This window comes from Phodopus roborovskii, unplaced genomic scaffold, assembly GCF_943737965.1.
Source record: "Phodopus roborovskii unplaced genomic scaffold, PHOROB, whole genome shotgun sequence".
NCBI classification, from domain to species: Eukaryota; Metazoa; Chordata; class Mammalia; order Rodentia; family Cricetidae; genus Phodopus; species Phodopus roborovskii.
The window spans coordinates 2,125-74,213 of NW_026125165.1; the positions used below are offsets into that span (position 1 = coordinate 2,125).

At 40.4% G+C, this 72,089-nt stretch overlaps 1 protein-coding gene across 3 annotated transcripts; it reads right to left on the reverse strand.

Annotated features, from left to right (window-relative positions):
• Positions 1-7,211: 7,211 nt before the first annotated feature.
• On the reverse strand, positions 7,212-56,346 carry LOC127226390 (DIS3-like exonuclease 2). Of its 3 annotated transcripts, none has more exons than XM_051190376.1 (5): positions 56,239-56,346; positions 22,111-22,258; positions 21,408-21,565; positions 13,825-13,878; positions 7,212-7,346 (listed from the first exon to the last, which is right to left on the reverse strand). In XM_051190376.1, exons 2-5 carry the CDS (start codon positions 22,160-22,162, stop codon positions 7,221-7,223), a joined length of 390 nt encoding a protein of 129 aa, XP_051046333.1. In that variant the 5' UTR covers positions 22,163-22,258; positions 56,239-56,346; the 3' UTR covers positions 7,212-7,220. The 3 variants fall into 3 exon arrangements, with proteins under 3 accessions (XP_051046333.1, XP_051046354.1, XP_051046344.1); XM_051190397.1 differs by lacking the exon at positions 56,239-56,346 and adding an exon at positions 55,754-55,775; XM_051190387.1 differs by lacking the exon at positions 56,239-56,346 and adding an exon at positions 28,205-28,288.
• Between the last annotated feature and the right edge of the window lie 15,743 nt (positions 56,347-72,089).

A 72,089-nucleotide genomic window follows, 5' to 3' on the forward strand; every position in this document is an offset into this window, starting at 1 on the left:
TGTGTGTCCCTGTCTGTCTGTCTGTCTCCGCACATGTGTGGGGGTGCAGCTGCTAGTGAGTACCCATGTGGAAGACAAATGCCAATGTGGTGCCTTATAATTTTTGTTGTTGTTTTGGGTTTTGAGACAGTGTCTCTCTCTGTAGCCCCTGAGCTGTTCTTACAACTCACTCTGTAGGCCAAATGTCCTTGAACTCACAAAGATCTAACGCAATATTCTGCCCCTCCCCAACTTTCACTTGGATAAAGATGTGCACCATCTGCACCCACTTTTGGTCAGGTTCCTAGCTGAAGCTGCACTGAAGGCATTTCAGCCTGGGCTGGCCAGTCATCGAGCTCTGTGGTCTCTGTTGCTACCCACCATCACCGCCACCCTACCCCATAGTACTGGAGTTACAGATGTGCACCACTCCACTCCTGGCTTTTTGTAGATGCTGAAGATCAAACTCTAGCTCGCTGACTTGTGTAACAAGCATGTTACAGTGAACTCATCTCACAGCCTAGCAAACAGACACTTCCAATCAAAGCAGTCTCTGGGGGACTACATGGGCCTGCCAAGGGCACTGGTTTTCCTTGAAGGGTAGAGTCTTGAGAATAGGTAGGAACCTTTCTTCCTCATGTCTAGAGTCAGTAGAGGGACTTCAGCATTTAGCCATAGTTCCTTCCCATGTTCTTCTCTGAATCCTGATGTTTTCATAACCCTCTACTCCAACAAATCATTCTCATCCTGGAATAAAACAAAACAAAAGCTCTCATCCCTCAAACCTGAATTCTAATGTAACCTTTATACTGCAACCCCAACTGCTTATATAATGATGCTGTATTTCTTTCCATACTGTAAACCTTACCATAATTATTTCCATCCCCTTCCAACCAGCCCCGAGCTCCTAAGGGTAAACCTAGGACCTATTCTGTTTTATATCTCCAGGATCTAGCCCAGGGCAGGACAAATGGAAGCAGCCACTGGATATCCAGTTTAGCTTCAAGAAGAAAAAGGATCAATGCTTGAGCATAGTTCCCACCACTGTCACCCTTTTGAATACCTGGGACAGAAACGAGGTGTAAACAAAAGTCAAGAGAGCCTGATCCTAACACTGGCTCTGCTCAAAAACCGCTCAAACCACACACTCTCACAGTATCTTAGTTCCCAGCTGGCAAAGTAAAGAAACAACAACCATTTGTCTCTCAAACATCCATTAATAGATATCTATTATATACACAAACCACAAAAATGTAAAAAAATTCTGAAATTAAAATTGTTATATAAGAGTAAATTATTTTTATTATTGCCTCACAGCTTGATACTTTTATAGCTGTCTATTTTTTGTAAAGCATGCTGTGAAATATTATTCTTACTACTATAACTAAAAGAACTGTTGGGCTTTTTTTTTCTAAAACCTAAAAGCCACTGGTTTACCTCCACCCAAGAAAGTGAACACAACAAGCATAAAGAACCAAGAACCAAATAATCCAATTAATTCACATTTGCTTATACTGGCTATAGATTCCTTTGATAACAACATGTTCTTATACTAGCAAACCTGTAAGACAATTGGCCAGTATGTTTTGAGGTGCCTATATTATATACATGTCCGGGATTTCTGATGACAGTTTGAATATTCTCTTCTCTCTAGTTTGATTCTGTCAAACAACTGTCACAGGTAGGTCACAGCAAATATGCTTCCACCTCCAAACCGAGAAGCTATGAAGTACTTGGACTAAAAGGCCCTAAGAGATATAACTAACGGAGCTGAGTTTGAAAGAACCTAAGCCATTGTCAGCAGCCTATGAAGATGCTTGGGAGCTCCACAGACACAGAATAAGCAATGAGGGTGGCCTCCAAATCTCAAATCTTCTAACAGCTAAAGACACACATGTACACATCTAAAACAGCCTCTCATCCCAGTGGCAGTCCTATGACTCTACACCCGCCCTTGTCAGCAAGTCCAAGAAAACCCAAGCCCACGACTGTCCCTGTCCATCTCTGTTCATCAGATGAGGACACAAGATCTAGCCTGGGACTCAGTGACCCAACCACAACTGTTAATACACACACTCCTCCAACCATTTTCCTGCCAAACAGACTCAGATCCAAGGACCATCCCCCTCTCTGCATGCTTTATCCCCCTCTCCCCCTATTCCACTAAGTAGGTCTTTTACTCAAGGTGTGGCCCCACAAACAAGAGGTTCAACACGCCCTGGAAGCTTGTGAGGGGTAAGACCTGGGCCCGACTAGAGTAAGAGTCTTTATTTAACAAAATCCCCAGATAAATAATTTGCATGCTAAAAACCAGCCCAGGCCCTAAAGCCTGGCATGCTCCTCCATCTTTCTCAAAGACAAGAAATAATGTTCTCGGCTTTGGAAATCTATCTGCTAGTGCCATTTCCTCGCCAGACTTCTGAATGCCTAAATGGGCTGCTGAGACTTTATAGTTCCCCCACCCACTGCCTCTAACTTCTAAAGTTTCTCAGTCCCACAAAGGACAGTGGCTGCTTTACCTTTTGACAAGATAGCTTCCCCTGCCTTCCAGGCAAAAAAGGCAGCTTCCAAAGCTACAGGGACTCCCAGGTCTTCTGGTCCTTGGAAGTCAGAGGGTTTCCCATATCCCCTTTCATTCAATGAATGAAGCTAGCACCCAGCACTCAGGGTTCAGGGACTTTCATTCTTTTAACTTTCAAGGTGCCACAGCTCATTCAATCCCTGGAATATTTCCCTCCACAATATGGACTGGTGAAGAAATCCGGAGGAGCAGCTGAGACAATGAAGAGCCTACTGTGGTTTCAGTTTTGTTGCTATCTTTGTTTTTAAACACAGCTACCCTAAAGTAAAAGAACCCAAAGCATATTTCAAACCTATACTAGGTAGGCCCTTGATCCAAACATCCTAGGTTCTTTCCCACTCTCTGGGCTCAAGCTGCTCCTTACTATCCCTGAGGACAAAGTCTACTGATACTCTCGTCTTTCTTGTTGACTTTCTCCACTAAGCTTCATCCTGCTAGCCAGCCAAGAGAATGTAAAAGTAAACAAGGTACATCCAAAAGCATATGCCTATAATCCTAGAACTCCAAAGGCTGAGGTTGGAGGATAATAACTTTGAAGTCAAGCTGGCTACACAAAAAAATTCTCTCAAAAACTATAGATGCTAAACAAGCTACCCTCTTCTTTGAACAGGTCACATAGACTACAAGAGCTTGGGTTTATTGACTTCACATCACACTGTTCCTCAGTTCCCTACATCCTCAGATTACATCAGCCCCTTATCAACACCGGAATAACCTGGCCATTATAGTTTTGTCCCCATCTGCCAGAGATATAGACCTCTCTACATTATTTCTCCACCTAACTTATAAATGGCAACTCACCCAAGAACTTAGTATTCAAAGTTCTCCTTCTTTAGCTTTGTGACTCTAGATAATACACCTACCAACAATGCTGCTATAAACAGTATGTACATGCTGATGACTCCAAAAAAATACATGTCTCGTTTCTACACCTCTGTTACTTGGAACTCTCCAAACCCCATTTAACTGCAAATATCTTTATTTTCAGTATATTTTTACATTATTGAGAAAAAGCAAACATAATAAACTACATATACAAAAAATACAAAGAGTCTTAAATAAGCATGCAATTAGCAACAATCTGCAAAAACTAATAAACATACAACTCTCCTACTCCTTTTGTATCTACCTTTTGTGGCTATTAATTATTTTGCATTTCTAGATTTTTATAAAATCAAATCATATGGTATTCTTTTGCCTATTTTCTTTCACTCATCATTATTATTCACTCATTATTATGGGATGTATTTTATCTTATGGTACACATCAGTCATTTTTCTTTTTTCATTGCTAATTTGTAATTCAATTGAATGGACATACCAAAATAGGTTATAAATCATTCATATACTGATACATACTTGTTTCACTTTAATGGTTAAAACTGAAAATCTGTGTATAAGACTTTTATTTATAAGACAATGTAGCCAATAATTTCATTTCACTAAGGTAAACAACCAAGAATGGAATGGCTAGATCATATATTAGTCATATGTTGAACTTTTTAAGAAACTATCAAACTCCTTTCCAAAGTAATTGCCCATTTTTCTCCCCATCAACAGTACTAGTTATGTAATATCCACACCAACACATGGTCAATCTTTTTAACTTTAGCTATTGTAGTGGATCTGTAGTATCTTGTGATTTTTATTTTGTATTTCCTTAATAACTAATCCTAAGTATCTTTTCCCATATTTTCCATATCGTTAGTAAAAGCTGTTCAAATTTTTAATGTATTGCATTTTATAACTGGGTATTATTGAATTAATTTCTTTATACTCTAAATAAAAACCCATAGTCAAATAATGTTTTTGGAATGTTTCCCCTTATCTGTGACCTATTTTCTTATTTTTAAAACAGTGGCTATAGAAAATCAAAAGTATATGATTTTGATGAAATCAAATTTATTGACTTTTTTCTTACACATTTCAATTTCTTTTGTTATACTTAAGAAATATGGGCCAAATCTGATATCTAAAATCTGGAAATATAAAATTTTTGACTCAGTTTCCTTCTAAAAATCGGTGTTTTTACACAAACATTGTGATCTGATTCACTTCAAGCTACTGTTTCCTTTCTAGTCCCTATTTTGTCCATTGGTCAGACTGAACCTAGAGCCAACTACAGATACACTCACTTACAGTTGAGTTCTTTCCTTAGCCCTTGGCATTTTCATTTTCACTCTGTAACAGACTGGCCTTGAACTCACAATGTAGTCAGTCAGGCCTCCAACCTGAAATATTCCTTCCTCAGCTTCCCAAGGCACCTCGCCACCTGTCCTAATCCCTGTATATATTAAGGGGCAAAGCTAATTTATTTTTGTATGTCTATAAAACTGGCACAGAACATTTGTTGGAAAAGATCCCTTTCCCCACCTTAGCAATTCACTAGAGAAACAGTTAAAAATGTATGAGTCTATTTATAGGTTCTCCATTTTGTTCCACTTATCTGCATGTCCACCTTAATGCTAGCAGCAGACCTACCTTGAGTACAGGAGCTTTAACAAAGGTCTTAAAACCAGGCGGGTGCTATTTCCTCCAATTTTGTTCTTTGTTTGGCTCTTCTAGATGTTCTGCTCTTCCACACAAATCTGGAAAACTGCCTACAAACTCTATAAAGAGACTGCTAATATTGAGGGGGCAGTGCACTGAATCAGTTTGATCTTAATTATTTGAGTAGAACTGGAATTGTAATGATATGGACTCTTTTATTTCATAAACATGTTATTTCTTACCATTTACTGAGTCTTCTTTCACTAATGAGCTATAGTTTTAGTGTACACTGCTTATATTTTTGGTCACATTCCTCCCTAATTAAGTCACATTTTTATCCTATTGTAAACAGCATTTTCAGAAATGTTTTAATTTCCTATTTTTCATTGCCAGTATGTAGAAGTACAAATGATTTTTTTATATAAACCTTCTATCCTTCAACCTTGATAACTCATTTTTTCTAGTATCTTTTTCAATAGACTCATTAGAACTTTCTACATAGAAAAATCACATAGTGAGATAATAAAACAATTTATATCCTAGTTCCTTTTTGTACTAGCTTGAATCTCCAAAACAATGGGGGAAGGCAGGCTTGGTGGCAGATGCCTACATCTCAGTACTCACTATTCTAGTACAGGGAGACTAGGGCAGGAGGGTCCTGAGTTCAGTGCTAGTCTGGGCTTCCCAGCATGACTCTGTCCTGCCACACCAGAAAGAAAAACAGGGACATTCCTACTCCCTCCTCGATTTTGAGGGCAGAGCCTTCCACCACTAAGAATGACACTGTTCTAATGTCTTCTACATGTTCTTTGTGTTCTCAGGTTATGACATGACCACTATTCCTGTTTTGCTGCAAATTTTTATCACAAATAATTGTGGAATTTTGTCAAATGTGATTTCAGTGTCTACTGACTGATACTTGATTGAAATATGGTGTCAAATTTAGTGTTAAATGGTGACCTACAATGATTTCTTTTAAACATTAAGTCAACTTTGCATTTCTTGGACAAGTCACACACTCATGTTCTAGTCATATGTACACGCTCCTAGAGTCACTTTGCTAACATTCATTTTGTGAGATGCTTGCTCACCTGTGTCTATAAGAGGTATTCATCTGTAGATCTCATATGTGGTTTCCCACTCTGGTATTTCACAATAGTGGTTTCATAGGATGAAGCCAAAGGGGTCACTCCTTGTGTAAGACAAGGAACGTTTCTACTTTAAATGTTTAGTAGGGTTTAGTAGTAAGTGAGAACATCTAGGATGCTGAAGCACTTGTCAATAATGCATCCCAAAAGAAATATATTAATAAGCTCAGGTAAAACCAGTGACTTATACAGCAAAATATGCTCGTCCTCATTCCAGCTAATGACATCACACTCATTTTGCTTAAACACAAATCTTGTGTCTGTGGTACCCCCTCCTTTCCCTGTCCTGTTCCTCAAACCTGCCTTCAATTCCTCTCTGTTCAACTTTCACATGCCAACTTCTCTTCACACTGGCTATCTGCAACATGAGACTTGCCCCCACTACAGTCCAATGTTCAAACAATAACCAAGATGATTTCTGGTTTGATTTCTTCCACTTTTACATACTAACTGTAAAAGAAAAACAGAAGTTTTTTTTCATGAACCTAAACTATATGACTACAGGGATGCTACCTACCTCACCAAACTCTTTCCTGCTCAACTAGCTCCAACAGCACAGAATTTACAAAATCAGAACTCTAGATCCAGGCCTGCTGGCACATGCCTTTAATTCAGCACTAAATATGTACTGCTGTGTGTTTCAGTACAGGAAGCAGAAATCTAGAAAGAATACCATCATTACCGTGGATTTGTTGTCCCATCTCTCACAGCACAGGGTGTAGAAAATAAGGAGTGATTTCCAGCTTGACAAGACCTTATACGCATTTTTCTTATACAAAATAATATCAGAAACCCATGCAAAGATCTGACAAGGTAAATGGATGGAAGAGGGAACAAGATGCTTCAGACCCCATTCAGTAGCATGATTCAAAAGCAACACTCAGTTATACCTTGGGGCACAAGGGGCCTGTAACCCACAACACACACACACACACACACACACACACACACACACACACACACACACACACACGGTGCCTATAAGTGCATCATGGAATGCATAATATCCTATGAAGAAAATAATTAGGAAAGGAAATTTAAACTCACCTTCCACTGGTCTTCAGGAAGCAGTTTTACAACCACAAGGTCCCCATTTAAGGCTCTATTACGAGCAACAACTCCATCAATAAAAATGTCCCGATCACCATCCTAAGTTGGAAGGAGAAATAAAGGAACAATCAACTTACCAAGGTCTGGAGCCAAAAATGTATTTCTTTAAGTGTTTAGACTCTAAATCTGTCTACTAAAACAACAAGAACTCTACTCCATAACCTTAAACAAATCTGAAGAGAACTAAAATCTCTTCTGATAAAAAGAAATGGCAATGCAAAACTAAGAACAGAGTAGCAGAGTGCTAAAAAAAAAAAAAAAAATCACCAAATACTTCAAGAGATCCAATAAAGGCAGATAAAAACGAAGAAAAGCATGTAAAGAAAAAAGCTAAGGCTGTAGTCTCTGATTACTAAAACAAGAAAAATGATGTTATCCTTTTCAGCTTTAGATTAGAAAAAGAAAAATCTCTACAGAAAGCAGAGAGAGAAGGAAGCAACAAGAGCTTGAGGTTAATTTAACAGATACATATAGATAGATAGATAGATAGATAGATAGATAGATAGATAGATAGATAGATATACACTTACACTTATATGTAATTTTAAGTAAACACAGAATAACGTGATTCCTTAAGGCCATTAAAACCCCAGTGCCAGGCACAGAAAACCTCCTTTCAAGTTGGTCAGGGAGTCCAAAATACTCTCAGAAGAACACATGCTATTTCTGTTTCTCTAAGTTGCCTCCCAGAAACTGAAGCTCAATCCCTACTGCTGAGGGCAACATATACTTCGTTACAGGACTGGGAGGAATGGAGCCATGGATCCAGTCTGGAAGCCTCCTCCCCCGAGAACTAACATTCATAGTATCGGGAGGTGCTAGGGATAAACAGAAACTGCAACCCAACTGTAACCATTGCCAATGAACCACAATACTGACCGGAACTGCAAGATACCAAGGTAGGAAAGTGGCCATCAAAATAAAGCCCACTCAGTAGAAAGGATTATTCCTGATACTGTAAATCTAGCCAACTACTGAGGACATGGACCCTAGAAGAGAGCCTACTACTGCTATATTCCTAAACCAGCATATTTTCTACCGCAGTCTAAATATTTATCCTCTCTATCCACACAAAAGTATAGCTCTCTCTCTCTCAGCCTCATCATAGAAGCTTCTTTTACAGCAGAGACCATGACAGAACTTCACACTTGGCCAAAAGGTGTGTCCAGCCTCAAAAGATATATCTATGGCACAAGCCCCACACCTAAGGCTCAAGGAATATGACAGAAGAAAGAACAGAAAGAATGTAAAAGCCAAAGGACCAGGATGTCTGCTGCAAGGTAATGTCTCTTCTATATATGATAAGGAGGCTGCACAATAAAATCTCAGCCATGTGTTACATAAACAAAACCTGCACAAGGATGACAACAGTTAACATGGATGAGGGAAGTCTCATAAGACCCCCACCCCTAGATGATGAACCAAAGGCAATTAATGACTTCTGGGAGAGGAAGAATTAGTCTTCCCCTCCGATGACTCTCCTAATAGGTTATCCAACACACTAAAAACATACACATATAAGCAACACCAAACTGACTCACAGATTGTATTTATGTATTTATTTGTACATACATGTGAGTATATACATGCACATATATACACATAAACATATGCTTATAAATTTGATGAGTAGTGAGGAGACTCAGGAGGAGCTGGATGAGAGAGGGAGGGAAAGGAAATAATTTAAATACAATACTCATATATGAAATTCTAAAAAATGAAAAAAATGAGATTTATAAAGCATCTTCAAATCTCCCTCACTCCTGGCTTCAGAGCATAGTAAACACTAGACCAGTGGTTCTCAATTCATGGATTAAAACCTCCATGGGGGGGGTCACATATCAGACAGTCTGCATATCAGATATTGAAATTATAATTCATAACAGTAACAAAATTACAGCTAGGAAGTAACAACAAAATAATTGTATGGTTGGAAGTCACAACATGAGGAACTGTATGTATGAAAGGGTGGCAGCGTTCGGAAGGTTGAGAACACTTCTCTAGAAGCACTGACACCTTAAGCATTCTCAGTCCAGTCAGAAATACCCTCTCTCAGTGGTATGGTGCCCAATGATCCCCCTCCCCAGGCATCTACTTCAAAACCAGAGTCTTCTTGATAAGACAGATAGCTCTGCAAAATCACATGCAAGAAACAGCTAAGGAAAAGCAAGGTTTGGGGAGTCAGAGGCTGAGAGAAAACATGTCTCATCAATAAACATGTACTCTTCTTTATTCTTCCAAGTCATACTTATGTATTTCTTTTCATAGAATAAAAGAAAAGTTAAATGTTGGCTTTACAGGAGCTGACAGCAAAAGTGTCTGGAAAGTCACTTCCCTTGTAACAGAGATACTCTATACTGATAAGATTTAACATTCAAAAAAGAAGAGTACTATAAAAATCTAGTTAGTTCAAAACTGTCATTCCAAAATCACCAATCCCACCCTCAAGGGGAAAGGGAGAAAGAAAGAGGGAGAGGGTGGGGAAGGGAGGGATGGAAAGACAGGGAGGAAGGAGGGAGGGAGGAAAAGAAGGGAGGGGGGTTTTTTAGCCACTCAGAATGTTTTATAGTTCCTAGTTGCAAACAAATTTGAGATATTTTAAAACAGATTTTTCTGTTCAATTTCCAATCTAATGATGGCTGGCAGCTGTGGCCTACATTCTGTTAAACCTGACCCTACCCCACCCTAGTCCCTAAGGAACAGCTACCGTGTTAGCCACAAAGAATTACAGCAGTTTAACCTTGTGATGAGACTCTCAAGAGAAACACAGATGACTGGTAAAACAACTCCAAGTATGACCCATCACAGTAATTGTTGCATTCTGCAATGTATTTAAAGCACCATGATCTTATGAACTCCCTCCAATGAAGAGAGCTGTTCAGAGGCTCATCCCTTAACCCATTCCCGTGCATCAAAACATCAGCAACACAATGCCTCAACAAGCAGCTGTAATCATCCTTTGGCAGCTCAGAAATTAAAGATTGGCTATACTGTGATATTCCTGTCTCAAAGAACCAAGAAAAGAGGGAATGAGTAGAACCTGAGCAACCTCTAGCTATTCTATCTCTATTCAGTCTTTGATTAACTCAGAAGACTGTATCTATAGGCAAGACTACCATTTTAAAGATACTAAACCTAGGAACTGCTCAATTCCAAGATATAAGCATTAGACATATGTGACTCATTCCACATATTTGGGATCTATCATAAGAACACAAAATTCTACTTTCAATCAGTAGAAATTATAATGACTCCAAGTCAAGTTCCCTCAACACAAAACATTCTTTTATATACCTGATGATAAAATCTTAGCAACTGGCTTAGGGGGATGTTCTCACATGGCAAATAACACTAAGTAAACATTTTAGATTAAAAATAAACCTAACTAATTTAGTAAAATCTCCTTTTTTTTTTCTCTCCAAAAACCTTAGAATTTTGAAGCTGTGACCAACAGGTGATATTTAATCAACTCTTCATATTATATATAATAAGGAAAACTTTCTATTTCCTAAGGTCAGATCAGAGACTCATTTCATATCCTTTTCTGTCTTACTTTCAAGCCCCAACATCCCTCTTGTTAGTCTACTTATGGGATTTTGCAGTTCATAGATGTTTGTTCTTGACATGGACACGAACTATACTCTTAGACAGAAATCCACACTACTGAATTCTACTACTGTCCTTTTCAATTCCTTTCTACAATGCCTCTGAAAACCACAGCTGACCAAAAGAGCTCCAAACCAAGAATGCAGTACTACTCTAATGTCCAAAACTATTTCTATTCACCTACAATTAATTAGGCTCTGGTGAGCAGCTTTTGCAGCCAGTCTTCACAAGAGGTAAATTTAGTAGCTTTTATCTTTCTCAGAGAATATGACTACCCCATTAGATTCTAGATAAAAGAACAAATGAGGCATAGAAAAGACCAAAAAAAAAATCTTAATACTGAATCTATCTGAAACTTTCTAAATAGAACATGACAGAAAAACACTTTCAAACTGAGAACCTCTGAAACATCAGTACATTTTGCTTTTACTTACTAGCTTTTTTTAAACAAACCATTCTAAGGCAGACAGACACATTTGCAAAGTAAAGAATATTAATTTAATTTGTAGAATTCTCACCATGCCCTCAGCCCACCTCATCTGACAAGGAATTCTAAGAGACAAAAGATTGTGTCCCTGAAACTGGCCCAAGCACCTAGGAAGCACCCTGGACTATATGCAGAGCAAGGGGCAGTATTGCTAAGAAACATGAATATAGTACCCAGATCTATGAGATTAGATAGCAACAGATGCACATGCAAGAGTCCTGTTGGATTGTACAGGAACCAAAAGGAGACAAGGAATCAGGCTTGAGAAAGAAAGGGAGTAGAACACAAGAGAACACTCTGTATTTCAGTTAGCCTAAAGCTCCAAGGAATATGAGTTCTATAAACAAACATGGGTGCATAGAGGCCTATTTGTCATAAAATGTAGTTTTAAGATTATTTTTATGTACATGTGAAGGTGCACATGCATGTAGGTGTCCACCTAGGCCAGGAAAAGGAGTCGGATTCCCTAGAGCTAGAGTTACAGGGGCTTGTAAGACACCTGGCATGAATGTTGGGATACAAACCTTCATCCTCTGGAAGAGCAGCAAGGGCTCTTAACCACTGAGCAATCTCTTTGACCCATGAAATTTATTTTTGCTTAATGAATTGTTAGTTTGATTTACATATTTATATTTATTGTTTTTTAATTAAGTATAAGGCATGATGCTATGTGCACCTAATTGTAGTGTTCACGGGCATAAGACTTCCTGGAGCTGGAATTACAGGTGGTTGTGGTGTGGTTACTAGGAACTGAACTCAGGTCATCTACAAGAGGAGCACAAGCTCTTGACTCCTGAGCCATCTCTTCAGCTCCTGATTCATAACTTTTTATATATTTAAATCATGTGTCTCTTCTGTCCCTTAGTCCTAGTCTCCACATTTGTTAAGTGCTGTCCTAACAGGGATTTAGCTTAGAGGAACTCAAAACTAAACATTTAGAAGAAAAACAAAAGCTAGTAATAAAATTTTCAAAATGCCTCTTTATCATTCCAGCCAATGAGGGTGAACATCCACACACAGAATAGATGACAGGTTTCAACTCTCTGCAACTCATAGATACTTTATGGAATGAATCCCTTACTCCATTAATTGAGACTCATGCTTTTGTTACTGTTTTTCATACACAGGAACCCTAATTTAATCAAATTCCTCCAACTGGAATGCTACTACAACAACAAAAATCATTCTTTCTAATGTGAGAAACATCGGTTATACAGAACCTATTGAGAGATGGCTAGTCCTGACTCTTAACATGGCACCTTCTTGTACATGATCATCAGATGAAGCAAACTCTAGAATCTAGTACCAATGTAGACCACACTCAATATACTCTATTGCATGACAGAACTGTTCCTGAGATGAAATATTCCCTCAAAGTTGTCACTATTCAAGTACAAGTCAGAATATAGATATGTTTTATCCAAGGAAGAGACTATGGTTCAGAGAAAAGAATGTGACATGTCAGAGATGTCTTTTCCCTAATGTAACAGCAAGCCTTGAACTTGGAATAAAATATGAGTCCTTGGTTTCTGGTGAGAAAGAGAAAAGGAAATGGGTAGAACTAAAAACAGATGGCAGGGTCACTGTAATAATAATAACAACAACACTAATAACATAATCACCTATGAAAAGCATGGTAGTATTAAACTTGCCATTTAGCAAACAAAATTATGTTAACAGAAACATTTGTGTCATATTTCTCTTCTATAAGTTCATCCCTATGGCCTTTTCCACTGTAAATAAATAAATGAATATTTTTTAAAAATGTTATAGTTATCCATTACAGCATCCTAGAAAAATGAGGCCAGGAACTCAAGAATATTACTCTCCCAGCTTTGCACAATCAAGACTCCTACTGCACAGACCTGCAGCTAACTACTTATCAGTGTGAACATACTTTAACCAGAGAGAAGCTCTTAGAATGAGTCATGAATATAAGAAAGAACCTTGTCCGAAGGCCTACCACCTGTATGAAAGTGAAGTGAGAAACTGACAAAACAGCATTACACATTATTTTTGGACAAATGTTCAGATTAGCTCATGCAGTAGAATGAAAGTAGATAGCATATTTGTTTAGGAAAGATTAACTTAAATCGGGTGGGAAAACCTATAAATCCTTTTAAGCTATAAACCAAGAGCATCCAATTACATGAACTGGCGGGTAGTCTGCCTGGGTCCAGCTGCTTTCTGCAGCCTCCAGAAAAAAATACCATCCCTCACATTTGGCATTCAATTTTAAGACTGGCAAAAGGGAAGGTGAACCAAAGACAAATTTTATTTATTTAAATTTGAAGAAAATCTTTGCCTATTCTCAATTTTGTTTTACTATTCTGCTTTTTAGTTAAAGTATATGATTTCCAAGTTCAGAGTACATCTAAAATATTCAATATGACATTAAGTTTATTATAAAGTTAATAAACTTACCGGAGAAGGAATGAAGGCTTCATGAAACTTCTTTGGATTAATTCTCAATACACCCTTTAAAACAAAATAAAACAAAAATCTATGAAAAACCTAACTAGTTGGATATTTATGATTTTTTCCTATGCTGTTCTCTGATTTAAAAAAAAAAAAAAAAAGAAATTCTTAAACAATTTGATTCAGAAAAAAAGTTAAATTTATGAAAACGATGGGTTATATGCATGAAAATTGAAGTTTGTGTAAAACACAAAAAGCTCAGATTAACACCTGCTGAGATGGAAAAGGTAAGAAATAGCAGCGCTTGGCACACACCAGGAAACAACTCCTGATCTTCACACTAACCCTTGACTTTAATGAGGCATCTGGGGCCTGTCTCACACTAGCTTTTGTTCTCTCCATTCCATGACCTCTGTCTGCAGTTGGTTCCTGGATTGGTTTCTAACTGGATACTTGGCCTCTAGGAACTAGCACACATTTTACTTATGGCCTCTCTGCAGAGCTGAATGAGTTAATAATTCAAAATGGTTCATAACCAGCTCTTAATGCAAATGGCAGTGCCAGTTCCCACACTGAGGCCACCCAGTCTGCCTTCAACTTCGTACGATTCCAGAACCAAGTCAAGGTCCACTTCTGTGTATGTACAGGGGTGCAGCTGGGGGCAATCCTCAACAGCAGCTCAGTGCTGTGCGTCTTTTCAGGAAGCCATAACCTCCCCAGATTCCAGCTGCACTCACAGGCCACTGGGACACATGGAGAGAAGAAGCTGTTTTCCTAACAACACGACTCAAAGGATAACTTGAGAAAGTGTTTAAATAACATTTCCTACTAAAAGGAATGACTCAACAGCACAAAATTCACAAGATAGGTGAAGACATAAAATTAAATGGAAAATCATTTATTTCTTTTACTAGTACTTTCCATGCCATGGAACACATCTTAACACACCAATTAGATATCACAAATGATCACTCAGTCCTTAACCATTTGTCAATTAGTGATTATGGTCAAAACCCGAAACAGACCACATAGGGTACTGAATAATAACTAAACATGGTCCTTGAGAAAGAAAATGTGTGGAAGGCTGTGAAGTAGCAGCTACAGCATGCTTCCAGCCAGGACACCACGAAAGGCTCCGGAGATCATATATAATCCTCATGGAAGAGCAAAAGATGAAAGCCAGCGAGGAGAGAAGAAAGTAGAGGTGTACTGTTAGCAAGAGCAGGCAAGACTCACTCCTCCCCCATCCTGCCAGAATTCTGCTTATAGTTACAGAACGAGGGATCAGGAGATACGGCTGACAAGCTGCCCAGGCTTTCTTGTTAAGAGTGCTAAAGCAAATTCACTTGTAAAGTAATTGTTTCTTCCTGAAGGAAAAGGAAAAATACTTATAATTCTTTCTAAATACTCATACACTCAACAAATATTTCCTGACAACTAGCTTGACGGGCACTATGTATGATTATGAGACTACAATAGAGACTAATAGACAATCTTATGGGGAAATGCTTCAGTAAACTGAAACAGTATTTTTATGCATTTCACTTTCTGATTACATACACCCTTTCTAACTTCTTTTTAATTCCTATTCTTCTTCTATCATCTCCCTTTTAGTTCAGGGAAGGGTTAGCCTCTTGTTTTGAGTGGGCCTTAAATTGCAGAACACTGAGAGAAGCCAAGGCTGGGCTCAGGGGAAAGACACACATTGTTCAGGTCTGCATTTAGGCTCTACTTAAAAGAAAATACATTAAAAGCACCAGAAAGCTCTTGATTCTCTATCCCAAACCCCCAATAAATGAAAGCATAGAGAAGAGGGTAGAAGCCTTTCTTCAGATCAACATTTGGAGATTTGACTTAAGAACTGGATGTTAGGAACAGACCCCAGAGAGAACAGATAGAACACATAGAAATGGGCAACTCCAACTGGGTCCTCAGCAGACCAGAGCTGTTCCTACCACCTGAAAGAAGAAGGTAAGCATAAAGCCTGCCAAGAATCAGTTCACCATCCAGCACAGCCATCCAGCAGAGGATGCCTCACCCAGAGGAGGCCAAGGCCTGCATTTCTGTCTTTCCATAACTCACCTAATTCCCCATCTTTCCTCTTTTTCAAACTTTTCCAAGCCTGGAGCTTGACCAGTGAGGAGTATCATGTACTTCCCATCCTGTTCTGGATGCTCCTGCAACTTCTTACCTCATCAGAACCTGGCTCTGCCCTAATAATTCCTGTCAAAGAGAGGATGGTGAAGACTGCTTCCCCATAATGGATTTAAAATTAGTTTGTTCCTATATTCTTTCTCAAAAACCCTTCTGAAGTTCATGCCATAGACTTGGTACAGCTACCTTCTAACTTCCTGATCACAGAACTAATTCACTAATCTTTTGACTCAGGTGTCACCGCTTTCCCTTCTATCCCAATTCCTATAAACATTTAGGAACTTAGAATCTACAACAATAACTGAATCACTCAAGCTCCCTTTGTCTCCACTCATCCCAGCTCTCGTTTCCACTGACTATACCCTACTATCATGTTACTTCAAACAAAAGAAGTCCAGCATCACTCTTACTACTTGAAGTCTTCTGTACTTCCATCTGATGGACATTAGGACAGTTTCACTAAGATCTCCATGGATAAATCCATCTCCAGGAAATTTACCAACCACCACCCTTCTACTATGGTTACCCACCTCCTTGGCCAACTAATAGTCGTTGCCTGCTATTAATCCTTAGCTTCAAAAAACTTGGGCCTTGGGTCCCCATTTCCTCTTACACACAATCAATAAGGCCTACCTCTCAAGTGACCACAACTATTTGCCTATACCCAAGTACCAGAATGGCACTACAGAAAAATAACACACAAATAGTATAAATAGTCGAACCTGGCAATCACAAATACATTTTAGATGGCTTACAGTATGTCTGAAACACTTAAAACTTAGTAATTTCACACATACAAATATGTTTCCAGACTGTCTTGAAAAATAATCCTAAGACATAAAACTGCAGATAGCTATCTCCTCAGAACAGTTGAATTACAGATGTTCCCTGACAGTAATTAAAAACAATCTCAAATACTACTTACATGGGTAGACTATGGGCCATGCACTTTTAAGAGCTAATGAATTAATTTAAAATAAGTTAGCTAATTTAAATTGGCTATGAACTAATTTAACTTCCACAACTATGACAGAGATACTTTCTTCATGTGTTACAGATGAGGTAACTGAGGCACTGAGGAGGTAAATTTGAGAGTCTAGTTCCAGAATCCAGGCTACTAACTGCCTCTTGGCTCCACTCATCACCAAGGCTTCTTCACTAATTTATACCCCAAAACCAGCACATTTCCAATTCTGTCTTCCTTAGCTTGGCTAACAGAAAGATCAGGCCATCCCCTGATCTACTCAGGTGCTTAGGAGTCATCCTGGATTTCCTTGTCCTCCCTGTCCACATCTAATCATCAGCGTGTTGTGTCAGCTCTAGCTCTCAGCCGCCCCCATTCCTCTCACTGCCACACCCTGTTCTCTTTTGTCCAGCTCCATATTTCCTTATCTAGTGGATCTCAATGGCTTTCTACATGAACTTCCAGCTTCCATTCAAGTCCACTCATCTCCACAACAGCCAGAGACATTTTTAAGACAAGAAACAGACTGTGTTCTTCCTACTTAATACCCTTTGGTGACTCCCCATTGTTCTTTGAATGAAATTCAAGTTCCTAACACAGTCTGAGACCCTAAATGACTTGGCTGCTGCCTAACTGTCCCTTTGCTCCCTTATGTCTCAAAAGGCAGCTTCTCTCTTGGTCCTCAAAAACTTCAAGTCTTCTGCTTGCCATTCTCCCACTCACTGAGCTCTCTACCCATAATCTTTTCTGAAGACTGAAAATGGCTGGCTCATTCTTGCCCTTCAGGTTTCTTTCACCTCTGGAATAATCTCATGGAGGCCTTCCCTAACCACACTCTGCAGTGGTTCTTTCAATCTATTCTCTCTCCTCTTTCTCTCTGAGCAATGATCCATCCTATAATTTCTGCCATTTCTACAGTTATTTTTGCCTTCCTCCCCAGTGACTTTTCTAGTGCTCATTCTCGAATGGTTGACATTCCCTACCCTGTCAAGTTCAGGAATCACCTAATTTCTATAGAGTTGAAGTTGTTCCTTTGTTCCTGGTATCATAATTCTGAATGCCACCTTTCTTCTACTATAATGTCACCTCTGTTCTCTTCTTTAATACACACCCAAACAGACCTCAATCTTTCCCCCCATTAAATGTGTGGGAGTTCTGACTGTATTTCTACACACCATGTGCATACAGTGCCTTTAGAAGCCAAAAGAGAGCAGATCCTCTGAGTCTGGGGTTACACTATTGTGAGCCACTATATGGGTCCTGGGATTGAACCTGGGTCCTCTGGAAGAGCAGCTAGTGCTCCTAACCACTGAGCCAACTCTCTAACCCCTGACCTCAATCTTAACAAAGAGTCAAATTCCTAGAAATGAGACCATCATGACCTCTGTCTTCCTAGAATAGGGTTTTTCAGTGGTCTAACACAACATCTCACCAATATTCTATTCCAGAAAGAATCCTAACATCATGTCTCCAATAGCTGTGGGGGCTCATTCTGAACTTCCACTAGTCAACCCATCATCTGGATTCTAAAAGACACAATCCTACCATCTCCCTGCCCTTGTCACCTTGGTTATCCTCCTTCCAGGCATGTCCATCATCTCTCACACAACCAACCAATACTGTACCTAAGCACAGTTGTGAGAATTTATTAAGAAAGCTACGTGTATGTAATCATGTTTTATTGCTATTCACTTCCAAATACAGAAAAGAGGTTTCTTTGGTCACTGTGGTTTCCTCTTTCACACAACAATGAAATCTTAAATTTTTGTCATGCCATTAACTAATACTATATTATTCTACTAATTTTTAAGATCCCTACTATCAGTAAAAGACTTTTCTCTTGATGGGGGGAAAAGGAGGTCCTGACATACATCTGAATAAAAAAATTGACATATGTTTCTAAGTGTATCTGAATATGATTAATTTTCTCCAGTGGCATTAAAATATCACTTCTTGTCTAGCTTTTTACCTTACCCAGACAACTACACACAGAAAGTTTATATCCAAAAGCAGATGTACTCTGTTTCTCTGCCTATGAAATCTTATTTACAATGTTGTATATTTCTCATGGTGACCTCATATCTGGAACCCATTCCTTACCCCATCTGCAGAGAACAACTGTTCTCATATGTGGGGGTGGAAGGAAAGAGGCCCTCTGGCTGTGGAGGCTTATGATGTCATAGACCAGGAGGAATCATTTACAAACTCCTGGGAATATGAGCTGTTATATTGATCAGATCTTTTTGTTTTATGATAATGCCAGCAAAAAGTCATTTCACATGCAAAAATTAAAAGGAATCAAAAACTAATACTATTACAGAACACTGTTCTAACCCTATTTCTAAAAGGTATACATCTATAATCAAAATCCTAAGCTATTTTTCTCTCATGTCCTAACAACTTCCATTTCCTTTACTCTTCTTCAAACGGTAGTATCTTGACCTTTATTCAGCCAGTAATTTTATATATATATGTATGTATGTATGTATGTATATATATGTATGTATGTGTGTGTGTGTGTGTGTGTGTGTGTGTGTGTGTGTGTATATATATATATATATATATATATATATATATATATATAAATTAAGCTTATAAGTGTCAGCCAAGTCTCCCACTGGGCTAACCTGTAGAATATGTATGACCATACCACTAAGGAAATGAACAGTCTATTTGGGGAAACATAAAATCCAAACAAAGGTAATAGTTTTAACATGCAGACAACAAAACTGACTTCTAAGCCAACTCAGCTTAGAGAAATGAGGGGACATTTAAGTACAGACTGACCATAGACTGGCAGGACAGACATGATTGTCACACTTTAGTGAGATGAGACAACTCGAGCACCAGGGCCCCAACGGCAAAGCCTAGGTGGGGCCCTACACTCAGTTTCATTTGGGTTTGTTTGGTGGTCGATGCTGCTGCTGCTGCTGACAGCGGTAGTTTAGATTTTGTTTTGTGGGATAGGGTCTCACTATGGAATTTACTATGTAGATCAGGCTAGCCTCACAAAAATCTGCCTGCTTCTGTTTCCCAAGTGCCGGGACTATCAGCACAAGAGACCCCACCAAGGAAGCACAGGTTTTAGAGGAAAAATCTGGAAGTTCAAGATAATCAGAACATAGCACATTCCTGGAAGGGGTGACAGGAGACAGCAATGAGAAAGACAAGGAACAGTGAGAACCAGGATACTTGCAGGTAAAGTGAAGTATATGGATGCTAAACCATGAAAAGCAAGCAAACATATTAATGAAGGGACAAGTATCCAAATGTGGTTTCTACTCTCTTAAGAGAGACATTTCAAAAAACATCCAGGAGAAAAAAAGCCAATGGTATTCCTAAATCAAAAAGACCAATTGATTTGTGAAAAACTAGTGATGTTTACAACAATTACGTGAGTTATGGGCCACAGGTAATTATGGAAAGGTAATAAATCCAGAGAAGCTGAGTTTTCAGAATGAGAGAAGATGAAATTCAGTCAACACTGTGCATGTGTGTGCATATGTATTTATGGGCCAACAGTCAATGTGTCTTCCTCGGTAACTCTCCACCTGGTGTTTCAAGACAGAGTCTTTCAATAAACCTGGAGCTGGGAGGGGTAGTTAGCAAGTCCTAGGAATTCTCCTGTCTCTGCCCCCTTAGTACTCGGATTATAGTGCACACTACTTCCCCCAGCTTTTATGTGAGTGCTAGAGCTGAAAGTCAGGTCGTCACGCTTGTGTGGTAAGCGGTGACAGTAATCTCCCCAGCCTCACTCAAAAATTTTAAGTGAGAAGAGTACCACATGACAGTATTTCTATCCAAGAACTATAAAACAGGCTTAATTCAAAGAAGGCATAGTCCTGCTTCCTTCTCCAGTCTCGTTACCTACCAGCTGCCTTGGATGTTACACTCAAGAAAACCTAAGCTGCCTTATCCTACACTCTTTCATAAGTTCCCCTGTAGCACTATCCTAACAGGAATTGTTCCTGGCTCAAAGATGGATGCTCAATGAACATCCGTTCAGCCACACCAATGAACAGCCAGTGAAGAGATTATGCAAACTACAAAGCATACAACAAATGTTGTTCACTGTTTCCTCTACAGCTTTACCCGTTTTTCTCAGTTATTCAGTATCATGTGGTTCGGGCACACTGAACAATTCAGTGTTTGGTATAGTCCAACCCCACTTCCCACTTGTATCTTAGCAGCTCACACTGGTCATTTCATTTGAAAAGCTCATTTTCTTACACATATTTGCTCAACTGCACCAATCTCTAGCCTGGCTACAGAGGCTCTCTCTTCTCACATCTCAGAGGTTTGCCTCCGACAGTTTAGTGGTACTCACCACCTCGACACATGCTGTTGGTCTAAGAAGCAAAAGTCCTGCACCATGTCAAAGCACACAGCACAGGACAGGGAACAGTTTAATAAACAAGACTGCTGCCATTCCATGCATCCAAGGGATAAATAGTCTATAGGTTTCAAGCACCTGGATAAGTGTTCCCCTCTTCAAGCCTTCTGAAACATCCTCCTTGGACATGTAGGTTTCAAATACGCTCTTTTTCTTCCCTCGCATGGACTTGTTCTTTGACTTTTTGTCACCTGGCGAAGCACCAACACCATGTGGGCCAACCACTGAGGACACACCTAGAAACATGAGGCAACAATCAACCCTCTCCTCAGTTAAACATCTCTGTGTCTCTTCTAACTAGAGGTACTATGCCTTCACTATTTTTGCTGGTGCTCTTTTTATCTATAAAGGCCAGCAAGAGAACAAACCTTTCCAGTGATGATTTCAAACAGTCACAAAAAGGAAAGAATGGGTAAGACAGCATAAATAAAACAGACCTCATTAAATAAATAAGACCTTAGTTCTAAGTGAGCACTGCTTTATGCATGAAGCAAATTTGAATAACGGGTCTGGTATGCTTTGCTATTTGTACACACAAACCCTTTAAAATAGTAATTGTTAAAAGACTGTCCCATTTCTGAAGGAATTAGAATGACTGTACAATTAACTAAAACAATGAGAGCATATCTAATTCTAGGATAAATAACACCAGAAGATACTCAGCAGTTCATTAAAAGAATTAGTCTCCCTCAGTCCTAAGAATTCCCTCTACCTCCACACCCAGTCCATTTATATTTTAAGTCTCCATTTGACAAGGCAAGCTTCATTTTCTTTTCGATACCTCTGGGGGTTCCCGGGGGTCGAAGGTTCAGCTTGTAGTCAGGATGGTTCATTACTGGTTCCAAGGTGGCCTCTCCTCTCCAGATCCAGGAACCCACTACTATTCAGCTAAGAGTTCTTCCTGCCTTGAGCAGCTCAGTTGTCACGAGCTAAAATCAAAAACAAACCGGTGACTAGAGAGCAGTGACCTGTGATTTCCTTTGTCCCCTGGGTACTTTAGTACTGAGGAACACGTAGATGGCAAAGACAATGTGGTGTTCTCCTGGGCCCTGGTGTCACACCCTCCTGGGTAGTTATACCACCCCATGCTGCATTCTATCCAAGGTCTTCACCCTCACAAGTACACTGCATTGCTTCTTCAGAGCACTTCAACTAAAAAGTTTCCAGTAATGGGGCAATGAAGTAAAAAATAAAAAAGCAGTAAACCTTATAAGACTTGGAAATGTAAAAAGAAAGAAAGGAAGGAAGGGAGGGAGGGAGGGAGGGAGGGAGGAGGGAGGGGAGGGGGGGAGGGAGGGAGGGAAAATGGAGGAAATGGGGTTTTAAAAGATAATTTTAAAAAATCCACCACCTAGATAATAAACACACCACCACAACTTCTGTTTGTTCATCTCTACTGACCAGTCACAGTCCTGGAGTTAAATCATACTTGCAAGCTACCAAATCCTGCTAAGCAACCACTTCTCCACAAAGATGTCACTTTGAACCCTCACTTCTATTCCTCAGATTTCCCTCATACCACCCTTACCAAATGATCAAAGCTTTCTTTAAACTAAAATTGTAATTAATGCAGAGAGGAGAAGCAACAAAATAAAGGTAACAGGCTACTTAGGGCTGCATGAAGTAATTGAAAGATAAACTTAATCTAAATATAAGGAAGAAACAAAAAGGATATCCCCAGAGAAACAAAAGGGGACAGGAAAAGAACAGAGAGGCTATCTGAGGGTTAATGCAGAAATGCACTTATTCTCTCATTAATTTAACAAATACATGCAATGCACAATAGCAAAATAAAAGATAAAGGGTTATTAGGGTTAAAAGGGCATATGGGCATAGCAATATACATTGGGAAATGATAGCAGCATGGTTTTCAAAGGATGGATAAGTATATATAGGAAAGAAAGAGCGTCCAGGTCAGGAAATCTGAGAGAATCTTGGGAAAGTTTTTTCAGAAATAACTAAGACATAAAGATGTGAGGAAAGCATACTTCTGGCAAAGGACACAAAAACCGGGATACAAACAGAAAAACACAGGCAGATTAATTCCATTTGGCTAGAGTCCTGCCTATATAGAGGAAGGCAGTGGCAAGGAAATTAAAACAAGTTGGAAGGTTTAGAAAACAAGCCGGGCTTTTCAAAGGCACTAGGGAGTTTCTGAAGCTTGAATGAGCAGAAGAGAACAACAGACCAAAGTTGTTTTAGTTAAAGCCATCTTGGCACTGAAGGTTGAACTGAAAACAGCAACAAGCACCTGCACCCCGTGGAGAATGAGATGAGGCAGGACTACAGGGAGGGCGAGAACCGTTGTGAAACAAGTGGTCACTGACAGCAGAGGCCTCTGACATGGTCCCCCATAGCTCTGGTGACTCACATAAAGCACAAACAGTATGGAAACTGAGTAGGTTCCTAGCATTGAGGCTGGGAGTGGGCTGGCCTAGTGTTGGAAAAGATAATGACTTCTGTTTGGGTTACTACATGTCCATGTGGAATAATCCAACAAATACTAGAAATACTAGCAAATACTAGAAAACATATTTTCTATAGGGAGACATTGCCTAGCTATTACATAAAGAGGGCAACCCAACAAGCTCAAATATGGATAACAAGGGTCCACTGCAGCAGAGAAGGGGGTAAAATGAGGGGTAATCAAGCAACCCTTACCTTCCCATGAAGCAGAGATACAGACCCCGTGGCCCTGGGCAGGGACTGAATGCTCCTGACAAGTCAGTTAGGGTAGTGTAACAAATGCAAAGAGGAAGACACAGAAAATATAACAATACCAACAATAAAAATATAAAAATAAAGATATAGAAAACAGCTAACAGAGTCAGTTAATAAGAAAACAAGGAAAAAGTTTCCAATTAAAAATTCAAGATCAGAATTTGTTCCCAATAGTAAGTTCCAGCACAACAGCAGCCTCAAGTCAGGTGAGAGGCTGATACAAATTGTTACTCAAACATTAAAAGCCAAAACTGAGAATGGGCTCTGTGGTATCTGAATAAGAATGCCCCTATAGGCCCATACATTTGAATGCTCTGTTGCCAGGAGGTGGAACTCTTTGATAGGATTAGAAGGATTAATAGGTGTAGCCTTATTGGAGAAAGTGTGTCACTAGGGGTGGGCTTTAAGGTTTCAAAAACACACACCAGGCCCAGTGTCTCTCTGTCTCCAGCACCTGCCTGCATGCTGCCATGCTCCCTGTAATGACGATAATGGACTAAAGCTCTGAAATTCTAAGCAAGCCCCCATTTAAATGCTTTCTATTATATGAGCTGCTATGGTCATGGTGTCTCTTCACAGCAACAGGACACTAAGACTGGCACTTACATATCAATCCTGACACAGTGAGGAATTTACTGAGCCCAACTCCTGCAATCCAGCTGTAGAGAGGGAGAAGTGATGAGCAAAGGGGTCAAGACCATGCTGGAGAAACCCAGAGACAGCTGACCTGAGCAAGTATGAGATCACAGGTCCCAGACTGACAGGTGGGGAACCAGCATAGGACTGAACCTGAAAGAACATGAGTGTCAGTTGGGAGACCAGGGCAGTCGGGACCTCTGGCAGTGAAACCAGTATTTATCCCTAGTGTATGAATGAGCTTTGGGAGCCCATTCCCTCTATGAAGGTATACTCTCTCAGCCTAGATACACAGTGGTGAGCCTAGGTCCTACCCCAAATGATGTGACAGATTTAATGATTCCCCATGGGAGGCCTCACCCTCCCCTGAGGAGTGACTGGGGAAGGGCGGGGGGAGAATAGGAGGGAGAAAGAACTGGAATTGGTATGTAAAATAAGATTGTTTTTAATTTAAATAAAAATTAATTAAAAAAAGAAGTCCCACTATTCTGAAGTGGGTATCCTTATACATTTTAAAATACATTTGCATATTCATATATCTACAAATATGTAGTATTAGTTTTGTACATTCAGATTTTATGTAGGTAAAGGGATGGGGGACCGATTTTATCAAAATACATTATATACATGTGTGAAATCCTCAAACAATAAGAAATATTTTTATGTAATTGAAAAATAAACAATAAAACTGTACAAAACTAATGAAATGATGTAAAGATCGAAATACTGGCTAAAAACACACATCAAACTAGAACATTCGTTCTTGAAGCTCTCCTGTTGGTGTGTGGTGTGTGGTGCTTCTGATGGAAACTCAGACCACCCACAGCTACTCCCAATTCTTGTGGAGCAGAGCTCTTATAACAGACACACTCTGAAAGCTGCAGGTGCACTGCTGAGGAAACGGGAGTCTATATGGAGAAAATGTAGTCAATTCCATACATTGGACACGGCAATAAACAACACTGACTATGGGGTCAAGAATTCAGGTTAAGACCAATAGCAAACTAACTCAAGTTTCAACACCAGTCAGAGCAAGCTACAGGTCAGCAGATGAGTCAGCAGTTTAACAAGGGAAAACAAAGGAATGGCACATGCAATAAGAACTCTTAGGGGCTGAGATGTAGCTCAGAATGAAGTCCCTAACCCTGCTTCATAGGAGGTGGCCCAGGCAGTCCTGTAACATCAGCACACAGGAATAGAGGCAGAAGAATCAGAGTTTAAGGTAGCTCCTTCTCAGCCACACAAGTTTAAGCCTGGCAAGACCCACATGAAACCATGTCTTTAAAAAAATAAAACACTAAAGAGAGGACAGGTGTGATGGTACATTCCTACAGTCCAAGGACTCAGGAGGCTAGAAGCCAACTTGGCATAGTGATGCATGCCTACAATCAACAGCAGTACTAGGGAGGCTGAGGCAGAAAAACTGCTAAGGTTGAACACAGCTGAGTCTACCTACACAAGTGAATAGGAGAAAGGAAATGGACAGAATAGGAGAAGAGAAAGGAATAAAAAGAGACAAGGAAAATGAGAAAGAACATTAACTTTCTCCTGCTGGTCTAGAAGCCTATGCATGCACAAAACTATAAATATGGCCACAAATATGAAAGAAAGAAGGAAACTGCCACAAGGAGTTACTCTTCACTTCAGGAATACGAGGTCTTGTAAGTGCAGAAAGAAAGACCCAGTGCAGACCAAGAAACTACCTGAACTGTACTCCCCAAGCCTCAGAAGAACCACCTACAAAGGGTGGCAGCCTCCTTTCAAAGAATCCAAACATAACCTGTGACCGATTACATAATAACCACTAAGATATGCTGACCAGTCATTGGTTGGCCATTCCCACAGATTGTGGCTGGGCTGGTATGCCAGTCCCACTGCTGGAAGTCAGTCCAGACTCCATATCCCCCATTACTAATAGTCTTTCCTAGGGACACTCTCAACAGATTCCAGGGAGCTTTCACTACACTGGATTTCCACATCAACCCCCAAATGTCCCCAATTCCAGCTGTCTCTCCAGTACTCTCTCCCTCCATCCTTCCTCCTACCCAGACTGATCCCTCCTATTCCCATCCCCAGTCCACCCACAAATCTATTCTACTTCCCCTTCCCAGGGAGATCCATGTATCCCCTTCCAACAGGCCCATGCCACAAGAGAGAACCCACACATGACACTGCCTGGATGGCCAAGAACCAGAGGCTAGACAGTCCAGAGACCCAGGATAGAACCAAACACCACTAGGGGAACTGGAACTCAATGAGATGATTACTAATGATATTCTGCTATACTCCTAGATCTGTGCCTACCCCAATTGTCATCAGAGAGATGTCACCCAGCAACTGATGGGAGCAGATGCAGCAAAGACCCACAGCCAAATACTAGGCAGAGCTAGGAGAAGCCTGCAGAGGATGGGGAGGAAGGATTGTAGGAGCCATAGTGGTCAAGGACACCATGAGAATACAACCCAGGGAATCAACTAAGCAGGGCTCATAGAGGCTCACAGAGACTGAAGTGACAATCACAGACCCGGAATGGGCCCTCTGCATATATGCAGGAGAGGGGAGGTGGATGGGGAGGGCTGTGAGGAGTGGAGGGAGGGGGCAACTGCAGTCGATCAGGATGTTATGTACAAGAAAAGAAAAAATGCAGAAAGGAAAAAAGGATAAGCTGAGCAAAGTAATTACTACAAAACCAGGCTCTATGTGTGTATGTGTGTGAGAGAGAGGAGAGAGAGAGAGAGAGGAGCAGACATCTGCAGACTCACTTCAGGAGAGAAAGACTCTATGGAATTAACTCGGCCAAGTCGGAAAAAAAAAAAAAAAAGAAAAAAAAATGAAAGAAAAGGAAGGAAGGGAGATGAGCAGCCACCTCCAACTTCAAGAGGGAGAAAGGGGGAACAGAGAACAGAATATGCTGTCAACAAAAATCACAAGACAAATAAAGAAATGGGAATGTAAACTTGCCAGAGAGGAACACAAACTTGAGTCTTAACAGACACGGAGGACCCTAGGTTAATAATTTACCCAAATAGGGCATCAAAGCAGCTATTAGAAATCTGCCAAAAGTCTGTATGACAATGGCAGAGAATCGACAAAGAGAGATAAACCATTTTTAAATGAATTAGATGGAACTTTCAAGTTGGGAAATGCAATCGCTGAAATGAAGAACTAGAGAAACCCAATAGCAGACTTAAGCTTACAGAAGAATTAATAAGTCTAAAGGTGTGCCAGCTGAGACTATCTAACCTGAAGAAGAAAATGGAAGAAAAATAATTTCATTCCCAAATTGAGGCCAGTGATAGAACTTCACTGCACTGACTTACTTTAAACCTTACCGCCCTTAATCCCCTTTGGACCCACAACTGAACAAGCTACAGGATCATCCATGTGTGGTCCACCCTTTGGTCTCCAGGAGAAATACAAACTTCTCAAATCTAGACACAGAATCTTTTTCCCCAGGCCCCTAAGCCATTATAAAAGCCAAACCATTGTCCTTCAGCTTCACTCAATCCAGCACACACCTGCTTGTGCTAACTCTGCTGTCTCCAAGATCCTCTTGGACTAGAGTGTTTTCAGTATAGATACAGAAGGTCCATTCTGTCTCCACAGGGTGACCGAAGAACAGGAATAAAACAGAAGTATCCACACAACCCTTATAGAAATTGAAAGGGTTATGAAGGAATATAATAAACAGTTAACCAATTAGAAAACTTACATGAAGTAGAAAATTACTAGAAAGATAGATTACTGAAACTGACTCAAGAAATGGTAAACCTTGGTATATAATAAGAAACTGCATAGATAATTTAAAATTTTCCAATAAAGAAAAGCAAAGAACAAAATGGTTTCTATCAAACGCTGAAAGAAAAAAAATACCAATCTTTTAAACTTCTAGAAAAAAAAAATTTAAATGTGATTCTGTACCAAAGCCAAACAGAGAGGGAGAGGAGGAGAGAGATTATATATGGATATATGTCCTTGCAACAAATAAAACAGTTTGGGTTTTAAACCTTTGTTCTTAGGTCGGTGTTGTTCATTTTTTTTTTTTTTTTTTTTTTTCTGTAGGATTCTGACAATTTATCTAAGTCTGTATAAGGACAGAATGCTATCCAAGATGCTCTCATGCTGTCTGGTTTTCTCCTGTGCTGAGTGAGGACTGAAGTTCAGGGTTTGTGCATGTCACACAAATACCACTGAGCTACATCCCCAGCTGCTTCATTTGAAAATATCCTTAAGAACACTGTTTTCTGCACTGATGGAAATTTGCATATTTGTGCTGTGCATTGTGACAGCCACTAGTCATGCCTTTTGAACAAGTGTGAAACATTTGTATGTAGTCTTTGTTCTCATAAGATTTTTTTTGGGCAGGATTCAGAATTGCAGGCTATCAACTAGATTCAGAGATTAAGATGCCATCCTGTTGTCATAATCTCCTGTTTCTGTCAAGAATTCAGCTGTGTCTTAATCCTTTTGAAAGTATACTGTTCCCCATCCCTGGTACTTTGGAAACTTTTTATCCATAGTATTCTTCAGACATACCACCATACTCAAGGAATGGATTTCTTTTCATCCTAATTGGGAGGGGGGGGATTAATAAAATTTCTTGAATCTGTTACTTGATAATTTTCATCAGTTTGGGAAAGTTTTTCAACAATAAGTTCTGTAGCTTCTACTTCATTTTGTTCTGTTACTTGATCATCTTTGAATTTGTTTCAGCTAAGTACCTAAGAAAAAGAAAGTATAACTGTGCTCATGTTAGAGTTGCAATCCTGAGGGATGGTAATATACATATACAAACCACCTATCCCATGACCCTTCAGGGCCAAAAAGAAGTGGCTCACCAGATCACACACTCACCACATAAACTGCTAATCCCCAGTCCTCTAACTAAGAGGCTGACAAATGCACTGCTTGGTTTTTCAGCTGATTCTTTAAAGATCAGCAAATATTCACTGAAGTAATACAGTCCCAACTAATAGCCGTATTCTCCCATTTTTAATCTTGCCAGGTAACCTCTCCTGTCATGTCTCAAATATCTTTTGAGTAGATGTAGGAGTAGGAAGCCTGGCTGTTCTAGTTGACATCTAAAGGATGTTTTGTCTCTGTTTTCTGTGCTGTAACTCAAAGTGAAAGCATCAGACTCTTAACTGTCATTCTCAGTGTCTGAATTCCCAACCCCTCCCACACAGACACTCTTCTCCACATATGTGCTGTCCTTGATCTCCTGTATCAGAGGCAAAAATGCCCCCTGCATATGTAAACCTAATTTCCTATTTGTTCATCTTCAACCTCTGTCTACTCTAGAATGCTATCTCTCTCCATAGCTGCCTTTTCAACAACTCTCACCTAAAAATCAGGACTTGGGCCTGATCCCCTTTTACCCATTTCAAGCTGCTAGTTATGTTGTGTCTCTCAAGCTCATCCCTGACAGAGTTCAACAATGTGTTCTCAATTCACAACCTCTACTTCCCCCTTCACATACTCTTTACTGCCTGTTGGAATGTGATTTTTGTATCCATCACTGTAACAAAACAAACCTCTTGGCATTACTAGGGAAGAAAAATCTTAATTACTTAAATGCTAACATAGACTCAAGCTTTAGGAGAATTGTTTTTAGTCTTAGGTCGGTTGGGGGTGCTCTTTGTTATTTGTTTTGATTTTGTTATTTAACGTGAATGCAGGTTTCCCTCTGAGTACAAATGCTTCCTTCACCCTTGGCCTCCATCATCCATCAGTCTCCTGACTCTCAGTTTGACTCTCCAGTTCTCAGGTTTCCTGCTGAGTCCTCTTCCTTCATTTACCTCTGAGGTTTCTACCACACACAAGGTTCTAGTATGAAGATTGTCTCGCTTCCCTCTTAGAGTATTAAATCTCCAAAGCTCTTCCACTTTCCAACATCCTGCTGAGTAATACTGGCGAGCACTCACAATGCGACATGTTTCAAATTCAAGTTATTATCTCCTCCAACTAAATTTTCCACCTGTGTGCTACACCCAGCCTAATGATATCATTGCCATCCCTCAGCACCAAACAGCAGTTGTCGAACTGTTTCTCTCCGTTACTGTATTACCAAATCCTGTCTATTCTAATTTCACAATATTCCTAAATAGATGCCTTCCAGATTGTAACAGTCTGAATTCAGGTTATTGCGTTAATGTGGCGTAAAGATGACAGACATTTCCTAATAGATCTCTCAACCAGTAACCTCTTCTTCAACAACTCATATTTTAACTAAAACATAAAAGCCATTTTGAGGACAGGTCTTCACGCTTCCTCACTGGCTGCAACTGTGTACCCTAGCTTACCTTTCCAGTCTCCTGTTTTCAGTATCACCCCAGGTGAACTGATGAAACAGCTAGCTTACACTTGACATCAAAGCCTAAAAGTGACTTTAAAATAAGTTAGGTTATAAATACAAACTGTGGGGGCCAGGGGAGGGAGGGGGCAGAAACAACTACCCATAAATTCTAAAGAATAAATAGAGACAGACTGGCTGGCAGCACCAGTCTGTTGAAGCTTCTGGTACTACAGTGGTACTCTAGAAGACAGCACAACTGAAGATGAGATTCTTATCCCTAGGAATTTCACCTAAGCCTCCACTGACCCACCCCTTAATGCCATATATGTAGGAAAAACTCAAGGTAGCATCACAAAGACTGAAAAATGTGTACCAACATTTGAGCCATCTCTCACAGAAGACAAGACAATCCAAAACTAAAACACAGGAGACAGGGTGTTTGGACACTACCAATAAAAAATCAAAAACATCAAGCCTCTCAAGAAAAACTAAAAAGGCCGGGTGTTGGTGGTGCACGCCTTTAGTCCCAGCACTCGGGAAACAGAAGTGGGTGGATCTCTCTGAGTTTGAGGCCAGCCTGGTCTACAGAGCTAGTTCCAGGACAGACTCCAAAGCAATACAGAGAAACCCAGTCTTGAAAAAAAAAAAAAAAAAAAGAAAGGAAGGAAGGAAGAAAGAAAAAAGAAAAACTAAAAAGAATTCACATCTACACAAGATATTTATTAACTATATTTAATATACAATCCAAGCCAGGCACAGTGGTATGTACCGATAGTCCCAGCTACTTAAGAAACTGGGGGGAAAAAATACCTTCAACACAGAAGTTCAAGGGCAGCTTGTTAAAAAAAAAAAAAAAAAAAAAAAGATCCTATCTCTTTACAATAATAATAATAATAAAAACACAACAATCCAAAAATGTCTGACATACATAGACAGAATGTGTCCAGAAAATGTGATCCATTCTAATGGGGAAAAAAAAACTCACTCCATTCTCAAATAACTCAGCTTATGATTATTAGTTAGGACTTTAATCACCTATGATAACTATGCTCACTAAGGTAAAAGGCACTTGAAATAGCCAAAAAGATAAGAGATCCCAACCAAAAAAAAAAAAAAGATGCAAATTTTAAAACTAATTTCTATACTATGTGAAATAAAAGAATAAAAGTATCTGTAAACCTCACAAACAGAAAGCTTACAAACTGAAAGAAAACGGAACCACGATGATGAACTAAATATCATGGACTGTGGAAAGCATCAAGAGCTCAAATATAAGGGTAACTGGAATTCCAAAAGGTGGAGGGGAAATTGAACAGGGACTTAAGATAGATTTGGCAAAAGACATGCAGATTCAAGAAGCTCAGTGATTCCTAAACACAAAGTTTCCAGTGAAACTGTATCCAGCTTGTCATCAGCAAGCTGCTGAAAACCAGGGAAAGGAGCCCATTACAAAGCAAAGGGAAGGGGCACATGGCATGTGATATGCAGCACAAAGCACTTGGGAACAACACTTTGAATGGCAGATTTACTTTATTTTTATAATACTGTCTTCCATGACAGCCAAAGGCAATGGAACAACACTTTTTAAAGTCATGAAACAAAAAAAGCATCAACTTTGAATTCTATATGCAGTAAAAATATCCTTCAAGAATAATTTTGAGCTGGGCAGTGGTGATGCACACCTTTATTCCCGGCATTTGGGAGGCAGAGGCAGGTGAGTCTCTGAGTTCAAGGCCAGCCTGGTCTACAGAGCGAGTGCCAGGACAGGCTCAAAAGCTACACAGAGAAACCCTGTCTGGAAAAACCAAAATAAAATAAAATAAAATAATAATGACAAGCTAGAAACACTTCAAGATACGGGAGAAAGTCTATCCCGAGCAGAAACTACTCCAAGAGACACCCCCAGGAACTCTGTAAGCTTAACACAAGTTACACTGGGCCTTTAGGAAATAATGTTAGCACTGAAACTACCTTTGTATATGTAAACTATTCCTCAATAAAATGATAAACAGTTAAGGGAAGTTATCCAAACTTACAATTATTCATATACTTCATGAAACTAATGATGTATAGAGATAGAATAAAGATATCTTCAGAAGAGCAAGCCTCAAAGACCTCATATTTTTACAAAGCTAAAGGATATGCTCTATCAAAATGATACAGTTAACTAAGAATGATGATGACCCAGAATCAATAGAGAGGATCCAGCACTAAATAAGTACAACAAATTTTCTTTGATGACAGAGAAAAGAGACATCAGCACAGCAACAATACAGTAGTCATAAGGACAGCCTCTGGTTGAAGGCAATAGTTTATATTACAATATTGTTAAGAGAAAGATTATTGACACTAATGCCTGAGTTGCCTGGGCTGCTTCCTGTTCTTGGCATAATGAGACCATAACCCAATCTCTCTCTCTCTCACAAACACACACACACCCACACACAGAAAGAGAGAGAGGGAGGGAGGCACACTCTCATGCACACACACACACACACACACACACACACACAAGCACATGTGGGCATGTACACACACACAAATAAATAAGTAAATATAATAAATTAAAAATCAAAGTATACCACAAAGCTGTAGTAACCAAGGCCGCATAGTTCTGTCATGGAAACACACAGGTAAGTGAAAAGGAGGAGCTCAAAAACAAACACCCACATTTACAACCAATGATCTTCAACAAAAATGCCAAGAAGACACAATAGGAAAAGGACAGTCTCAAATAATACTAGGAAAATTAGAACCCTGTGTGCATATGCATGAAGTTAGGGCCTTGTCTCACATCACATACAAAAAAGAACTCAGTTCAAAATTATTACAGATTTAAATATTTAAGACTTGAAAGTATAATACCACATGTGAAAGCAAAAGGGTAGAGCTTTGTGATACTGATTTGAGGCAAAGTTGTGGCTTCTGCTGCTGTTCTTTTTGAGCTATGAACCTATAGCACAGATAGCTAGAGAAAAAGACCAAAGTATTAACATCAAATTAACAAATCTCTGCACAGCAAAGGAAGCACCCCATGGTCTGAAGATTCAAGCTGTGGAACTGGAAGATGCACCTGAAAACTGTTCACCTGATCAGGCATAAATATCCAAAGTGGAAATGAACCAACATCCTAGCACAGAAAAAAAAAAGCACCTGGTTTTTAATGTATAGCGGGATCTGAATAGACATTTCTCAAATGAGAATTATGTCAGTAAAACACTGTATTTATCCCTCCTTGTGCCCCATGTTGAGGGGCCATCTGTGGGAACTCATCTTTGTGGGGCTTCAGTTGGATCCAGCCAACTTGCCCCATTCATACTGGAGAAGGAGAGTGTGGACTGAGAAATAGCAGGTAAAGATAATAAGGAAAAGATAGCGACACAAAATAGTCAGGAGGGCAACCCAGTGAATACTGAGCACCCCAAGTTTATTCTTCTACATTCTAATACACCCCAACCAAAAAGGGGGAAGTGGCAAAAGACTTATCATGATACAAGGAACAAACAGATTTTCTTCCTTAATTCTCCAAACATCTGCTGACCATTCCTTAGACTAAATCTCTCCTTATCTGACCTTGAGGGTTCAGAGTAACCACACCTTAGACATAAGACATCCACGCCTAAGACCAAACACCCTACAGTAGCCACCAGTTAGACCTTTAGGTCTTATGAATTTAACCTTAGAAGAATAAGGATAGTTTTGAACTCTGTGACCTTAAGCCAAGATAAAGTGAAGACATTTTTTATAGACCCTGACAATTTCCCCCCTCTAAATTGAATTAATTAATACCTGTGCTTCTGCCACAGGACAGATGACTATGTCTGCCTTAGGTTGTCTTCTTTCACCTCCCAGCCTTACCCATCATTGGAACACACATCCCATCATGTATGATTTGTATTAGGTCGCCTGGAGGCAAAAAGATCTTCCCTGTCTTTGACTACCAACCTCTCTAATAAAAAGGTTTAGGGGATAGATGATGGGAGATGTTCTTCTGTATGCTGTGAATACATGTTTCTCTTATTGGTTGATGAATAAAGCTATTTTAGCCAATGGACAGGCAGGATTTAGCCAGGTGGGAAATCCAAACAGGGATAGAGAAGAAACAGAGTCAGGGAGACTCCATGTAGCTACCAAGACAGCTAGAGACCAAGCCAAAACCATGTGGAAATACAGAGATTAATAGAAATGGGTAAATAATTAAGAGAGAGATAGACAATAAGGAGCCTGAGCCATAGGCCAAACAGTTTATAATTAATATAAGCCTCTGTGTGTTTGTTTGGGACTAAACAGCTGCAGGACCAGGCAGGAAAGAAACTTCTGTCCACAAAATACATTCTCTTAGTGGATCAGAAGTGACCTTACTCATTTATATTTTATAAAATACTTTGAGTATTTAGAAGAGCAAATGTTCTGAAAGGGACAACAACACAGCTACTTGCTAAAGATCTTGAGAGAAACAGAAATCAGTAGTAAGAAAAGATAATAGAGAATATTAAGCAAATTTTGGAATCATGTATTATTAATGTCAAGTTATAAATATTTATTACTATATGCTATGCCCTCTTCAGGTCCTGGATGGAGAGCAATAAGCATGACCAACCACATCCCTATTTTCATGGTACTTCCAATCTAGAAGGATAAGACACTGCACACATGACCAGTGAACATGACAGGGAAAGAGGACACTACTTTTTATCTCTTTAGAAGCAGTTATACTAGAGCTAAGTCCACTGTGTGAATGTCTCAGAGCATAGCCTTCTGGGCAGAAGGCATGAGTCCAAAGGAGGAAGAGTCTCTGTGTGCTCAAAGAACTTAAAAACTCACTAATAAGCTTTCTATAGTAGATAGCAGCAGAGAATAACCAACTTTGTATTAGGTACAACAATAGCATTATGTACATATGAAAATATTCACATTGCAGAAAGAGTCTGTGTATATGTGTATGTGGTGTTTCAAAAGGATGTTGGGGATATATGTATTGTAGTATGTCTGCAAATGGAAGATAAAATGTAAAGATAGGTAAGGCAAATGCACCCCAAGTATTTGACTTTTAAGGATCTATAAAGGAGAGGGGGGCATCAATACACTGTCTCTCTACTTCTGTGTGCGAACTTTTTCAAAATGGCATGCAACTATGTCTGTTACAGCCAGCAGCTGATGCTCCTTCTTCCTCTTACTTTCCTGCCCCAGCCCCGCTGTCTTCTAATTATGTCGTTTGAAAAGTTTTAAGGGTTTGGTCTACACTGGACAAGTCATATATTCTATTACAGAGACCTAACACACCTAAGGCAAAATTGAAATCCAGAGAGCATGCAAATAATAACATAAAATAAACAGTCACATACTGATATACAAGTCATTCTTCCTGAGAAAAACCAGAATTGCCACAGTCATGGCAATTCTCACACTTACATGAAGTGTAAGTGAAATAAACTGTCCTCCTCAAGTTATTTTTGGTTATGATGATTTGTCACAGCAGTAGAAACCCTATCAAGGACATCACACATACACAAAAACAGTAATTTAAAATATTTAAATAAATACACATTCACACCAAGCAAAGTGTCTCAATACTTTAGAGGCTGAGTGAGGAAGACAGCTATAAGTTTGGCAGCCTGGGCTACACAGTGAGTTTCAGGACAGCCTAGACTACAAAGTGAGAGCTAGTGTCAAGAAAAAACAAGAAAGGTAGAACTCTGAACCCTCTCTCCGGTAAGTCAAGACCACGTGGAAATACTAGAAATGGGTTAATATTTAAGACAGAGCTAGCCAATAAGCAGTGCTAGTAACAGACTAACAGCTTTATATCTAATACAGCATCTCTGTGTTATTTGGGGCTGGAGCGGCTGTGGGACCAGGCCAGCGGGAAAACATGCTCGTAACAACAGAGACTGAGTCCAAACCCCATAAACCATATAAAAATGTCGGGCATGATATAGCACATTGGTAACCCAGTGACACAGAGGTAAAGACAGGAGGATCCCTGGGGCTCACTGGCCAGCCAGTCTAAACTAATTGGTAAACTGAAGGAGATCCTATCCCCAAGGATGACACCTGAAATGGTCCTCCAGCTTATATACCCACATGTTTACATACACACATATACACTTGCATGCACACACGTGAGTACATAAAAGAAAAAAATTACTTAAGGCCTTTACACACATAAACTATAAATTGTATGAAGCAGGGATACCATAGGAACAGTCCAAATTTCATGGTGTAATACAGAAACAGGTATGTAATGAGAGCTGAAAAATAATTCCTCTACCAGCCATATGCATCATTTCAATCGTAATCACTGTCATTATCTAAAAAAAAAAAAAATAATGAGACAAAAGAAAGAGGACTGCAAAGCCTGCCTACATGGCCAATTTTACCACGGCAATTTGGAAAAATACGTGACTTTCATAACCTACAATGTGCTGAACAAAATGGCTAAATCATACAAGAATTGAACCTAGTTTTTCCTAGGTTCATATCATTTCAAATAAAATGCCAGTGTTTGTCAAAACTTTCTTCAAATTTGACACAAAATATTACTATCAAGCTGGCTTCTGTGAGTAATAACAAAAGTTGGTTTTGTTAAGGTCAGTCATATCATTACTTTGTCCTTGATAAAGTGTTGCTATAATAATATATAACGTTCTCAGGGCTGCCACTACAAACATCTGGAAATTCCTACTTAGAGACTCACAAACAACTACACCTCAAAATGCCCAAAAAGTCAGAGACAAAAAATTCTAGTATCATTCAAGAAATAAAGAGGCATACAGAACACAAAATTCTGAACAGTATAAACAACCTAAGGAGCTAAATTCAGACTTCAGTGAGATGGGGGCAGCTTATGGCCCCCAAGCCAACCTGGTCTTTCCAGTTTGTAGTGATAGACCTGAGAGGCCCTGCAAAGCTGTTTCTGTGAAGAAATTTTCTACATTTGCACTTTTCAATGTGATTTCACTTAGAAGATAGTAACCCTATGGCTTGCAGCTTTTCCCTATTTCCCAGATAAAAACTGCCACTGAGATCAAAGGGACCCAACTCTGTAGGGTCCTGGGACAGGAACTGGTGGCTGTTAAGCCTGCTTTCAAGGACAACTAAATCTTTTACAATACCGGTTTTGTGTTGAGCTTTAAATCTATTGTAAATGCCCAATTTTTTTCTTTCCTGTAAATGAATAAAGGATTGAAACTTGTAGAAGTGGACCACAAGGCTTTGAAGGGAGACAGAGAAACTATACCTGTGACTAGCAGTGTGGAGTAGGGACCATCAGTCCAGCGGCCTATGCTCTGACAACTGGCTAGACTGACCTCCAGGCAGCCCAGCTACTTCAGACACTTTATCACTCTGTGAGCATGCCAGTTGCTAGAAAACACTACAGCTAAAGTCACAACTCTGGCTCCAGACCTTGCTCTAGTCACAACTGCTCCAGACAGATTGCACTGGCCTTGGAAGGCAAGATTCCATAACCTTTAGATAACCTTGAAGCTATTCTCACTCAAATTATTCCTTAGTAACTCACCAAGAAGCAAGTAAACATGCAATATGGAACTTGTGATTGGTCCTCATGCAAAGCCAGTGAATTGTCCCTATACAGGGCCTATGATTGCTCGAACTGGATACTACACTATGATTGGTGCAAAGATATCTTTGCACCTGCTACATACACATGCCCTCCCACACACACCCTCCCAACTATATAACTAGACAGTTTACTTTGAAATCAACTAAGAGACATCTTTTGATGTCTATTCTATTCTTGTGACTTTTATAGTAGAAATACTAGGCTAAATTGACAGTAAAAAGAAGACATAGCATTGGCAAAAAAGCAAATAACTTACAGAAAGCAAATGAGGACTAAAACTCTACAGGAAGTAAGAGCAGTTGAGATGACAGAGGACAATATTAGAAGATAAGAGAAAGCAGAAACCCAAGACTGTGTGACAGTTGTAAAGAGACAAAGATGAGAATTAGAAGAATTCAGGAAACTACCTAGCTCTAAGAACTAAGAGTCTCTAGAAGCCATGGTTCCAGAGTCTCAGAGCTTAAGATCTGTAACACTGGCCATCTGCCGCAGCTGTTGGCTACTATCAATGTCTAGCCACTGCCACTGCCACTGCAACTGTGGCTCTCTGGTTAGTGTGGAGCACCACTAACAGTTAATGCTCAGAACAGTAAACCCTCACCCTAAGCATCTAGAACTGAAAATTTCTGACCTCTAGAGCTAGGAGCCATAAGCCCCTATTCCTCAGGATTCGGGGGGGGGGGGGGGGAATAAGCCTGTTAGTCTAGCCCATAGGCTCTTAGCTCTTAGGGGCCCAAAAGCACCAACACTAAAACAGCCACCTTTTGTCTACTCACATTCCTACCCATATAGAGTCAGAAATAACCCAAGCCAGCTCACAGGTAACACCATCACTCACAAGAGCCATACCATTAATTTAGTGCTTAACAATGCCAGGCACATGAATAAAAGCAGCAAAATTCCAAGAAAAGAAAACAACTGAAATAATTCCAAAAATACTAAAGTATAACTATGACCCACCTAGAATTTGTACGCCTAGGGAAGACAAAATAAACCACAGAAGCAAGCCAGTGTTTATGCAATTATTGTGAGCAGAGGGTCAGAACACAAGCCAGTTCCAGAGCAAAGCTCAGAAATTCATATGACTATTTTAAATTTTCAAGTTGCAAATATTCAACTTGCCACTGAAGAAAATACATCACTAAGATCTTGCTGCTGCAATCATACAGAGGCTTGGACCACAGAATGCAGATGTTCTGAAGGAACCCAGAGATACAGTTCCCACAACCACAAGGTTGGCAAGCCTACACACATGCAATTGATAGTACTGCAGATAAGGAGTGGCCTTCAACAAAGCCTAAAAAAGATAAAGAGTATAAAGCTGCCTTCTTCCACGAGAGGGAAACTCTTTCTTTGTGAAATTAAAGACTGGGCAGAATGCTGAAGAATATCCTGAAATAACCAATCCTTGACTGGCCTGAAGGGCATGGAGCAGGCACCTTAATAGGGTCTCCCCAACTCCTGATGATGCCCAAAAGATGCTCACTACTTCCTGTAGAAACATAAACACTAATCAGATGCACATAGGCTGTTAGCTCCATTTAAAAGAGTTAAGGTCTCCAAACATCACCAAATGGATGGAATATTCTCAAACAAAGTAACACTTGTTTATACCAACAACATAAGAAAATTAAAACATTGCTACTATGAGCTAAAGGAAGACCACACAGCTCAGTAACTAAGAGACTCTGGGAGTCAAAACACCAGAGTTGAATCCAGACTCTTTTCTCTTAGGAGCTGAGACTTGGACAAAGCATCTCACCTTTCTTCACCTTGGTTCCATCACCTATATGAGCCAATAAGAATAAAAAGTGCCTTGTAAAACTGTATTGTGTAGTTCATAAGATAATACACTATACTAAAATGGAAAGAGAGAAAAGATAGTAAAAGAGACCTTAGTATAAGTTAATAAAAGTGTAGGAGACAGCATATCTGACATAGTAGTATCCATGTTAAATTAAACTGACAATGTCTGTGCATATGTAAGAAAATGTCTTCACTCTTGCAAACACTCACTAAAATATTTGGAGATAATGGTTTATGCAATTCACTCACAAGTATTTGGGGGGGGGACTGTATTGTGTGTGCTTAAGGAAAGGCACACATATCAGAAATAAAGAATAAATGTTAACCAGGGAGAATCTAAATGCATGTGCACTTAGAACATTTACAGCAGAGAAGTGAATATTTATGTTTGCACATGCATACTCTGAGCAGCTTTGTTCAAACAGTCAAAGCAGAACAATCCTTCAACAGAATGATTATGCCTGACGCAGAATACTACTCATCAGTAAGAAGGAACACACTACTGACACACACAAAAACTGGAATGAAGCTCAAGGGAATGATACCAAGAAGAAGAAATCCCAGAAGTTACGCACTATATGACCCCATTTATGTAGCACCCTTGAAATGACAAAACTACAGGAAAGAGCTGAATGGTGCCCAGGTTAGAGAGGGGCGGACATGACTGAGGCTCTTTATTAAAGGACAATCTGAGTGACTTCTTCGACAGACTCTTCTGCATGTGTGGTTGTGAACACACAAACCCACCGATGTACAGCTCTCTCTCTCTGTGTCTCTGTCTCTCTGTCTCTCTCTCTCTCTCACACACACACACACACACACACACTAGTGAGTACACGTGAAAATGGAAAACGCCAAGACAGAGCACCAGCAAGTGACAAGACAGGAAGAGTGGCTGAGACATCCAGGTTATGATAATGTACTACAGTTATTCTAGAGAAAGCAGAGTGAAGGGCTGTTGGGCTGTCTCCAGTGTTTCTTACAAGTGTGTCTAGTTCTACAAACAAAAGGTTTACCTTAAAAATAAACTTTAAAAAGAAAAAAAGATTCCCAGGTGTAGTGGCACATGCCTTTAATCCCAACACTTGGGAGACAGAGGCAGGTGGATCTCCATGAGTTCAAGGTCTGCCTGGTCTACACAGTGAGTTCCAGGACAGCATGGACTACATAGAGCAGCAGTTCTCAACCTTCCTGATGCTGTGACCTTTTAATACAGTTCCTCATGTTGTAGTGACCCCAAACCAAAAAATTATTTTCATTGCTACTTCATGTAATTTTGCTACTGTTATGAATCATAATATAAATATCTATATTTTCCAATAATCTTGTAGAGGTCATGACCCACAGGTTGAGAACCACTAAGCAGGAAAAAAAATTATGGCAGATGTCATTCTGTAAATATGTTTCTTGTATTGGTTAATGAATAAAGCACTGTTGGCCAATAGGAAAGCAAGATAGGCAGGACTAGGAGACAAGGAGGATTCAGGGAGAGATAGGAGGAGATTCAACATATAGGACTAAGAGAACAGAGTTCCTGACACTCTCTCCGGTAAGCCAAGACCAGGTGGAAATACTTGAATTAATAAAAATGGGTTAATATTTAAGACAGAGCTAGCCAATAAGAAACACTAGTAACAGGCCAACAGCTTTATATCTAATACAGCGCCCCCTACCAGCAGGAAGCAGTTTGGAAAGAACAACGCCCAAATTCCCAAATATTGTTTATAAATGTTTGTTTTCATTTAAATGGGCTTGGTTATAAATGGTTACTGACAACAACCAATCTCTTTTTAAAGGTAAAAAGGGGATTATGGTATAGATATGAATACTTTGTTTTGGGATTGATTTTCATTTATTGATACAAATGTAAGGTCAATTTTGTGATATGTATATTTCTCCTCTTGTTTAGGTATTGTATTTATATAGCTCATTTAAAAATGTATACTTTAGTACAGATTTTAGATAATTACCTATAATAGTCAAAACTTTAGTTAGGTTTTACCTATAATAGCCAAAACTTATAATTTAGTTAGGATTTCTAGATATACAGAGATGTATTTGAGATAAATAGGCATTCTTCAAACCTTTCAAAGACCTACAGAATATGGCATTTAAAATGGTTTAGGGTTTTTCTTGACAGTGAGGCACAACTGCTCCTGACAACACTACCTGTGTCAAAAAGGAAGATAGACATCAAAGAAACTTGTTATGGAGTTTACTTCCAATATGGCAAGACTAGCCATTTGGGCAAGATACTGCTCTTGTCTGGACTATTTGACTTTAAACTGTATAAACTGGACATGCAAGACCCACAGGAAAGTGACTGCTGATACAAGATGGACACTGCTACAGGGTTCCTGCTTCATGGAAGAGTCTGCCAGACATTCTACAGGACACAGAGAAAAGTGACTGACAGACTGCCAATACAGGTGGACAGTTTAAAGTTTCCTGCTTTACTAAGGAGTCTGCCAGACACACTATGGCTTATATAGGGTGAAGATGGAACATTACAGAAGAACTTCGGGTGACTGACCAGGCAATGAGTCTGTCATTTCTAGAGTTTATATATTATCCTTCTGTGGTCTTTGATGGAATTGAAGACAGATAGTTATGGTTACAGTTTTCCTTAGTTAAGATTAAAGATAAATTACATATAAGACTTTAGACTCACAAAGATAGGATAGATAATGAAATATTTTCTTTAACTCTTTCTAAATGTTAATGGACTAAATATTGTTAACTGTGGTTCTTATTTGATAACTGTTTTGTTATATGTTTTGCTATGTTAAGGTTAAAACTCTTCTTTTTATTTTAAACAGAAAAGAGGAGATGATGGGAAATGTCATTCTGTAAATATGTTTCTCATACTGGTTAATGAATAAAGCCCTGTTGACCAATAGGAAAAGCAAGATAGGCAGGACTAGGAAACAAAAAGGATTCAGGAAGAGGTAAGAGGAGATTCAACATGTAGGACCAAGAGAACAGAGGTCCCGACCCTCTCTCTGGTAAGCCAAGACCACATGGAAATACTTAGATTGATAGAAATGAGTTAATATTTAAGACAGAGCTAGCCAATAAGAAACACTAGTAACAGGTCAACCGCATTATATCTAATACAATGTCTTTGTATGTTATTTGGAGCTGGCAAGGCTATGGGACCAGGCTGGTGGGAAAACTACTCATAACACAAAAAATAGTATAAATAATGAGTCCACTAAAGACAGTCAATCCAACCAGCTTAAGACATACCAACAATTATGGTGCTTGTTATTCAATGCCATTCTAAAGGGGCTAGCTACATAAAAGGATATATAAACACTATTAAAAAGTAATCATATATAAAGTGAATTACTATCTACCTAGGAAATCCAACACAATCACCAGAAAAAGCATTGCAGTTGTACAGTGGTGTCCAAATACTATATATACATATATATAGCTTTTTAATTAATCCCAGAAGGATCTTTTGTAAGGAAACTCTGAAAATTAATTTTAAAAACTTTATAGTGATCAATTAGAAAACTCTATAAAGAACTACATTTGTATTCTCTACCTTTTAAATCCTTGCATAGCTCACATACAATATGTTTCCACTGAATATAACCCCTGTCTCTAGCAAGTGTCTCCGAAACAGCATTCTCCATTTTTTCCTTTACTTGAGAAGTTAAAGACTCTAGAAAGGAAATTCAAAAATGGTTCCCAGTCTCTCAAAGCCTTAAATATAGTATTCCTACTTGGGACATTGGTGCCAAAACCCTCATATATAACAAAATCCAAAGATGATCAAGTTCCTTATAACATATGGGATAATAGTTGCATCTATGCCCGTCTCTATATACTTTAAACTATCTTGGACAAGGGAAGGAATGGCTCAATCAATAAAGCCCTTGCCTTACAAGCACAAGGACCTGAGTTCAATTCCCAGAACCCAAGTAAAAACACCAAGCATACTAGTTGCATTTGTAAGCCCATACAGGGGGCATAGATAGAGGATCCCTGAAGCTCACTGAATAGCCTAGCCTAATTGTAGAGTTCCGGCCCAATAAGAGTCTCTATCTCAAAAGTGGTGGATGGCCTCCCTGAACATGATACTAGAGGTTGTTGTCTAGTCACCACATAAACATGTGTATGTATATGCACATGCACACACAGAGAGAGAAAAACACATACAAACACATGCATATAAACATGTGAAAGAATTATCTTTATAGGCATTATAATTTGTAGTACAGTGTAAATCCTGTGCAAATGGTGTATTGACTGCAGAGTACTGTCCACATGTGTTCAGGGCAGATGCAAATCTAATGACTTCTTTCTCTGTCAGTTGAATCAATATATACAGACCCCATGGGTATAGAGGCCAACTGTACTTTGAACAAGCCTAAACCAGTTCTCAGAGATGAGGATCTACGGTTTCTTCCTTAGCTCAAATCTTTATTCTTTTCCTGGGGCTTAGAATCCTTTTCATCAACTGTGAGAGACTCTAACAGGATAGTCCTCAGGCCTCAGAAACATCTATCTTTCTGAGGCCTCTCTTTCTAATAAATTTCAGGGTCTCAGTCAATGAATATTAGTGTATAGTAGAACCCCATTTAATCTTCATTCTTCATCAAGAGTCTCTCACATTAGCCCCAGTTTCAACCTATAGTGGTTTCTAAACCACTACCACCTAGACCCACCCAGCTCCTGCAGGTAGATGTACTGTCTGCAGAAGCAAGGCTAGTGCTGTGATTATAGCCTTGAATATCTCCTAAAGAGCCATGTGTTAAAGGCACTGGGGAGTGGCAGAACCCAGAAAAGGGTTTTATGGTACTGGTGACAAGGCCAGATTATGGAATCATGGCCTCTTTCCCCTTCTTTACTTTGCTTTCTGGTCATGGCATATGCAATTTAGGTTTACCATGAGCTCCCACCATGTGACACCTCATCAAAGGCCCAAAGCAACAGGTTAGTTCACCAGAGACTGCACCACCAAAATTATAAGCCAAAATAAGTTAGTCACTCAGATACTTTGTTATAGTGACAGCTGACTAACATAACATATGTTGAACCTCTATAATATCTTGGCATGTGGCCTCACTTGGTTTCTGAAGAAATAATTAGTTAAGATGATGTCAAATAAGAGTGGGCATACCCAATGATTGTTGTCTTTGTAAAAAGGAAAAATTTGAACATGGACACACTCCTGGAGATAAGATCATGTGAAGATTAAGGCAAACATTAGAATGATGTGTCTAAAACCCAAAGAATGTCAAAGACTGCCAGCAACCTGCTGAAGCTAGGAGAGAGAGATGGAACAGATTCTTCACAGCCTTCAGGAGTCAACTCTGCCAACACCTGGATGTCAGGCTTCTAGCTTCCAAAGCCTTGAGCAATAAATTTCTGCTTTGTAAGCCTTCAGTGTTACACAGGACCCTCTGTATCTGCAGGTTCTACCTTAGTACATTCTAACAACACAGGCAGAAAAGAATCAAGGAAAAAATGCTGAACATGCATACACTTTTTTTCCTTGCCACTGTTCCTTAAACAATATAAGGATTTTGTTAGATATTATAACTAATCTAGAGGTAATTTCAGTATGCACAGTTCACATGCAAATACACTATTCCATATAATGGACTTGAGTATCAGTAGAATCTTCTGGGCTCCTGGAGCTACAGAAACTGAGACAGGGATGGACTGTTTGTTCTTATAAAGCACCCACGAGTGGCTCACAACTACCCATAACTCCAGTTTTCTACTGACCTCCATGGACATCAAGCATGGATGTAGCAAACATGAATACACACAAGCAAACCCTCATACACATAAAATAATCAAGAATGGAAAACAAAATGAGAGGCAACTAAACTTTGTTATATTCTTTTAGACCAGAAAATTAATCTACCACTATGACCCAGGGTTAGGGGATAGAGTGGAAACTTCTCTCTCAACTTCTTTTCCAAAATGGCAAGAAAGACTAAATACATAGGACTTAAAATAGTCTATTGATGGGAGATGTTATTCTGTAAATGTTTCTCGTGTTGGTTAATGAATACAGCACTGTTGGCCAATAGGAAAGCAAAATAGGTGGGACTAGGAGACTATGAGGATTTGGGAAGAGGTAGAAGGAGATTCAACATGTAGGACCAAGAGAGTAGAACTCTGGACCCTCTCTCCAGTAAGATCAGACCATGTGAAAATACATAAATTAATAGAAATGGGTTAATATTTAAGACAGCCAATAAGAAATGCTAGCAACAAGCCAACAGCTTTATATCTAATACAGAGTCTCTGTGTGTTATTTGGGGCTGACACAACTGTGGGATCAGGATATTGGGGGAAAATGCTCATATAGCAGGGCCTCATTATTAAAACAGATTAAAATCTAAATAGTAAAAAGATACACTTTTGATTTAGTTTTCAAATAACCTTACCTATAGTCACTATTAGAAGATGCTTAAGCAGACAATAAAGAAACAAATGCAAGCCAGGTGCTGGTGGCACAAACCTTTAATCCCGGTATTTGGGAGGCAGAGAGAGGACAATCTCTGAGTTCAAGGCCAGCCTGGTCTACAAAGACTGTTACAGGACTTCCTGGGCTGTCACAACAGAGAAACCCTGTCTCAGAAAGAAAGGAAGGGAGGGAGGGAGGGAGGGAGGGAGGGAGGGAGGGAGGGAGGGAGAGAAAAAATAGACAGGAAGGAAGAGGGAAATGGAAATTTTTATGTATGCCAAAGGTGGTGCTTCAACAGATAAAAGATTTCACACTAAATGATACTAAATAATAGTCAGCTATACAAGTGAGAGAAATGAATTTGATTCTTAACTATTTCCTACTTCTCACTAAACCTGACAGTGACCAGGAAGAATAGCAACAAACTTAACTGCAAAAGACTAAAACAGTAAGAACTGAGTACATGGTCTATCACAAACAAATACAAAGGCAGATAGATATCTTGTTTCCTATTAAACTATTCCCAATCACAGAAGAAGATGAAAAACTTGGGGCTGAGAAGATATACTATCAGTAAAGTGTCTGTCACACAGGACCTGAGATCCAATCCCGAGGAACCATGTCAGGAACAAAAAACAAAAAACAAACAAAACCACCTTGGGCACAGCTGCATCTTGACCTTAGTGGGGGTGGCAGAGATGGAAGTAGCCCAGAACAATGAGAGGCCCTGTCTCAGAAGACAAGGTGGAGGACATGGAGACGGCTCTGCAGGAACGAGCACTAGCTACTTTTCAGAAGGACCTGGGTTAGATTCCCAGCACCCAGGCGATGGGTCACAAAACCATCTGTAATCCAATTATAGAGGATACGACACCCTTTTCTAGCCTCCAGAGGCTATGTACCTGGTACATAGACATACACTCAGGCAAACAACTATCCACATAAAAATAAACCTCTCTTTAAAATATATATTAAAAACAGTAGATATAATACTTAATGTTATAATTCAGTAGCATTATCACTAAAGTTTGAATGTAATTCTGTTTAATTACAACGTGGCTAATAAGAACTTCCACTTAAAATTTAACAAAAGCTTAAAAAGGGTTTTAGAAACAAAAGAACAGAGACAAGCAAGGCTTCTTGGTAGCAGCATTTTTCTCTGTTAGACTCTGCTTTGCTAGAGACAAGCAGATAATTGTGTGGCTCCTTTAAGAAAAGTTTCCTGACTCAGCATAAGCGGCAAAAAAAAAATCTCAAGACCTTTAAGAAACTCTGCTAACAATTCATTGGTGTGTACGAGAGCTGGCAATGGCAGGGACTACATCTCCAAGCCAGCAGCATGGGTCTGGATGGCAGGCTCAGACCAAGGCAGTGAACACAGCTCTCACTGCTGGCGGTAAAATAGCTGCCGCCATCTTGGATAGACCGTGGCTAACACAGCTACGACTTTCATTTCAGCAATGTTGTTGTTTACCAAATAAAAGACTCGTGGCCAGAAAAATATAAACATTTACAGTAAAGACAGACTCATATTAAGAAAAACCTCTAAAGGTTTACAGTGTGTTTTAAAATATACGTAGACATGGGGGAAAAAATGAACTGGTTTTAAAAAGACAAAGAGGAACTGGGTGTGGTGGCACACACCTTTAATCCCAGAACTTGAGAGACAGAGGCAAGCAGATCTCTTGTGATTTCAATGTAAACCTGGTATGCAGAGTAAATTCCAGGACAGATAAGAGATACACAGAGAAACCCTGTCTCAAAAAATAAAAAATAAAAAGTAAAAGAAACAGAGTAATAATAAAGCCACTTGAAGATGAAAAGCTCAGAGAGAATCTGGTTACTGTATGGTGTTATATTGTCTTTGTATCTTTTGACTGCTGAGGAAATAACAACTGTTAAAACAAATGGTGCTGGATCAATCCAATTTATATATTTTAAAAATGCTTTGACTCAAAAATTTAAGTCTAAGGACAAGTTACTGGGGAAAAGGATTTCTATTTTTGTTTCCACAGAAAATAAAAATCTGTGGGTTCCTTCCAGACTAATGTGGTTTGATCAAGCTAGGCCCCCTGAAACAGTCGCTGGTGATCCAACATTCAAAACAACTCGGACAAAGCAGCCTTGCAGACTACAACCAGGATTTCTGCGTCCTCTTAGGATTCCCCCATGACAGCGCCCTTTACCAGCAGGAAGTAGTTTGGAAAGAACAATGCCCAAATTCCCAAATATTGTTTATAAATGTTTGTTTTCATTTAAATGGGCTTGGTTATAAATTGTTAATGATCACAACCAATCTCTTTTTAAAGGTAAAAAGGGGATTATGGTATAGATATGAATACTTTGTTTTGGAATGGATTTTATTTATTGATTACTTTGTTTTGGAATGGATTTTCATTTATTGATACAATTTAAGGTTAATTTTGTGATATGTATATTTCTCCTCTTGTTTAGGTATTGTGTTTATATAGCTCATTTAGAAATGTAATGTATAATGTAGTACAGATTATAGATAGTATCTATGATAGTCAGATATTATAGTTAAGTTAGTTAAGATTTCTAGATATACAGGCATGTATTTGAGATAGATAGGCATTCTTTAAACCTTTCAAAGACCTACAGAATATGGCATTTAAAATGGTTTAGGGTTTTTCTTGACAATGAGGCACAATTGCTCCTGGCAACACCATCTGAGTCAAAAAGGAAGATGGACATTGAAGAAACTCTTTATGAAGTTTACTTCCAATATGGCAAGACTAGCCATTTAGACAAGATACTACTCTTGTCTGGACTGTTTGACTTTATGCTATATAAACTGAACATGCAGGACCCACAGAAAAGTGACTGCTGATTCAAGATGGACATTGCTACAGAATTCCTGCTTCATGGAAGAGTCTGCCAGACAGTCTGCAGGACACAGAGAAAAATGACTGACAAACTGCCAATACAAAAAGACAGTTTAAAGTTTCCTGCTTTGCTGAAGAGTTTGCCAGACACACTATGGCCTATGGGCTGAAGATGGAAGATTACAGAAGAACTTCTGGTGACTGACAAGGCAAGATGCCTCTGTCATTTCTAGAGTTTATATATTATGCTTCTGTGGTCTTTGAAGGAGTTGAAGACAAATAGTTATGGTTATAGTTTTCCTTAGTTAGGATTAAAGATAAGTTACATAGACTTTAGACACACAAATATAGGATAGATGATAGAATAGTTTCTTAAATCTTGCTAAATGTTAATGGACTAAAAGTGTTAACTGTGATTCTTATTTGATAACTGTTGTGTGATATATTTTGCTATGTTAAGGTTAAAACCCTTCTTTTTATTTAGACAGAAAAGAGATGATGATGGGAGATGTCATTCAGTATATGTTTCCCATACTGGTTAATGAATAAAGCACTGTTGGCCAATAGGAAAGGAAGATAGGAGGGACTAGGAGACAAGGAGGAAAGAGGAAGTAGTGAGGAGGAGTCAAGATGGAGAGTCTGGAGAGAGGAGACCCTGGCCCCTTTCCCCGGTAAGAAGACCACGTGGAAATATTAGATTAATAGAAATGGGTTAATACTTAAGACAGAGCTAGCTGATAATTGGGGCTGGCGCGCGGTGGGACCAGACCAGCTGCGGGAGGAAAAACTGTACTCCTTACAGTTTTGTTTTGTTTTTCAAGACAGGGTTTCTCTGAGTAGCCCTAGCTGTCCTGAACTCACTGTTATTGACCAGACTGACCTAGAACTCAGAGATCCTCCTGCCTCTGACTCCTGAGGAGTGTGCTACCACCACTGCCTGGCAAATTTTAAAAAATTTTTAAATGACCTAAAAAAAAATAACAAATTCTGCTCTTGACCAAAAAGATTCAACATTAAAAAAAAAAAAAAAAGATCAATCACACACACAAAAAAAGTCACTGTGCACAGTTCTAGTCGTGACTTTAAAAAAAAAAAAAAAAACAGGAACTGAAAAGTTCAAACTGAAGATAAATTATAAGGAAAAAACTAATTAAAACATAGTTAAGTCTACATTTCTTTTCTTGAATCAAGGGCTCAATTTTAATACCAGCTGGTCTCAAACCCAGAACAGACCTCCTACCTCAGCTCTTAAGTGCTGGGACTTCAGTTGTGAACCACACATATAACTAAACAGGCATCACCAAAGGAAAAAATATCTGTACTGTGATGAACTATGTGGTCCAAGAATAAAGAAAATACAAAATCCAGGTTACCTCACAAAGGAGAAGGAAGAGGTAGAGTAAGAATAGTTGCACTGAACCTTCAAGTGTAGTAATTTCTTAAAGTAGTACCTATACCTAGGTATTCTGTCTGCTATTATTGATACCTTACACATATAGTATTTGGCAACTTCTCAGTTATAATCTCATAACTTAAAACCAGCAAAACGGTACATATAATGATACTTATGGTCTTAACTCTAGACTCAGTCTTTCAATACTGTGATGTCCTTCTAAGCAGCCATCTGCAGATCCACGGGGATAGGGATGGGGGGGACAACAAGGGGCGACACACTCTCTGATCAAACACAAGTGAGTGACAACCACTTCAGACACCAGCAAAGAGAATGCTAGCCTGAATAGATTTATAAAAGCAATTAGAAGCACTACACAAAGGATGTTGTGATTTTAACTGTAAAATGTTTTTCATTAATTATTTCTAACAGACCAAAATTCAATGAAACCCAGCGCTTAATTCTGAGATTAGAATGGGCCTAATCCTACCCAGGCAAAATCACTGTCAGTTCTGCATGTGGTAGGCAGGTGGCTGTACATTCAAAGATAGCACTGCACATACTCCTCCTACCAAGCAGAAAGAGAAAAAATCCCAGCCAGGCCTACCTCTGCCCTCCACACTTAACATTCCTTTCATTATTAAAGGAGAAGGCCATACAATGGGAGCTGGAGAGATGTCTCTGTGGTTAAGAGAACTGGCTGCTCTTCCAGAGGAGCTGGAATTCCCAGCACCCACATGGCAGCCTACAACTATCTGTAACTAGGATTCCAGGGGTTCAGTGCCCCTCTCCTGGCTTCTGAGGTCACTGCACACACATGGTGCACAGACATATAAGCAGCAAAAACAACCGCACACAAAAAATGTTTTAATTGTTAATTTAAAAAAAAAAAAAAAAGCTACCCAATGACAACTCTATAGCTAAAGCCAGATTCTAAGTTCCTATGATAGTGGGATATTCTTTGGGTATAGTAAATTGACTGCTGAGATAATAAATGAATTAGCATAAACTATGCTGACTTCTTTGGAAGGAATTTTATGAACACAAGAGTCAAGACTTCTCATACAATAAACAATTCAATCACAAGCACTAATAAAGTAACTAAGTAACAGTGAGAAAACATGCTATCAATCAATCAATAAACCTGTGAATTAATTATGTGCGAGACTGTACTAAGTAATGAAGGCAAATTTTAGAAGATGCCTGCCTGCCCTGGACCAGACTCATTCAGTAGCTAAGGACATACAAAAGGCTGTTTTGAAGCCACACATTTAGAAAGAAAAAAAAAAAAAAAAAAAAAAAAAACCTTCCACAATTCAGTCCAACTCCCATGTCATCTGCTTCCCATAGTCACACCCAATCCTTCCATGCCCAATCTTCCAAGCCCATGCTCTGCAATACACACACTCCTTGCCCCTTCCACAGCCCCCATAACCCACCCCCTCAGATGCTTCTCTCACACTAACTTCCAAACCTCATCCCAGATGCTTCCTGCTCCTTGCAAGTACTTTATAAACAGCATGACCCAGAATGCTCTTTTCAATTTCTCTCTGAGTAGATGCAGTCCCTACTCTATCTCCTGCTTTATTTCTATACTTATCTGTCTTCTTAGAATCAAGTTATACAGCTAGAAAAACCTGAATTGAAATAACCATTAGTTAGCTCTCTGACCTTGGCCAAAACAAACTACCAATTGTCTTAAGCTTCAGCTCCTGAATTTATAAGTGAGGAAATTATCACCTGGTGAACACTCCTTATTTAATTGGTAGGTGTGGGTTTAAGAGAGGGAATGTGAAGAAAAGGCTGAGGGTGGAAGTGCCTCAGAATGACAAAAGGCAGGAAAGTTGTAACTATTGGGACTATATATCATTAATGAGCCAGTGGCAAAGCTAACATATTAAGAAAAGACAAGAAAAATATTCAAGGTCAATGAAAGGCATAACCAAAGTTCAACCAAAAAGAAACTTGAACACTTACAGTCCAAAAAAAAAACCTTCCCACCCTAGACCAGATAGAAATACTAATACATACTGATAATAGTTAGGAAAAAATATCAACTGTATACAAACTGTTAACAAAACTGAAGGAAATGGACCATTTCTCAACTCACAACTCACCAGAGCTCCCCATATTACTAGCAAAAAAACAAAAAACAAAAAAAAAAAAAAAAACCTCTTTCACCCCAGCTCTGTGAATAAACTCCAAAGACTAGAAAGAAAAGCTGGGTATTTTTGAACTGACAACACTGAACTGAGTGATGGAAGGACAGATACATAGATGTAGATATAGATATATGTATATATTCTGGACAAAATTACAACAGAGAGTAGAATGGTGGTGGCCAACAGCAGGCAAGAAGAGAATGAATTGCTCTAGAGGCCTGTTACATTTCAGTCAACAGTTACCAGCACTGAACTATACATTTTGAAATGACTGGGTAGGACTATGTGGATGGAAGCATACACTTGAAAGCCCAGAACTCAACCTTAGGAGGAGTTGGCTGTGTTTCGTTTTGTTTTGTTTTGTTTTTGTTTTTGTTTTGTTGTTGTTGTTGTTTTGTTCTGAAATAGCCTCTCTCTGGGACCTGGGGCTCAGAGACTAACTAGGCTTGACCAGCAAGCTGCCAGGGTCCTTCTGGGATATGGATGTCAGGTCCTTGTGTGCTGCAAACACTTTACCAACTAAGCCAATTCTCCCAGCCAGACAGTAAGCTTTATATTATGTGTTTTATTATAAAGGAGTTTTTTTAAAAAATGAAAACTGGTTTCTAAGCTGTAGTACAGATTAAAAACATTTCTAATCAATTGGTCCCAATGGCCTATTTTAATCCAAAAAAAATGTATTTTTCCCAAATAAAAGAGAAATGAATGCATCTTTCAGGTTGAACACGGGAGCTCCTCCAACTATAATAAAGCAAGAGGGAGGAGCAGTGAGCTCAGCAGGTAAAGGCACTTGCCACAAAACCTGACAACCTGAGTTCAACCCCCCAGGATCCACTTGGTAGGAGGAGAGACTCCCACATGTTGTCCACATTTTAAATTAAAATTTACAAAATAAAGCATAGGGAGCAAGTTGAAGAACAAGGGCAAGAAAACAATTAAAATGCTAACTGGTGGCTGAAACACAAAGCAGACCATTCAGACACAAACATACTGTGTCATCCCCACCCGACACACTGCCTAAGTCCCTGAGTAAAACCTTCATAGAGGCTTCTCTTTAGTCAAAGCACAAAGAAAAATGCAGCTTGCCTATAAGCCCTAGCACAATGTGGCCCCACTCCACATCCCCAGCCCTAGGTCCTAGCAGATTGTCCCACATGTCTCCAGTTCCCTTCTAGAGCTTTACCTTGTGTCCCTGATCCTCACCTGCCACTGCCATGGCAGGGTCTCTTGCCCTGCTAACAAATCTCACTGAAGCACTTCCTTTCCACTGCATCCTGAATATCTCCATTCAGAGATGTCATCTGTGATTCTCTTAACACATCACAATTGCACCTTAACATTGTGTGGTTATTGGATTATCATCGGCTAAAAACAGGGATCAGGTCTGCATTCATTCTCAACTGCACAGACAAGGACAGTGCCTGGTACCAGGTGGACACTCCAGTATCTGTTTAATAACTAGATTAAACAAGATAGTAACTACAAGAAAGCAATAAAACATCCTAAAAGGTCTTATCCATCTTCATAATCTTTGGTATACCTGCAAAGCAATGGCCTAAAATCCTTATCTTCTACAGTTTAAGTCATGTACTGAGAATCAAAAGCTGATAACCTAAACACACACACACACACACACACACACACACACACACACACACACACACACACGGGTACACCACAGACAATACATAGTAACTGGTCACTGAGTAACCATTCTTTTCTTTGTCTCCTGACAAAATGCCTACTACATATGAAACACTCAAGAGTGTCAGTCAAAGAACAAAATTTCGCACAAGACACAAGTACATATTAAACACTAACTCTAAGTTGTTGCACTTTACATAAATATAAGACCGACTGCAGGGGCAAAGGATCGCCAAGGGACAAAGCACCTGTTTTAGATCTCAAACAGGAAGAACAGCAGAGATGTATGCGTTATGCGTTTGGAAAGAAATGGATCAGAATCAAGTGACTTTAGAATTTTAAATATGAACTAAAGAACACCATATGGAAATGTTTCCTAAGCCCTAAGGAATATAGGAAATCATTTAGTTTGTTCAGTTCCCTCCAACACAAATATAAAGTCTATCTCTACTTTGGAGGCCAATCAACTATTAAACATATTCCTGAAAACAGCAGCCTACATTCATTTCTCCACCGGGTTGTACTTAACCTAATGCCATCTTACCGCTTTCCCAATGGGACAAAGCGTACAATACAATCTCATGTCTCCTAAAAGTCATTTCAAGTGTATCAACGCTACCGGTGCTGAATACTGAAAAGAAATGACAGAGTTTTGAATGATGAGTCTTAAGTCCCTGCATTTTATTCCTAAATAATTCCACAAACTGTTCTCATCAATCAGTAGATACCAACGTCTCGGGTTTTCTTGGTACCACTTGTCCAGACTCAAAGGAGGTTTTCAGTTCAATGCCACTGTATCTTTTGAAATGTACACCAGAGATAATACTGACACGTCAAGATCAGTCAAATTCCTTCTGTATGAAAATGGAAGCGACGACATCTACGATACCATATACTAACCACAGCTCATTCATAACTGGGAAGCTAACTCGGGGGGCGGGGGGGAACCGTGGGCTCAGAGTGTACAATTAAACGAGACTCTGCGTCCCGGGGAATGGATAAAGTGTATCTCTTCGGGAAGCTCGGGCGATCTGCAAGTGCTGCGGCTCAGCTCTCCCGAGGCGCCGCAAGCCTGTCAGGCTCCATCAGGACCCACGAGAACACGTCCCCGGGTGACCCGAGCCTCGGGAGGCTGCGTCTTCCCCGCCACGGGCTCCAATCCTCCCATCTCCCTCCTCACGCACTGAACCGCGCTACAAAAGGAAGGACCCGCGGGGCGTGAGGGACCCGAGGCCAGGCCGGAGCCGCCGTGAGGCGACCGGAGGCGCCGCAGTCGGCCGCCCTGGGAGGCGAGGACGCACGGCCCGGGCCGCGGAGCGCAGCGCGACGGGAAAGCCAGGCCCGGCGGCCCGGGCGTGCGCAGGGGGAGGGGGCAGGAGCCTCACCGTCGCTCCCCGGAGGCCGGCGCCGCCGCGGACCCGCAGTTGCTAGGGAGAATGCGTTTCCGGGTCACGAGCGAGCGTTCCAGTGAGCGACGGTGGCCGGTTGGGGCCAAGAGCGAAACGCCAGGCGAGTGTGCCGTGCAGGCGGTGGTCGCTGCCGCAAGGCCACGAGATTGAGCGAGGGGAGGTGCGTGTACCATGCCGCGTGGGCCGCTCCCTACTGGGAGACGGCAACCGAACCGCCCTTCTGTCCCAGGTCCCTCCCGCAGGGTCTGGTCCTGAACCCACCACCTAGCCGGCGTCACGTAGCAGGTGCCACCTAGGCTTATCGCTGGTGGTACGAACGCCAGCACCTTCCTTGTGGCCAACCCTTACTCATCCACTCATTGAACCATCTCTCCTCCACTGGACACCAACCTGTTCAGGACGAGGTGCATTGTTGGCACGTGGGGTACAGAGGTGTGTAACACGGTCTGTACCCTAGAATATAGAGGCTGTGGCCAAAGAGGTGACAGTGTCCACCTCGCTGAGATGAGCAAAGAAGCTGTAAAGCCTGGGGGGGGGGGGGGGGGAAAGGCCTGCCTAGGCACAGGAAGAAAAGAGCATAGGAACTGCAACCACGTGCAGGAGGAGGGAAAAGTGTGTCAAGACATGGAGTTGATGTAATGTGGTGTGAATCCCTTCTGAAGGCAGCATGGCCTGACCGGAGAGGTGCGTCAAGAATTACTAATACACAGGATGGAGCCTAGAACATAACGACTCTGTGAACCAAAGAGAAGGGACGCCCAAAGAGCGTCCAAGGGAAGCATGAGAAGGAACTATGTCAGTGAGGGACTGATGATCGTTGTCAACCTCTGTGGAGAACATGTGTCCAGTGGTGCCCATAGAATGAACAGAATTCAAGAATCTACAACATCAAATTAGAAGGTGCTGGAATGGGACCCACTTCTGGTGAAGGAGGCCGCTGTATTACTCTACATGTTGAATCAAGAAAAGGCAATATAGCAAACTTCCGGATTTCTTAATGCTTTAAAAGGACCCACTTTGGTATAACTCAAATGTTTGCCTAAGGAATGAACCTGAGGATCCTTTGGTATTTTTAGCTTTCTCTCAGATCCTTTCAGAATCCTCAGCCAAACTTCCGTGTGTGCAAAGCTAGCCTATTCAAACTGCAGAAAATAGATAGATAGCTGGGATTTGGGGGTTCGGTGAATAAGAAACAGGCTAGTGGAGACAGGAATGGGAAACCCGGGAGAGACAAAGAACAAAGGATTGAAACAATAAAATATGGGTTGGAAGGGCTAGGAATGTAAGGGAAGGCTAAGAAAACTAAAACTATTTTAACTGAACATCTAGCGAAAAGTGTGGTAACCAGTGTGAGGGTTACAACACTGGATGGACACACTACCATGACCTCTGAGTGGAGTAAGCTGGGCTGAAAGAAGACCACAGCACACTTCAGAATGGGCCTGAGCTAAGAGGCTTGCTCTACAGTCCTATCTCTAGCCCGTGTTCATTCCTCATAGAACAAGCATGCCCATAAGTACTTCTGAAAGACTTAGAAATAATGGTTTTCCAAGATTTATCCCTAGTGCATGAACTGACTTCTTGGAACCCATTCCCTATGGAGAGAGAACTTACTCAGTATCGGTAAGGGGGGGGGTGGGTAGGGGCTTGGTCCTGCCTCAACTTGATATGCCAGGTTGTGTTGACTCCCCCACGGAAGGCCTTACCGTTACTGAGAAGTAGATGAGCGGTGGGATGGAGGAGGTGGGGATCGAGGGGGGTGGGAGACTAGGGTTGGTATGTAAAATGGAAAAAAATAGATAAATAAAAAATGTTAAATAATAGTTTTTCTCCGGGAAACAATCTATTCCTGGTTGATTTAACCAGCTGTCAAGAATATGGGAACCTACAAGGTATGGTCAAGAGGACTGTCTTAATTCATTCTGACTACTGTGACAGAATACCACAGGCTAAGGCCAATGAGCAGACTTCCCTAGAGACTGGGACATCCAAAATCAAGGCATAGACCTCTTCAGTGTCTGATGTGGACCCACTTCCTGACTGATAGTCAGCAATCTGCTCAATGTGTCCCCACAAGATAGAAAAGGCAAGGGAGTTCTCTAAAGTCTATTACCAGGAGACTATTCTATAACAAAAGCCTAGGACCAAATCAAGACCAATCAGTTATGGTTTAGTAGAAGTCAGCTACATCTCTTGTTTGGTGAATAAGATACAAAGCCAACTCATGACCTAGAAAAGAGAAGGCCCAAATAAATAAGTTGATGAATTCTGTCTTGCTTATACCTGGTGGTGTATTTGGTTGAAGGGCCAGGTGATTGGTGGGACTCCATGTAGTTGGGTTTCTGTAGAATGTCAGTGGCGTCATAAGAGATGGGACCTTTCTGGTGTTTATTCTCCACTTCAACATGATAAGCTTCATCTATGTTTGGTCTCTGGATGACTGATGCCCATTAATGATGCAAAATGCTTGGAGAAATGTCTCCCAAGACCCAGCACACAACTGCCATACCCTGCTAGAATATGTAAAGTGCCAGCTACACACCAATTTGACTATAGGAGGCATTGTGTCTACATCTTAGTCAGTCTTGTCTGCTGTAACAAAATGCCACAGACTGAGGACCTTAAACAACACAAATTTACAGTTCCCAAAATTGTGAACTCTAAGATCAAGGCATTGGCAGATTGTCTGGTCAGGACCGACTTCCTATTTCTTGTCTTATCCTGATCGGACAGGAAAAGAGCTAATTAACGTTCTAGCTTCTCATAAAAATACCAATCCCGGGAAAGGGCCGCACTTGATGTGCCGAGTGTGTATCCCTGCAAGGGGTGGAGCTGAAGATGGCGTCCGCGGTGGCTTGCGGGCTGGCCTGGACAGCAGTCCGACCAGGGGGCTATCTGGAGCGGGCTGAGGGGGAAGAGAGGTGGTGATTTCTCCGTCGTACTGGGCAGCTCAGGTCGCAGCCTGGTATCGTCGAGGTCAGTCACCGTCACTCGCCATTTTGCCCAAGCCGGTGAAAATGTCCTTTGGTCTTCTTCATGTGTTCTCCATTATGATCCCCTTTCTCTATGTTGGGACACTCATTAGCAAGAACTTTGCTGCTGAGGATGACGACGATGATGATTAACAGATCCTGGCGGAAGTTCAGAAAGGAGAAAGCACTAATAGATGAAGTGGTGGCACACTCAGCTCCTTCCCTATTGGCAAAAGGATCAGGGAAAGCCCCCAGCCTCATCTCCTCATGGTTTGTGACAACAGCCCAGAATCCTATGCATTGGGAGGTTCCCTCAAATGTGCTGTCCACAGAGCACTGGAAATAACAAGCAAGCAAATTATGAGTAACATAATAAATATGAGCTGTGTATGACTGAAAAAAAAAAATACCAATCCCATTTTGAAGGCTTCACTCTTGTGGCCCAGTCACCTTTCAAAGGCCCCACTTTTGAAAGGTGACTGGTTTTCAGAATATGAATTCAGGAGGACATAAACCTGCAACCCACAGATCTGCTATGAATCCCTAACTCACTGATGAGTTAACAGCGTTCTAGAGAGGTGCTCTCCAGACCTCCGTTTTGTTTTTCAAGACAGGGTTTCTCTGTGGCTTTGGAAGCTGTCCTGGAACTTTTGTAGACCATGCTGGCCTCAAACTCACAGAGATCTGCCTGACTCTGCCTCCTGAGTGCTGGGTTTAAAGGTATGTGCCACCCAGCAAGTTTTGACATTTTTTTTAAGGTTTTTATTTTTATTATGTGTACAGTGAGCTGTCTGCATGTTTGCCTGCAGGACATAAGATCCCACTAGAGATGGTTGTAAGCAACCATGTGGTTGCTGGGAATTGAACTCAGAACCTCTGGAAGAGCAATGTTTTTAACCTATGAGCTATCTCTCCAGCCCTTTCCAGGCCTTCTTAACCCTGATTTCTAAGCACCAACTTCCTCTGCCCAGGATTCGGTGCTAACATCTACCCAGGCATAGAGATTCCCCAACCTCACTTTCCGAGTCACCACATTCTTAAACATTCTGCCATGAGATGGTCCTAGAAGTTGTCTTTTTCTCCTCACCCAACACCATCGCATCAAAGACAGGGAAATGAGCAGTTACTAAGCAACTTGGGATCAATAAAAAAAAAAAAAAAAGTGTTGCAACCTCAAAGATGAACCCAGGTGATAAAGGCAGGGTATGCGTATGAATGTGTGGGAGTAGGTGTGTAACAAACAGTGCAGTGACCAAAGCAAACACAGTAAGAACTTCAAGGAGATAAGGCAGAATAAGTCGATTCAACAGCATGACTTAATTGCTGTGTGTATGCCGATTTCATCACACAGGAAATGAAGGATCATGAAAGGAGTATGAAATAGGTTGAAAACTGAAAACATTCCAAGAAGCAAAGTAGAGGAGTGCTTGCTAGCCTGAAGGAATCTGGGAAGACCTCAGATCGTGAAGACCATATATGTGGTCCTGTGGGTAAACAATAAAGAAGTCTCAACATCTCCACCTGGTCCAGCGTCCACCCAGACCACTGTTTCCAACTGGAAGCCATACTCTGTATTCTGCTTTGTTCTTGCTTTATTTTACATGATTTTTTTCTAATGTTGGTTTCTCTTTTTCTTAACTTTTAGAATGTAAACCCTACTAAAACATTCCTTAAAAGAAAAGATTCTTGAATCTCATTGCTTTACTATCATGTTCTTTTTTTATATTACAGTTCCTGTGTAAAAGTTTGCTAGAGCCAGACGTTGGTGGTGCACACCTTTAGTGCCAGAACTCAGGAGGCAGAGGCAGGTGGATGTCTGTGATTTTGAGGCCAGCCCGGTCTACAGAGTGAGTTCCAGGACAGGCTCCAAAGCTACACAGAAAAACCCTGTTTCAAAAACAAAACAAAAACAAAAAAAGTTTGCTAGAGAGATGGCTCAGCTGTTAAGAGCACTGGCCGCTCTTCCAGAGGACCCAGGTTCTCAGCACTCAGAGTGTGTCTCACAACTGTCTGTAGCACCAGTGCCATGCGGATCTCACGCGCTCTTCTGACCTCCATGGGTACTGCATGAACATGCATGACATACATGCAGGCAAAATTACCCATGCACATAAGATAAAAAAAATAAAGTGAAAAGCAAATAAACATAATTTCCACCTTCTAACCATTTTAACTATCAACGTATCATATTTCTAATTGTGTGCGTGCGTGCGTGCGTGCGTGTGTGTGTGTGTGTGTGTGTGTGTGTGTGTGTGGTGTAAGAGGAAAGTGTCAGGAGTTGGTTCTCTTCTTCCACTTTGTTGTTGAGACAAGAGTCTCTTACTTCTGAATGACACTTCATACTGTAAGTAGCTGACCTGAGAGCTGGTTAATGCTGTCTCACTCCCCACCTCATCGTAGGAGTATTAGGATTACAGATGTGCAGCTCTGCTGCTGGCTTTTTACATGGGTTTGCCAGGATAAAACTCAAATGGTCAGGCCCGCCCAGAAAGTACTTGTACCAACTGAACATAATTTTCCCATGATTTGTTAGGTATAGTGTTCTTTTTGACGGCCTCTTATTGCTTTTTGTTTTACTGCTTCTTAGTGTCCCCCTTCTTTTTGAATTTCATGTACAATACTTTAAATGTGGGTTTTTGAGGCCAGCCTGGGCTACACAGTGACACCTAGCCTCAACACAAAAAAACCTCCATTCTCACCCTCTCTCAACATCCTGTTTTATCTTTCTCCTGCCTCTCTCTTACACATCTCTTTGGATCTGAATGTTCTCTTTCAATCACAGACGTGTCTCACCAGCTCCAAGTGGCACCTAGTAATTGTTACACTCGAAGGACAGAAGAATGATACAAAACTCCCAAACCTCAGAGTGCTAGTGAGCACTTCACTGCAGAGAAAGAGCCTCCTTAAACAAGATTTTACTTTTCTTCTATACTTTGCCACCACCAGATCTTGGCTCCATCTGGAGATAACTTAACAAAAGGAGCCTGTTGAGCTGCAGAGTCAGGCACAGCCACACAATCTAACAGCCCTTAAAGCAGGGGGAGTGAACTCCTGGGTTGCATCCAACTCCTCTATTTGCTCACTGGGAGCTACTTACTCACTGTGTTGTTCCAGACAAGTTACTCAATATCTCTGAGTCTCCATTTTCCTTCCCTGTAGAATGTGGATGATTAGAGAAAAACATCTCATAATCTTACTATAAAAGATTTAAAAGAGCTAATAGATGTAAAACATTTATAATAGTGCCTGGCACATAGTAAATCTATTGTTGTCATTTAATAAAAAGCTATTCTAAATGGTGGCCACTCTCAGGAGTGTAAAATGACTGTGTCTTACGGATGGTGGTCCTAACAACAGGGATAGTATTTATATTATGTAGCAGGTTTGCCACATAGTTTGCCAAACCTCTTTTGGTACTTCTAATAAACGGAACACCAGCTTTTTAGTGATCACATAACCTAGGAAGCCTTGTGGGGAGTGGGGGTAAGTGTGTGCCAGCAAGCATTTGTGTTGTGGTAGCTAAGAGGGACAATGCAAATTAATACTGACTATGTCTCAACCCTTTAGAACTCTACACAGAAAACATTTGATTGTCCAAAATCAGCCTCTGAATTGGGTTAGGGGTCGAGTCAACTGAACCAGGGAAACAAACTCACCCAGTAGTATTATCACTCCTCAGAACTATAATGTCTTCTGTTTTGGATGTTTAAGATGGGGTTTATCTGTGTAACAGTCCTGGCCATCCTAGAATTCACTCTGTAAACCAGGCTGGTCTGGAACTCACAGAGATCTGCCTGCCTCTGCCTCCCGAGTCCTGGGATTAAAGATGTGATGTGTGCCACCACCACCTGGCAGGACTATAATGTCTTAAGGATGAGGGTGTATATGAATATCCTTAGGGTAGGGGATGTAGCAGGAGCATAGATAGGAAGAAATGATAACTTCATTCAAAGTAGACTGACCTCTCCACAGATATTAACATCTTAGAGTAAAGAGCAGGATTATAATGTATAGGCATAACAAAAATGTAATTATCATATAGTAAAATATCTTACTGGAGGCAGCTAGATAGCTCAGTGGGTTAAAGCACTTTCCACCAAGCTTGACAACCTGACTTTGATCATCTGGACCCACAAGTTATCCTCTGACATGCATGATGACACATGCATGCACTCCAGTGTACACACATGTTTGCATGCACACAAGTAATTTGGGTTTTTTTTTTAAGCTGAGAAAATTTTTCATAGCAAACCAAAATAATTTGATTGAGGAGCATTTGTAGAAATAAGTTCTTTAAGTAAGTCTTCAAGTAAGACTTAAATCTATGTATGAGAGAAAATGCTTTTGAATTTTAAAAAAATGTATGAAAATGAACAAGGGATGTTTTAGTTTAGATAATTGAAGACCATGAGTAAAGCTCCATGAAATTAGGTTCAGAAATGTTACATTTGATCTCTAAATGAATCTCAAAAACAGCATCTATAAGAAACCCTGTACTAAGTTTAAAAGAAAGCCAAGAATTTTATGAAAATATCGGATAACACACTCATAACAATTATAAGATTACATGTAAATGGACTAAATTCTCCTACTTAAAAAAAAAAACAGAATCACGGACTAAATTTAAAAACCAAATTCACATCTATGCATTTTATAAAATACATATTTCAGAAAAGGAGGGAGGGAATGAACACTTGGCTGGGATAAACTACACTTACACAAAAGCAAGCATCGCATGTTCTAGCTTGATTGAGGAAGCTACGTTCATCCCAGGGTTCCAGCACACCTCAGCATGCACAGGACACCAGAGGGAGGACCCTATATCAGCCAAACGTGCACGCGAAGCTGCCCCCAGCAGAGAATTCCTTCTTCAGTCAAAGCAGAAAGACGACCAAAGGAAACAGGTGACCGGGTGCTTTGTGCAGTAGGGAGATTGAAGGAAGGGGGTGCTCGAAGTGTACACCACTTGGCCAAAGGCATCCCTGCCCTGCAGGTTTTCAGCAGAAGCACCACCAACAGGGGAGGGTGCCGTTGGAGCATGTTGGCATCGCTTCCCAACAATACTCCATTCATGAGTCTCAAACAGGCTTTGCCCCAACTCCGCTCAGGAATCGCCAGCAAGTCCCCACACCTCCTGCCTTAGCTTCTTCCACTGCAGACAGCTATGGGCGAGACGGCCCCATTGGAGAACAACCTAATAAGAGAGCTTTCCCAAAAACTGACTCTCGTTATTTCAGTAAAAATGATGCCATTACACAAATTAATTCGCTTTGAAAACAAAGATATTCTTATTAGATAGCATCAAGACTCAGAGACATTCACCTTTTGTTAGACTACAACACAATAAAATTAGAAAGAAGACCAGAATGCCATGTGACAAGATGTAAATGGAAGAAAGTCTCCAGAAATGGCAGCAGACATACAGCCAAAGCTGTGTTGGAAAAACATATCTTTTCTTTTCTTTTTTTTTTTTTTTTTTTTTCTTTAAATTGGAAACAAGCTTGTTTTACATGTCAATCTCAGTTCCCTCACCCTCCCCTCTTCCCCTGTCTCCCCCTTCCCCCATCCCATCCTGTTTCTGCTCCCCAGGGAGGGTGAGGCCTTCTATGGGGAATCTTCAAAGTCTATCATATCATTTGGAGCAGGTACTAGGCCCTCCCCTGTATGTCTAGGCTGAGAGAGTATCCCTCTATGTGGAATGGGCTCCCAAAGTTCATTCGTATACTGGGGATAAATACTGAACCACTACCAGAAGCCTCATAGACTGCCCAATCTTCTTAACTAACAAGGAAAAAAAATATTTATATCTTTCAATACTATAGTAACAAGAAAAAAGACAAAACAAAGGGATCTACATCTAAAAGACACAGGTTTAAAGGAAGAGTAATAGCTATACAGTCAAACAGATTAGAAAAGAGACTGTCTAATATGCAAAATGAGATTTAAAACTTTATTTCAGACAGCAGGAGCCCAGTGGCAACCGCCCTTAATCCTAGCACTTGTGAGACAGAGGCAGGCAGATCTCTGGTAGTTCAAGGCCAGCCTGGTCTCCATAGAGAGTTCTAAAACAGCCCAAACTGCATAGTGAGACCTTGTCTCAAAAACAAACAAACAAATAACAACACTTCATTACAGAGAGTTCCTGCTGCCTTGTGCAGTCCCCGTGAGTGGCCATGATATCCAGTTGGGTCTGCAACTTTTCCTTTCCCTGTTTCCTGTCTCTTTCAGAGGCTGGCCAAACCCAAGTATGCTTTTCCAGTAGCTCAAGCTTCTTCCTGCTTTCTCTAGAGCACCCCTCCCCCACTGTTTGTCTGCCTTGTGGCTGACCTAAGCACCTGCCTAATTCCAATGGCATGGCATTTTTCCTTTCCTTCTCATTAAACTGACGAAGAAACTAAAAATGCATGTTTATGTTTACCACGACCCACAATTAGCAGACAGCTAGTCTTGATTGACAGCTTTAGAATCACCTAGGAGACAAACCCCAAGGCATGTCTGTGAGGGGGGTTTTCAGAGAGGTCTGGCTGAGGTGAGAAGAGTCATCTTGAATACGGATGGCACTATTCTACAGGCTGTGGTCTCCATCAGAATAAGACGTTGGAAGGAGTGGGGGAGAGAATTCATTTTTAAACACCAGTGCTATTGAACTGAACCTCATGTAGCGAAGTGGTGTCTGGCTTCCCTCTTCTTGCTTAGCTTGCGTACTTTCCTTCGGGACACTTCAAGACATTTGCTCCTCATCTAGTACTCTTTGTATTGTATTAGAAAAACATTCTAATATCCTAGATACTGGGCTCTTTTCAAATATTTTCTCCCAATCTGTGGGTAGGCTTTTCACTATCTGTTTTGTTTGTTTGTTTTTAGTTTTTTGAGACAGGAGTTCTCTGTGTAGCCCTGGCTGTCCTGGAACTCACTCTGTAGACCAGGCTGGCCTCAAACTCAGAGAGCTACCTGCCTCTGCCCCCTGAAAGCTGGAATTAAAGGTGTGCACCACCACAGCCCAGTAGCTTTTCACTATCGTAATAGTGTGGTTATATTTCTTTCTTCCTTTTTATTAATTATTCTTCTTTTTTTTTTAAGTTTTGGTGATACCTAAATTACCTGTTTTCTTGGGTTGTTTGTGTTTCAGTATCACACTGAAGAATCTGCTGCCAAATCCAAAGTCACGAAGATCTGTACCCACGTATCTCTTTTCAGGAGTTTGATGTCATAATTTTGGTTCTTGATTTAGAGGTGGGTAGATTTCTTTTTCTTTTTTAAATGTGCTATGAGGTTAAGGGTCCTGTCTTTAGCCTTTTACATGACATCTGGTTACCTAGAACTGCACATTGAAAAGATATTCCTTTTCCTATGAACTCGGAACCCTTGTTGATATCACTTGGCCATGGAGTTATTTGTTTCTTCGGCCTCTCCATTCTATCCCTCTGGTCCTGTCTGTCCACCCTTAAGCCAGTACCACACATGATGACTGTAGTCTTACAGTAAGTGTGTAAATGGAGGAGTGTGTCTCCCATTGGGATGTATTTAAAGACTTTAAAAATAATCTCTAAGTTCAAAATTTCAACACATTTGCACCTGTGTGTCCACCGTGTAATTCTTTTTTAATGTGTTTATGTATTCATCCACAGTACAATTCTAAAGCATCAACTTGCACATCTGTTGTATGACAAAACTTTTCTTAGGAAGGTGCAATGCACACGTCTACTAACCCCAGATAGGGATCCCATGACAGACCAAAGCTGAACAAATGAGTTTTCTTGGCATTACCTACAGGAGTATGGGTGAGGGGTTAATTACAGGAGCAGAAATAACTGCATCACCAAAGCCCACCCTGCGTGTGTGACAGCGCACAAGGCTGGGAGCCTGGAGCTCACTGCACAGCCTGCAAGCAGCTCATCAGGTTGGACAGTGTCCTTTCCATGTGACTCTAGTCTAAACCCCTTCCAGAATCTTCTTTGTAGCTTGGCTTCACTTCATACTGTTAGACATATAGGGTTCACTTCCACATCTTTTGTTATCCTAAACAATACTTAATGAACATCCATGTAATAATCTTTCACAGGTATTTCATTATTTCCTTTAGAAATAATCGCTTTTTCAAAAATTATACAATAGTTAAATAAACTTGTATATAGTAATTACATTCATATTTAGCACTTTGAGTGATGAGGTAATTATATCTGTGTATTTTGTTAAACTTCATGTGTACCATTTGCATAGACAAACTGAGGTTTATTAGTCACAGAATATAAACATTTATACAGTAATTGACCTGTATCAAATATACATTGCACAAATTTAATACTGGTACAAAACACCACATTTGTGTCCAAACTTGGCACTATACTGTTTAAAACTACTTTAGTGACTGAAAATAATGGCTTTCAATAATGATTGAGAAGTTATGCTTTAATTGCATTTGGGATTTTTTTTTTTAACTTTTTGATTCATTTTTATCTTATGTGCTTGGATATCTGCCTGAATGTGTCTGTCACCATGTGTGCCTGGTGCCTGCAGAGCCCAGAAAAGTGTGTCAGATGCCCTGCCACTGCAATTAAAACTTTAAACTGCCATGTGAGTGCTGGGATCCAAACCCAGGCTCTCTGCAAGAATAGCAAGTGTTCTTAACCACTGAGCCACCACCTCTCAAGCCCCTCTAATTGTATTTGTATGGTTACTACATACATTTTGACACCTGCATACTGAACATGTATTTTCTCCTGACTGTATCTATTCTTTCCATTATTGATACTTAGCTGTTTTCTAAGGCCTTCAATCCTAGAGTTTTTTTTTTTTTTTTTTTTTTTTTTTTCCTTCCAGAATGTCCTATTACAGCCAGGCATGGTGACAAAAACACTTGTAACTTCATCACTTGGGAGGTGGAAGCAGGAGGATCAGAAGCTCAAAGTCATCCTCAGCTGCATGAGTTCGAGGCCAATCTCGGATACATGAGAACTTGTCAAAAAAAAAAAAAAAAAAAAAAAAGTGTCATGTTGCAAATTAAAACCACAATAAGATTACCTCATAGCTGTTACAATGCCGATTAGCACAAGGGCAATCGCAAAGGATTTGCAAGCATGTGGAGAAAAGAGAGCCCTAAAACATTGTTGTGGGAATGTAAATCAGTTCAGCCATTATGAAAAACCTGGAATTTTCTCAAAAAATTATACACTGATCTACACTATGATCCAGCAATTCCACTCCCGCATATCTATCCAAAGGAAATGAAATCAGTATGGCGAAGACATCTGCTTTCCCATGTTTACTGCAACGTTATTCACAACAGCCAAAATATGGAGCCAATATAAATGTCTATCATTGGAAAATGCATAAAGGAAATGGGGGGACAAGAGTATGAATGAACTTAGAAGGGACCTAAGACAAGGTCTGCTTTCCAGACATACCCCCAGTGACCCAATTCCTACCTGTCAGTCACTGCCTCCCAATTATCCCACTGTATTAAGAACCCATCAAGGAGTTAATCCATTGTCAAGGCCCTTCAAAGCCCCTTCCTGAAAGGTCCAGCCATGAACACTGCCTGAATCAGGGATTGAGCCTTCATCACAGAAGCCTTTTGCAGGGAGGGGCAGCTTCAGATCTAAACCGTAACGATGTGCTGAGCTGCCACACAGACTTTTAAAAAGAAGGGAATCTTCTTGCTTGTAGCAACATGCACACACTGAAAGGACGTGATGCCAGGTAAGAGAAAGACAGGCGCTGAAAGGCAAAGAGCCCCTGGCTTACTTACACAGGCATCTAAGAAAGCAGAAGTAGAAAGGCGTGGTGGCTACCAAGGACTGAGCCGGGGATAGATTAAAAGATGTTTTCTCAAGAGAAACGATATTTCTATAGACCTTCAAGATATAAAGCCATCATTGAGGAAGCTAAAGCAGGACAATCAGGGGTCCAAGGTCAATCTCAACTACATAGTGAATTGCAGATCAGCCTAGGCTATAATGAGACCCTGTCTTGAAAAAAAACAATCAACAGATAGAAAGACTAAGTGTCACAAACCTGTTGGATACCACGGTGACTGCAGTAAATAGATAAATGGCTAGGAGAATTTGCTTCAGATATTGTCATCTTAAAAGACGTATAGTTTTTCGAATCCCCCATGACAGCGCCCCTTACCAGCAGGAAGTAGTTTGGAAAGAACAACGCCCAAATTCCCAAATATTGTGTATAAATGTTTGTTTTTATTTAATTGGACTTTGTCATATAAAATAAATTAAAAAAAAGAAAAAAAAAGACGTATAGTTTGATTTAGTCCTTCTGCAATGTGTATAATATTTATACCATAGGTTTCAGGCCATTTTTATTTTTGAACTAAAAATGAAATTCTTGAATGAAATGAAGTATCACATTAACCACTTTTCATTACCCTTGCTGTAATCAATTTCCTGCCTGTTTTGTACTAATTTTTATTTTAATGCATGGAAAAGAAGGGGAAGCCAGAGAATCAGGCTGTGTGTAGAGCATTGCCTCTGAAAAATGGAAACTGAAGCCAAACAGTTTTTGTCCTTCAAAAGTGGCCTCCAGGGCTGGGACATAGCTCAGTCAGTAAAGGGCTTAGCACATGCATGAGGATCTAAGTTTGCTCCTAAAGACCCACAGAAAAAAATCCAGCTGTGGTGACATATACTTGTAACCCCAGGGCTGTGGAAGCAGAGACAGGCTCCCTGAAGCTTGCTGGCAGGTCCCCATAGCCTAACTGGTGTGCCTCTCCAAAAATACAAGGACAGCTCCCAAGGAAGGACACCCAAGGTTGACCTGTGGCTTACACACACACACACACACACACACACACACACACACACACACACTCAAAGGCAGCTTTTGGCCATTTGTGAGCTACACAAGGTGTATCTGCAATCCCAGCACTCACAAGGCAGAGTAAAAAGATCTTGAATTCAAGGTTAGCCTGAGCTGCTTAGTAAGACCCCTTCGTGAAGAAGTGGGGGCGGGGGTGAAGGACGGGAGGGAGGAGGAAAGGTCCAGGGCTGTAGCTGTGTTGGGATGCCCTGGGTTAGACCTCCAGAATCACAGAAAAGGCAGGGGCAGGATGGGTAAAGGCAATCAAAACACACTGTACAAAGTTCTCAAAAAACTAATAAAATATTTTAAAATTTCAAAGAAGCTCCAGGGGTGGGGGAGAGATTATAGAGGTGTAGCTCAGTTAGCAGCATGCTTGCAAAAAACAAAAACAAAAAATTTTCTGGCTTCAATCCTCAGCACCATATTAAAGCAGGGCGCCATAGTGGATTGCATCTGTAATTTCAGCACTCCAAAGGTAGAGGCAGAAGGACCAGAAGTCTCAGGTCAGCCTGAGATACATAGGAGAATTTTTGTTTGTTTAAGTGACCTTTTATTCAGCTCGAGGGAAATTGTCTTCTTTGCTATGTCTTCTTTGCTATGTTATACATTTAGTTTGAAAAGTAACATTCATTTGGTATGATATTCCTCAACTACTAACCTCCCTCCTACCCCTGCCAGCAACAATCAGTCCCCTCCCTAGTACCAGTTTCCTCCATCTCCTCATCCTCCAGCCATCCAATCAACATCTTCTTGGTGTTTGCTCAATGCGGCTCCAAGGTACAGTGGCTCAGAGAGGTTTGAATCTCACCTTGACCCCCTGACAGCCATGCTCAAGTCAAGTCTCAGACTCATCATCTAGGAGATGGGAACAGTGACAGGTGTACGCCCGGTCATCAGCAGAGGCTGGAGCGTTATGAGACCATGGTGAAGCAGTCCAGGAAAGCCCGTCCTTAGGACATCTGTCATGTGTCTCTCTAGGGCCTGCATCTCTGCACATTTCTGCTTTGGATAAAGCTTCTTTTTCTTTCCTTCCTTCCTTTCTTTCTTTTTCTTTCTTTCTTTCTTCTTCTTTTTTTTTTTTTTTTTTCTGTTGTCCTAGATTCTAGAATGTCCAGTTTTAATTTCCTCTACTGCAAAGAGACCCATCCATAGAACTAACTTTTCAGGACACCCTGAGACAGAAGGCTAGGGCTTCCTGTTGTCACAAATTGTCAGAGAATTTTTGATCAAATACTCAAATGTCACATTCACCAAAGTCATCTGGTAAGAAGCAGTGAAAATGTAGATACCCCCTTGGCATTGTGGGTACCACCTCAACACTGTGGGTAACAGGCGTTCTGCCATGGAAGAACAGTGAAGACAATGAAGTCACAAACCTTTTTCAGGGGCCATCATTTTCAGTCAGTGAAGTACTAAAATTACAACACTAGGTGACATCTTCACCACCAGCCATGCTCCTATTTGCAGAAAAGAGAGAAAACTTCCTGTCTAACGTAACTTTCCTAACAAAATATTCACTTTGGCTAGCCAGCACACTGAGAGGACACCTTCTGAGGGCTGGATGAGTTCTAGGAGGTGGCCAAGGCCAAATACATTTGGGTGAGTGACAGCCAGAGGCCAGGCTCTGATATTCCTGTTTTTGATTCGTCCTGCTTCCAGGAAGTTCCCCAATGTGAGGAGGCAATGCTGTCTTCAAAGTGTCAGGTCCAAATGGAGGCTGACTTCTAACTATCTCCTCGTTTGCCCAAATCTCGGGTTTCAGGAAGCCTGGAGCAGCTCCTGGTACTGGACGTAGGAGGGGTTTGGACATGCCCAGATGAACTGGACTAGCCAGGTCTCCAGAAGAAACAACGAGCTAACAACTAGTGGAACCCCACCTGCAAAGTACATACACGGTCCTGAGCCCCCAAGACAACCCTGGAGTAGCTTCCAGGGGCTCAGGTTCTCTCCTGAAGTGGCTGTGGGAGTCCTAAAGAGGAATCCCCCATTTCTTTACCACCAGGTCCTGTGACAGATGACAGTGGCCAGTGGGCAGGGAAG

What these genes read in the sequence shown, in the direction of transcription:
- LOC127226390 (XM_051190376.1), bottom strand. Translation starts at nt 22,162, where the DNA reads ATGAACCATCCTGACTACAAGCTGAACCTTCGACCCCCGGGAACCCCC. An exon ending in AGAGGGGAACACTTATCCAG is followed by an intron (nt 13,879 to 21,407) that starts GTGCTTGAAACC and finishes TTTGTTTTAAAG; the next exon opens with GGTGTATTGAGAATTAATCC. An exon ending in AAGCCTTCATTCCTTCTCCG is followed by an intron (nt 7,347 to 13,824) that starts GTAAGTTTATTA and finishes CTTCCAACTTAG; the next exon opens with GATGGTGATCGGGACATTTT.